Below are 50946 nucleotides of genomic sequence, written 5' to 3'. Positions count from 1 at the left end.
AACCTGAGACGTTTTCCAGCATCTTTGCATATTTGAACCCTTTCAAGCAGTGAGTTTATGATTTTGAGATTCATCTTTTCAGACTGAGGACATTTGAGGACTCAAACATAACTATTAAAAAAGATTCAAACATTCACTGATGCTCCAGAAGGAAACAAGATGCATTAGGAGTTGGGGGGTGAAAACTTCTGAACACGATGAAGATGGCCAAATTTGTCTTATTTGGTTGAAATATAATTTTTTTTCCCATTTAGTTCTGCCCTTCGTAAGCAACAGAAGATACTTGTATGTTTCCCCCCAGCTCTTACTTAACGTTTGAGGAGAAGTTCTACAGAAGTTCATTTTAGCAAAATCCCAGCCAACATGTCCATGTGGGCCCCACATGGGATTTATCTGGGCTATGTGGGTTTCAACTGGACATGGGCTCAGAGTGGGCACTTTGATGGGCTGAATGTGGGCCCCAGCTTGGGTACAATTGTGGGCCCCAGTTAGGCTGCCCATTATTGTTTATTTGTGGGTCCCAGATGGGCCACATTTGGGCTATATTAAGATATATTTATAGTTACGTTATTTATTTATTTTTATTTTGCTAATTATTTATTTTTATGCAGTTATGTGTAGCTAAAAAAGCTAACAATTAAATTGATTTAATTGTATGCATTTTATGTTTTATATCATTTAGGGTAATATCATAATGTAACAATCCAAGATTATTTATTTTGTGAATAATACCATTTTATTTTATTTATAAGTATCTCAAAGTTTTTTTATCTTCTTATAATCTAAAAGCACCTGTATTATGCATCAAGGAGTCGTGCGATGATTGGTGATGGCAAGTACACTTCGTCTTGGCGCAGTAATATCTTCACTCGTGAAAAATCCTGTCACGGACCCCCGCTCCCTCTAGTGAAGATATTACTGCGCCAAGACGAAGTGCTTACAAGCACTTGCCATGGTATTCCGTCACACAATATAGTTATCCATTTTACATGCTTAGAAAAGCGCAACGTTTTGTTTTGTGTTACCGTCCTAGATCGAGTTACACTACGCGAGTAACTGTATTTAAATTGGGAAAACGTGGAGGTGTTTGGTAGCTTCTCTGCTTGGCCCATATTGAATGAATGGGCTAAGCTAAGTGCTTTCAAAGTGTCACTGCGCGCCAAAGCAATTGAGTGCACGCACTGAGACGAGAGAGGTATGTATCAACTCGTCTTAGTTAAGGGAAAAACATAGTTTAATATGAAAACATGGTGGAGTATCCCTTTAATACCTTTCCAATGTATTATAAATATGGGCTTAATAGAAAGTGTTACCTTGTTTTTATCCTGTTTTATTTTGTTTTACCCAATAAAAAATGTGTTTTAGAGTTTGAGTTGAAGTCATTTTCTTCACATTTGAAATATTTTAACATGAAATTTAAAACTTATTAAGCACCTATTTTTTTAGGTAAATAAAACATTTTAATTTAGAGTTTTATTGCATATAAGCACATTAACTTTATCCAGAGGAATTAATAAAGAAATATAAATGGGGGCCAGTTGTGACCCAATGTGGTCCCACAAAACCCCATATAGGGGCCATGTGTGGGTCCAGCGTAATCACCCATCTGAGCCCTATATGGGTTTTGTATGTGGCCCACCTTGGCCCCGGTTATTAGAACCCATTTGGGACCCATGTGGGCCCCTATGGTTTAACACACACGGGGACCAAGTGGAGCCGACAGACAAAAATGTACAGGTCCCATTTGGGTTGCCTATGCAGGGCCCAAGTGACAGCCTACCAAAAACCCACATGGAAATGTTGGCTGTGATGTAATTAAAATGTTAAGTGTTTCTTCCCCAACACATCTAGTACTTACGCAAACGTTGATCACACTACAAACAATACAAAACTAAAATGCTATAGGATACAGAAAAGATTAATTCATTCTTTACCTGGGTTTTCAGAGATGAGGACAATCCTGCTAGGATCGTTGGAGCCACAATTTCTCATTTTTGTTTTAATGTTTCACATCATAATGGATGCCAAAACAAGGCCAGGTAAATTACACTGGTTTGCTGTGTACTTTGTCAGATATTGGCTTGGAGCTTACTTGAATAAATGTATATGATATATATGAAAAATAACTTGACCACGGTCCTTACAAAAATAACTGCAGTTCATTCAAGTTCAACAGCAATAAAACTGCATTCCAATGAAGTGCAATTCTAGATTGCAGTATAATGAAATACAGATACAATATAACTGCAGTACAATGCAGTACAATGAGAAGCTAAAATGCATGTGAAGATTTAATATGAAAAAAACTAAGTCTTACATTTCTTTTTTTTTTTTATGAGCACTTTTTAAATAAAGCTCCTATGATTAGGTTCAGTAATTTCACTTTAATGGCAATAAAAGAACCTCTTTGTCGTTAAAGTCTTAAAGTCTTTATGTATAGGCCCTGTACTGCAGTCTGCTGTATTGTGCAACAAGTAGCAAGTGCTGTGGTTACAGTATGGCAAGGGTTTATTTATTCAATCATCATTTTTTAATATAGACTTCCTATAAATTATTCAAATATTTTTGTATATATTTCACTCAAATAAATTAATAGCCCGCACGTGAGATCTTACTTCACACCAACGGTCAACGAGTCTTGCGGGAGCTGATTGGATCCAGAACACCTGAAAAGAGATGCCAACCCCTCAGAGGACATCAGATGATGCTAACCCTGAAACCACAAACAGAACTAACAAATATATTACACTTAAAATTAAAGAAAAAATCCTAGTAAAGAAAAAAGTAATTCAGAAAGCATCTTAACCCTTAAAAGAGGTCTTAAGTCAAACTTGTTAGGAGCACAGACGAGGACTTTTAAGAGGCTTAAGAGTTTCTTTAGCAGAGGAGAAAATTTAACAAAATCTTATTAGAGACGTGCTAACATCTCCAACACAGCACAGAAATGCCATAGCGCCAGAAATTAAAGTGATCACTACATTACAATATTTGGCAACTGGGAAAATGCAACAATGCAATAGTGATGATTTGGGTCTGTCACAACCCACTGTAAGAAGAGTGATCACAAACAATTACAGCACTTTCAGAACTTCTTATTGTGTCACAGTTCATTTCATTTCACTGGACATTCCCACCTTGCAGGCTCAAAAAACTGCATTTATGAACATAGCAGGCTTATAGGTGCCAACAAGCAGAGGGAATGAACCATTAATAGTTTGTGCTTTATGCTCCCATGTCTGCTTCTTGTCCCTTGCTGTGACACCCGGCCCATATTTTCCTTTAAGAATGGCCTTGTGTTCATCCACTAACTGGGCTAACAGTAAACACTGTTCCTCTGCTCTGTTCAGTTTGGCTTTCTCGCCCTTCTTGGTTTTCATTCCATGTTTGATACATTAAAACCAACATTCATATCGCCATCTAAATAGGACAGCAATCACTGTAAATGGAAAGAGTGGAACAATTTTTATCATTCTAAGCCAATCAAATACCTTATAGGAAATTAAAAGCATGGTAAATAAAAAAAGGATTTAAATACACACATATAGTGTGTGTGTGAGAGAGAGAACAGTCAAATAGGAGAAAGTACGTATGTAAATTCAAAGTGAGAATTAGAATAGACCTTATACTTAAAATCACTCTTTTTTTCCTTCTTGGACAACCAACCAATCACAGTCTTCAAAAGATTGTGTCATGCATAGCAACGGGGTCAACCCCCCCTCCTCACTAAGATGAAAGTTTACACATTTCAAAACATTTGCTTGGTTATTACTGTACCTCTCAGCTCCTAGGGTGTACATCCTCAGAAGTGGGTTACATTAGGCTTAACTTACTTAACTTGCTGTGTTTTGGTCTGAGGTCAGTAGTACTGTCAAAGATTCATTTTTTTTTTTTTTATTAAAAGCTGCTAATAGTTAACTTTTAAGTTGAGTAATTTTGTATTAATATGGGTCTATGTAGGCTAATATATATCTAATCTAAATGAGAAGACAATAAGGAACATAATATGCATTTCTGCCTAGACTATCTGCACTTAACATGAAGAAAGAACTACAAACAAGTGTGGGGGAAACATTATAAAGTATTTCAAACTGGCAATGTAAATGACTTGAAAGAAGCATGTGTGTTTTATTTAAGAGTAAAAAGTCTCTCTCTCGCTCTCTCACTCTCTCTCACACACACACACACACACACACACTCCCTCTCTCACACACACACACACACACACACACACACACACACACACACACACTCTCTCTCTCTCACACACACACACATGCACGCTGAGTGTGGGGTGCACAGTAACCCAGATACACTCACACTAACACAAATGTATATGGGTGACTGTGCATGCCAACTCCAGCATTTACTCTCAGGTTGAGGGTGTCTGTGCAAATAATCATGAAGGTTTCCATGTCCTGGATGTTTTCAAAATGAACATGAAAGGCTCCATGGCATCGCACTTCATCGACTCCATCAGCACCCTCCATGCTTTCCTTTGATTCTGCCTGGTACATATGTTTCAATGTGAGGGGCAGCTCCTCCACTTCTACCTGTACCTCCTATGATAAAGTAAAATACCATAAATTAAGACTACCACATCACCTACAGTAGGTGGACAACCTAAACGGGGATTGCCATTTAGTTAACTGCAAGTCGGGCGCAATTTACAGTGAGTTAATTTCAAAATGTAGGATAGTCTTAGGCTACAGTCTACTCATCAAAACTTTAAAGAAGACCTTTACACAAAGGATCATATGCATGCTATTGTTATTAAACAGTAAATTAATATAAGGCCTATATAATGGATAGAAAGCTAAATGTTTTCATTTAATTTTCATTTCGGTTCATTCTTGGTTTAAAAAAAAAAATCCATGTTCCATATGCAGAGTGAAATGAGAACGGTCCAGCATTTAGCAATAATTATTATTAACTCTGTTATTATTCTAGATTTTTTTTCAAACTACTAAAACATTGCATTTTTGAATTATGCCTTATGTGTGACCAAATATTGAGTATTTTATGTTTCAGCTGTTTGATCGCTCTGGTGCCTCGTGCAATGTCTTAAACTTGCTGAACGGGTTTAGGACTGTTGTTTTGCTTATAGACTAAAAAATGGTCTGCCCCCACGTAAGATTTTTCTAGTTCTAGTCTTTCATTTGTTATATTCAACAGAGAAGGTTTAATTATCATTTACAGCATTGTTTATATCATTTTAATAGGCTATACATATTGCCCATATTTAAACTAGTTCAACAAACCATAAAACTAAAAATTAAATGTTAAACAGAAGCAATTTACGTGTTATTAAAGGGGGGGTGAAATGCTATTTCATGCATACTGAGTTTTTTTTTCACTGTTAAAGAGTTGGATTCCCATGCTAAACATGGACAAACTTTCAAAAATTAAGTTGTACGTTTGAAGGAGTATTTCTGTTCCAAAAATACTCCTTCCGGTTTGTCACAAGTTTCGAAAAGTTTTTTCAAGTATGGCTCTGTGTGACGTTAGATGGAGCGGAATTTCCTTATATGGGTCCTAAGGACACTTCTGCCGGAAGAGTGAGCGCTCCCGTAGAGCAGAGCACTGACAGCACAACAGACTTCACTGATCAGAGCGAGAGCGTCGCGAAATGTCACAAAAGGAGTGTGTTTTTGGTTGCCAGGACAAGACAACCCTGCACAGATTACCAAAAGAGAAACAGCATTAAGGGACCAGTGTAGGGAGTTTATTTTTACAGAGTATCAACGGAGTTGTGCAAGTGTTTGTGTTTGTTCCCTGCATTTCGAAGATGCTTGCCCAGTTTGACGCCGGATTTGCGTATCGTTTATTTCTTAAGGATGATGCAGTCCCAATGAAAAAGGGTCACGATCGTGTGTTGGAACCGCAGGCGGTGAGTAAAACTGCTTCAAATATCTCTGTGTTGTTAACTATCAGCGCCTAAGCACATCAAGTAAACAAAATGCGATGTTGTCATCAAACTGCACTTCGCACATGTACACCTTTAAAAAAAAAAAAAGACGACATAAAGTGGAACTTAGTCATTTTCCAAAACCACTAAGCAGATATATACAGTTTCAGTACATTCCACATAGAGACGTCGTTGCTGATGCTGCTCTTGTTCAATTTCAGCCTCGGGATCTGATTCTGGATCATAAATATACGGCTGAATCTGACTGTTAGCCACGGTTTGTTTTGGATGATGGTTTTTTCCTCACGGTAATGTCACAGTTTCCAGAAACTCTCAATGCAAAAGCCTACTCGCGCTCGTGATTCTTTAGCTCCGCCCACACGTCACGCCTCCAGCCGCTCGTGTTTTTCTGAAAAAAAGGTACAGACTATCTTTCTCTTATAAATATAATAAAACTAAAGACTTTTTGGAGATATGAAGGATGCAGTACTACCCTATAGGTACTCAAGATTAACAGGAGACTGAGTGAAAATGAGCATTTCACCCCCCCTTTAATGAATCTGTACTCTATATCCCCAGGAAAGATATTGAGAGGTTTGATAATGAAATAAGAAAGGTAAACTGGTTTGAAATGGTAAAGAAAGTAATGCAGCTTCTAGTGAGTTGATAAAGATATTTCAACAACTTGTTTTTAAATATTCTAAAGGAAAAAAGGTAAAGCCTAAAGGCAAAATCCCTCTACCTTGGTTAAATAATAATATATGGAAATTGATGAGAACTCGAGACTCCACATTAAAAAAGTCCCATAAAACGGGACTCACTACTGATCGCCTGATCTTTAATGGACTTTGAAAACAGCTAAGACAAGCAAAAGCAATGTTTTTCTGAACATAATTAAACAAGCAAAGGGCAATTCTAAACAACTTTGGCAAACTATAGACAAATTAACTGGAAAGACGCAAATTAAGAGTGGAATAATAGAGATGAAAATAGATGACAAAAACCACAAGTATGGTCTAACAGTTTCAAACTATTTTAATAACGATTTTATTGATTCAGTGAGTGAAATTATCCAACACGCCTCTGGATTGCCTCATCCTTGTTTTTCACCTCAGCCCTCCACTTATGATCATGAGGGCCTGTGTTTTAAACACAATGATTATTCTAAAATTGTGCAGCTAACCGATCACTTAGACTGTAATAATTTGTTGCACCCCATGCAGTTCGGTTTTAGACGTAACCATTCCACAGACGCAGCCTGCTGCTATTTAATAGAAAACATAAAGGCTGACTTGGACAAGGGGGGCACGGTGGGTGCCGTGTTTCTGGACTTGCGAAAAGCCTTCAACATGGTAAACCACCATGTCCTCCTGTCTAAGCTCTCTAAGTATAATCTGTCCATGGAGACATTGCATTGGATACAATAATATCTTTCAAACCGGATGCAATGTGTTAGGGTAAAAAATGTATTGTCCTCTCTGAAGCCCTGCACAACCGGGGTCCCACAAGGATCAGTTCTGGGACTCTTGTTGCTCAGTATTTACATCAATGACCTTCCGGCTGTGTCCGAGGGTGTAGACATCATCATGTATGCAGATGATGCGGTCATCTATGAACATGGGAGGGATATGGAGCAAGTAGCCACTAAACTGTCCTTAGCCATGGATAAAATAAGTAATTGGCTTAAATCTTCTTGCTTAACATTAAATATTGGAAAAACTGTTGGAATGTATTTCGCTAAGTCCAATAAAGTTAAAGATATGCCTAACATCTATGTTAATGGACAAAAAATTTAAATTGTGACTGAGACAAAATATTTAGGAGTCCATTTGGACCAAACTCTAAGTTTTAAAAAACATATTAAAAAAATGTGCAACTCTATTAAATATAAGAACTCTATTTTTAGACACATTAGGAATAGTCTGACAACTGAAGCATCTTTCATGTATTTTAATGCCATGATTTCTCCACACATCACCTACTGTTTGTCCTGTTGGTCTCAGGCCAACGAGACCACACTTAAAGCGCTCAGAAGCGGTTTATAATCAGGCATTAAAGGTGCTTGACAGGAAAGCCCCTCGCTATCATCACTGTAATATTCTTAGTAAATATAAAGTTTTGACTCGCTAATTCGATATTCAAATTTAAGAAACGTTTTCAAAATTGTTAATTATATTGCTCCACCATCAATGAAATTTTTTTTTAAACTTTATTCTGAACAAACGAACCGAACATCCCGCTCCACTGCTCACAGAAATTGTGCTATTCCGAAGAGATCTTCTGCCTTCGCACAGACAGCCTTTTCATTTGAAACCATTAAACAAACAATGGAATCAACTGCCAGACAGTCTAAAGTTGTCTGTAGATCTGAGTAATTTCTCTCGAAACTTAAAGAAATACATCCTCGATAACCAGTTGTGTCAGCATCAGCAGACTTCAAGTTTACAAATGTAACATTGAGGTAAATATTTTGACTATGTTGTATATATTTTAGGTTGTGATAGGTTTTTTTCTTTTTTGTTTAGCTTGTCATTAGACTATCTGATTAGTTTTAAGTATTCATTTTTTTAATAATATTGCATTTTTTTGTTAGTTCTACTGACAGTTATTTGTAATGTAATGTTTTAATATTATGTGCACCTGCCCGGGACTGCAGATGGAAATTATTATTTTGCTAACTCTGGTACAAAACATCTCTTCGTAAGATTAATGTATTTTGTACATTGTCCCTGACAAATAAACTGAAAACTGAAACTGACAATCAAATAAAGCATGGCCATAGATGTCAAAGTTTCCTCTGCATTAGAAAATAATGAATTTACCTATAGTATATTCGTCAACTTCTCAAAAGCTTTTGATACAGTCAACCATCATATTCTATTGAAAAAAATGCAAAAGTATGTTTTTTATGATGTTATGCTTGAATGGTTAAATTATATTTTAAACACAGTTTGTTTGTATTAATGGATGCTATTCCAACAAAGCCAGACTACTTTGTGGGGTCCCTCAGGGGTCCATTCTTGGACCATTATTATTTCTTATATTAATGATTTATCAAATGTGTCAAATATTCTTTTCCCAATAATGTTTGCAGATGACACAACTTCAGTTTATTCTCATTCAAATTTTAATTTTCTGATTAAAAATGTAAATACTGGTTTGACTGCATATGCTACATGGTTCAGATTAAATAAGTTATTGCTGAATAAAAAAAAATCTAATTATATAATTTTTAGTGGCAAAATATATTCCAAAAACCTCTCAAAAGTAAAAAAATTTTGTTGATGAGAACTTGAATTGGAAAACACAAATTGACTGGGTTAGCAAGAAAATAAATACATCTATTGGTATAATTAGGAGGATTAGCAATCTCATTACTACAAATTGTCTTCTTACACTCTATTACAGTTTAATTTATCCATATCTTTCATATTGTTATATAGTTTGGGCAAGCACTTTTCCTTCTACACTTCATAGAATTTTGGTTCTTCAGAAACGTTTTGTCAGGATTGCAACCCGATCTGAGTCACTTTCATCTGTGCCTCTATTTCAGAATCTTCAGATACTTACTGTGTATGATTTTAATATCACTCATGTGTTTTTATTGATAAGGTACATTTTAATTATGAAAATATCCCAGAGCACTTTTAACTTTGTTCACCCTTATTCAACCAGTCAATCCTTAGATCTTCATCTTCCAAAGTTTCTTACGTGCAGAGGTCAATTTACTATCAGATTTAGGGGTACCAAATTATGGAACAGTTTTTCCCACTTAGCAATAAACGCCTCATTAAAACGTTATAAAAGATATTTAAAAGCCCATTTAACTGCTGTTCAAAATTTTTTATATAAATATTATTCCATTTTTATGTTATGATCATATTTTTTGCTTTTTTCCATTACTGTAATCGTCATAAATATTTGATGATGTTATGTGTATGTATACATGTATGTGCATGTGTGTGTGTTATGGATATATGTATCTCACTAGTGTTGTTACTTTTATGTAGTATAATGTTTTTATTTTCTATGTTTTTTGTTTTGATTTTATTGTAATTATGTCTATAGGTGGAGGTGTCAAATAACCCCAGTTGTTTTTTTTTGCCTCTTCCTGCACATCATTAAATAAATGACATTTGTCTTATTTTTGTTCATATATTTTGTTTTGTCATTATTATTATTTTGTCATTTTGTATTCAGGTGCAAGGTGCAAATATAAATAAACATACAAATACATCAATATTATTCACAAAATAGTACAGATGAGAGCATAAAAATATAAAAGATCATATTTGTAATGTTTAGTATTGCACTTAAGAAATAACATTATCCTACAGTATCTGAACATCCTGTTAACCACAACTAACATATATAGTGTGTTATCTTGAGTATTAGTGAATGTTTGCACCTTTCGTAATATGTCTGTATGAGTATAAAAAGAAATGGATCACTCAGCACCATATAGACACTTTAGGGAAGAGAAAAGATGTAAACTATTTGAACATTTGCTTAAACTACATCAGTTGTTAGCGGTAGTTTATAGTTATATAATAGTACAGCATTTTATAATTTAGCAAGAAAGATAAAAGTTCATTGTGTTAGTTTTTTTAATTTATTTTTGTAATAGTATTGTTTTACTAAATTATGCAAATAATCAGAAAATCAGAAATATATTTGCATTTAAAACTTTACATTTATGTCTTTTCACAATCATGAAAACCAAAAATTACATATCTATATCTAAATTCAATATTATGATTCACTTAACATTTGATAAAATCAAAGAATGTCACACCATAAAATCCTTGTGTGAGAACAATTCCAAAATAAAGGTAAATAGTTAAGGGTTCAGAACAGCCCAATTCAAAGTAGCCAAGCTGGTTCTACAACAATATTACCATCCAGGTCACAATTCGTTATTTAGCCCTTTCACACATACAGCCAAAAATAAAAGATATGTCATCCAACTGGAGCAACAGTGAAATTAAAGCGCTTCTCCTTATCCAGGCGGATGAAGAAATTTGTCATCATCTGAGAGGAACTTAACGTATGATAAAATAACTAACTGTTAACCCCCTGAGAGCAATGCATTCACAGGACAAAGTCAGGTCATCAATAAACTGAAAACATTGCGTCTTGAATATCTAAAAAATGTATGACCATCACAAACGAAGTAGTAGTGGAAGAATTTCTTGTTCCTATTATTACTTTTGTCAATTTATTTGGGGTTCCAGCTACTCCACAAATCCTGTAGCTCTAAACTAGTGGATCTCAACCCGCGGCCCGTCACCAAATGAAATGTGGCCCACCATGCCAAACACAATAAAAATAATAATAAAGTTTTACAATTTATTTTAGTTTTTACATAGGGAAAAACATGAAGTCGGAGCAGTGAAGAGTGCTGGACATTCGGCATAAACTTTCGGTTTTGCCCCATAACTCTCTTGAAGATGTTCAGTCCATCTTTTTCCCAGTTCTCCCAAAACAGCTTATAGCCCACTACTGTTTCAGCTATTAAAATAGTTCTGTTTTGTAGGTTTGGAGCAGTTTTTGATCATTAAATAGGCCTAAAGTTTTGTTTTTAAAATAATAAGCGGCCAGCACAGAGAGCGAGAGAGTTGATCATAGCCTATGTTTGATCAGTTGTGCCTTCTCAAATCATCACGAATTGTCTTAAATAAAATCTAAAGATATAAAACAGATCAAGCATGTAACAATGTTTTGTCGTTAAACCCAGATAAATGTGCATTATATCCAATATTTTGCATGGAGAGTGCAAGATAAAGCACACTTTTTTGAGACATAGAGGTGCCAGCGCGATCATAATATAAACTAGAGAAAACAAACATGCTTTCCACCGTCTCGTATTGAACATGAGGGCTTACAAAAATAAACCGAAACTCAGCGAAGACATGCCTCACAGACATGATAAATTTATCTATAGACAGCTATAAATTACTACTTAACGAAATAATAATAATAAAAAAAAATCTTTCATTACAATCCATATAGCAGGCGCGTCTAATGAGGAGATGATGAGTCAGGCAACTTCTTGGGACACAGACTCATAAAACTAGTTTATTAGTAAATAATTCAAATATATTTCTACTATATCCCTCCGTCATATTCATGGTAATTACTTTTGAAGTGAAGTGAAGTGAAGTGACATTCAGCCAAGTATGGTGACCCATACTCAGAATTTGTGCTCTGCATTTAACCCATCCGAAATGCACACACACAGAGCAGTGAACACACACACACACACTGTGAGCACACACCCGGAACAGTTCTGCGCCATCTTTTGAACGCAGAACTGTTCATCTGTGCTGATAGATTATTTAATATAAATTTGTCTCTGTAATATATACGTTCATTTGTCTACGATTTGTCTAAAGCAGTTGCATGAATGTGAAAGTTTGAAACAAAAATTTAACATCAGCAAAAATACTGACCGCATAGACCCCCTAATGTTTACAGATACAAGTGCAGCTGTTTTAGAGGTTAATGATGTCACAGAATTTACCGGTATTTTGGAATGGATGTGTGAATGGTGCTTGGGAATGGAAGGTCGTTGACTGTGTGCATTTTTTAATTTATCGGTAAAGTCGTTCCGGTAATTTTACATCAATTTACTGGTATTACTGTGTGAAAGGAGCTATTGATTAACTAGGTGGAAATCACACTGAATGACACGCATCCAGAAGCGTTCTCTCTCACACTTATGACTCCAGTTCTCTCAGATAGCACGCAATCAGTTCTCCTTGCGCCTGAACTGTCAAATACACAGACAGTTGTCAAAATATACATTATGTTGAGTATCTCATGTAAATGCAGTTGGCTAGGGCTTTAGTGTACAAACAGGTAGCAAAAACCTGATATGTGTCAGTAAACTACAGTGTTGACCCGAAAATAAGACGATCCCTCATTTTGTCAAGTTATAAAATTATATTCAGCATCGCGTTAGTTCAGTCAGGCCACGTTAGTTACGCTTGCATCAGCTGTTCCTAAGGTGTACCAACACCTGTGACATGTGGTCTATTTAAATTCACATTTTTCAGTGTCTCTTCCATTGCATCGCTGTTTGCAAATCAAACTGTTGAAGTTTGTTTCAGAACATCTGAAATCCGCATCTAAGATAAGTAAATGCTCTTTTAATCCATATCGACGCCTAGGCCACTGCCTAAGGACAGGGTCGCTTAAAAGGGGGCCTGTGGCAGGCCCTCCCTGGCACCCTGTGCACCGCCCCCCCTTGATTGTTCCCGCCCGGTGACCATCACAATGCAACGGGAGGTCCCCCGAACTCGGTTGAAATTTTGCACTTTTCGACGCTATACAGTGGACGGCCACAGGGTGGCACTCTCCTGGAAACAGTCCCCCTTCTTTATGGGCTACGTTGATTAGGTGGTGGCTGGGCATCCACAGACCGCCTGAACCTCCCAAATAAAGCCTATGTGGCCCAGCATCTCTCATTGGTCCCCGCGGGCCCCGACCATGAACAGCCTATACGTCCCCCTGTTCGCCTGTGTGGCCGCCAAAGGCCTGTCTGTCCCCCTGACCGCCTGTGTGACCACAAATGGCCTGTCTGTCCACTGGCAATCTGATGACAGGGTCCACGAACAGACTGTCCGTCCCCCTGATCACCTGTGTGAGCACGAACGGCCTATCACTCCCCCCACCACTTATGTGAGCACGAACAGCCTTTACGTCCACTTGATCACCTATGATACCACAAACAGCCTATACGTCCACCTCAACGCCTATGTGACCACTAACTGCCCATCTGTCCACTGGTAATCTAAAGACTGTGACCACGAGGAGACTGTATGTTCCAATGATCACCTGTGTCACCACAAACAGCCTATCTATCCCTCTCACCGCCTATGTGACCACTAACTGCCCATCTATCCACTGGTAATCCAAAAACTGTGACCACAAGCAGTCTATGTGTCCCCCCTGATCCCCTATGTGCCCACGAGTAGCCTATTTGTCCCCCTGACAAACTTAAAAACACATCCATCTGGAGTGTTATTTTCTGCTAAAATGATACAAGCCGTAGCGGTTTCTAACACATGGCCGGTCTTCATCATTACATGATAAAACTTGAGTCTTGAGTACAGTACAGGTGTGTCCATTAACAATATTGAACACATTTTAAGTCAATCATATTAAATAGAGTTGCTATTTAATGAACAGTGAGACACGCAAAACATGTGGTGCAAATTAACCAAAATTCAACATTGGTTTTTATGCAAATTCTACATTATTATGGGAAAAAATTTACCTGAATGGATTCCTCTGAGATTCCTGTGACACACTAAAGACTGTGACCTATATGTGTGACCACAAGAAGTCTATATATCCACCTGACCTACACTGGCATTCCCTTCAAATAAGTTGCACATGTCACTTGACCACCCGTAACTTATTTGACAGTTCCACGTAGATATTGTCCAGTATGATATTGAACATGAACACATAACTTTGATATAAAAATCAAATAAATAAAGGAATTCAGGGCTTAAATACCAAATTTTTGTGCATGGCTTCTCGTCAGTGGTGAGTCCAAATTTTCTAATATTCAGATTTATGCATAAAACTACCCAATAAGCTTTCAGCACCCCAAGCACCTATGATAATCAATGGGATAAGCTGCACGTGGGCACTTCCTGTATGACTGGACAATATCACAAGAAGCGCCCACATGTAACTTGTTTGACGGGACCTATGCAGGCGTTCCGTGGATAAAGTAACATGTCATATTTCAAATTCAAATTATGTTGATGAGTAACATAGAGGTCATTTAAAAGTATAAAATATTTATTTAAAACATTATTGAACACAGCACACGTGGAAAAATACAATCTATGAACATGACTGAAAACAGTGCACATGGAAAAAACTATCGTAACAACCTGAAAAACTATATACATTTTTTTAAAACATCCAAAAGTCAGCAATGTTGATAGTAGGGAGGTCTGTGTCGCCCTGCAAGAAAAAAAAAAACATTGAAACAGAATCAGCTTGGTGTAATGGTTAAAGAGAAAAAACTGAATATAACTACAAATGAACCGATCACCTAATACTTACCACGCCAAGTAGTATGGTACGATCTTGCAGTAGATCTACCACACAAAAAACAAACAAAACAATTAAATGTTGGTAGCGTGTTCTTCATGGAGAAAAAATGGCATAATTACTAAACTGATCACTTAACACATACCTTGCAGGCTCATATTCATCGGACTATTCAGAGTGCTTTCAAATTCTTCTACAATGAAAACACACCAAAAAAGCAATACATTTTTCACCAACTTGTTAAACAAAATATTATTATCTTATCTCATAAAATATTCAAAGCCTACCCAGAAACTGCAAACACTCCTCCATAGGCTGGGGGAGCATCGCCTGGCACTCTGGAGGCTGCGGCTGGGGGAGTGTTGCCTGGCTTTCCGAAGGATTGACGGCTGACTCTCCTCCCCTCCATTGGGGTCATCGATGTGTGACATCACCCTAAGCACCTATGGAAATCAATGGGATAAGGTGCACGTGGGCACTTCCTGTTTGACTGGGCACAATCACAAGAAGTTCCCAGGTGCAACCAATTTGACATAACCTATAAAGGTGTTCCATGTACAATACAGTAACGGGTCATAGGTCATAACTATGAAGATTTTGAGTAATACCAAGAGTACAGTACACAGGGAACCCCACCCAGCAGTTTAATGTATCCTCTGAGTATTTAAAAAAAATTCAGAAAAATATATTCATGGAAAATTATCAACCTATAACATCACATTAGATCACGTGTCATCCAGATGATGATACAGTAAAGGGTCATATGTCATAAGTATGGTGATTTGATCGAGTAAAACCTACAGTACAGCGCTCAGGGAACACCCCCCAGCGGTTTGATGTAAATTGGAGCTCATGAAATGGCTTAGTTTGCATAGAAATGCATTGACCATGGAATGCCTGCATAAGTCCCATCAGATAAGTTGCACGTGGGCACTTCCTGTTTGACTCGGTCAAAACACCCTTTAATATGGTGCAATCACCTGGGGGCTTTGAATGCTCATTTGTCACGCCCTCACGTACCGCCTATTTGAGACCTGTACCCATCTGAGTATGGTTAGTAGTAAAATAAATAATAAGAAAATATTTTCTATATTCTAGGAAAATTATCTTCCCGGGCCGGATCAAACGAGCACTTATTGTGGTCCTACGGACTCCAAACTTTGCACACTGTCTAAGTGGCCCCTGAGGGTCCACAATTTGAATCAGAGCCGTTCTGAACTTTTGGACCCGTTCTGTGGATTGAACACAAATCACCTGTCAAAATGAATGGGATAAGATGCACATATCCGCTACTCCCGTTTGCTCCGCGGGGGCCCGAGGGCCATCAAATCGATACATCGAACTGCGTAGACGCGGTTCCCTGGTGTTTTGCTCATCTTTACGGACCCCAGCAGCTACTGCCGCTGGTAATACACCACTCTCAAGAACAGTTGCAACTTTATTACTATTTTCATGTATTTCATATTAAATGTACAAATACATTAACATTTACCAGATGCTTTGATCAAAAGTGGATAATTTGGGAGTGTTTGTAGTCTATTGAAAATTAGCTTTTGCAGTAAAACCATAGTAAAAACTAAATCAACCATAGTTTTACTACAATCACCTTGGTTTAGCTATGACTGTTGCAGTAAAACCATAGTAACTACAAAAACTGTAGTAAAAGTATAGCAGTTTTCACAGTACCTATTTCAAAGTAGGTTTACAGAAAATGCATGTTTCAAAGTTACAGTTTACAAAGCCAGTAGTGACTGAGACTCACTGGAGAAGACCATCTACTAGTTCATAATACAATCATGTGTTCAGTGCTGTCAGCATCGAAAGTTTTGATCTTCCAAAAACTGAGTTACCATAATACAAGACTTACATAAACCAAGCAAACAATAATTAAGCAATTAAAATGTTTTAAATTGCATGATAAAATATTCTAAAATATTTTCTGATAAAATCTTAAACTAGTCTCTAGTCTTGTGTTCAGGTAACATTATCCTTAAACATTTTTAAAGGCTAAGTAAAAAAAAAAATTAAATCCATTTTGCATTGCTACAACATTTGTTGTTGGTAAAATTTGTAAAAGAACAGTGTTTACAAGATACCGTTTATTTGCCAGCAAAACTGATGCAAGAAAGCATTTTTTTCATTTAGATGCTGCATTGTGTCATTTTGTCAAAACTTGTCATCAAGTAATGCTTACAAATAAAAATGGACATGCAGGTATACAAATTTCAGTAGGTTGAACATCATATTTGTAATTTATACTACCATTCAAAGTTTGGAGTCAGTAAGATTTTTTTACGTCTTTGAGAGAAGTCACAAAATACTGCCTTTATTTGATCAAAAGGAAGTAAAAAACAGTAATATTGTGAAATATTACAATTTAACACAACAGCTTTCTATGTGAATACTTTGTTAAAATGTAACTTATTTATGTGATCTACGCTAATTTTTATAACTCAGTGTTGCATAATCCTTCAGAAATCATTCTGATTTGCTGCTCAATAAACATTTTTGATTATTATCAATGTCTTATCAATTATGAAAAGTTAGAACAAATATTTGTTTCAAACTGATTAAAACTTTATTCAAAGAATCCTGAAAAAATATTAAGCTGCACAACTGTTTTCAACACTGATAATAATCAGAAATGTTTCTTCAGAAGCAAATCAGAAAATAAGAATGATTTTTGAAGGATCACGTGACACTGTCTGTATTTTCAGCATCATTACTCCAGTCTTCAATCACAGGAATAAATTACTTCTCTAAATATATTAAAATAGAAAACAAAATTGTAGTTAATTGTATTCGTTTCATACATTAAACTGTGGTTGCCATAAAAGACTTCTTATGAAACACTTGTACTCACTAGTCCTGCAGTGTATAGCATCTTGGAGATGTTGTCTGACAGTAGTGGTGGGCCGTCAGGGGTAGCAGGGCCTTCTCTGCTGGCTCTATAAAAAAAAAATTGTGTGAAAAATGTTTTTGATTATGTAGGTATCATTTTCATTTGTGTAATGACCACAAATTGCCTGTGATAAGCAGTGTTGGGTAAGTTACCCAAAAAAAGTAATCCACTAAAAATTAATAATTATTGCTCTAAAATTTTAATTTGATTACATTACTGATTACTGCATGTAAAAAGTAAAAAAACAGCAACTTGAATTAAAGATCCAATGCATTTCTATAACTTAACATTTTTAACATAAACCTGCCTAACAATGGAAACTGTAGTCTTTTTAAATGTATATACAGTATGTCTTAACTACATATGGGCTGTCATTCCAAGGAAGCTTCTATTATTACAAGTCCAGATGTCTGCGGTTGTGGAGACATATTCCAAACGCTCTAATGTTTTTTTTAAGTTCATACTCCATAGGGCTGTCGTTTTTCGTTTGAAAATCGATTGCACAATCGATCGGACCAACCCAAAAAAGTTTCGAAAATGAAAATAGGGAATCGATTTTGACCAAACTATTAATTTTAAAATAATTAAACAATTAAAAAAATATAGATGTAAAAAAACTTGTGTTGGGGCTTAATTTATATCATCTTACGCGGACTCGGGCTTGCGCTCCGGTTTGTGAGGTAAATGAGCGTTCATGTGATGTGTTTCAATTAGCGAGAGAAAGATGTGAAGTGGATGCTGAGTAGGTGTAACGGAGGCTTGCCTCCGGCGAAAATACGTTTTGGTTGCACCAGCAACTAAAGCAAAGTTCTGAGGTGTGGAAAAGTTTTGACCATGTTTATAATGAGAATAATGAGTGATTAATCACCATCAGTGAGCACAGGAAAACATTGAAGACATCTACAGTGGATTCATTCATTTTTCTCCACAAAAACATGTAGACCTAGCCTAATCTCTGTGAGTAAAGGTTTTTCAAATGATAACTATATATTCATTTAGGCTTAAATGCATAATGTGGACAGAGTATTTACGCTAATGTTGGCAATATTCTTTTATTAAATCCCAGCTAACAAAAAAAGGTCCCCAGGACGTCCCCTAAATGGCCTCTGCGAAAGTCCCCCGGACGTCAGCTTGTAGGGTCCGCTTGACAGGACCAGGACATTTGGGGGACTTTCGCTTTAAGTCTTCAAATTTTATTTTATTTTAATTTTAGTCTAACCAAAGAAAAAAAAAAGTTTGGAACATAGGGTACATTTTATTTAAACAATTGAAATGTATTATCATTATTACTTTTAATTAAATGTTAAGAAATAAAAGATATATAAAACTAACAAAACAAAGTATAGTATATGTAAAGAGGATTGCAATAAATAAATAGGATTTCAAGAAAAATGAATGTATAATTATATGTATAATTATGTATAATGTATAATTAAATAAATGAATGAATATAACTAAATAAAAATGAAGCGAACAACATCTAAAAATCAATGCTACAATAACAACATACATGTTAAATTTTAAAGTACATGACTCTTAAGCAAATAAAAAATATATATATTTGTGTTTATTTATTTATTTATTTTTTCCCGGGCGTGGGTGGATCAAGCAAAGCAGCTGTGTCACTCCGATAGTAGCTCCTGTTGGCTTCTAACCTAAAACAACGAAAGGAACCCATTCATGTCATAAAACATACCTAAAATGTTTTCTAACTTATTCATTTAATTTGTAAAGGTCATCATCAAGTAAAATAAAATGACATTTCGAGGACTTAAAGCGAACGTCCCGAGTGGCCGCTGCATGTCCTGTGAACGTCCGGAGGGAGGTCTTGGTGACCTTTATTTGTTTGCTAGGATACTGGCGTGAACAGTCACTTAAACATTAAAGTGGTAAACATTTTTTAAAGTTGTGTATCCTAGCTTATGTGTAAATGCAGACGTCATCCTCGATGTCTGCACGTGAGCTCATTAAGCTTAATTTCCACAACGACTTTGTCACATGCACTTATAATGTACATCGTAAGTGTCATGACTTCCATGATATGGGGAAAAATACTATAGTCAGTGGTGTCCAGAAACTGTTTGATCACCAGCATTCTTCGAAATGTCATATTTTGTGTTGCGCACAAGAAAGAAAATCATGGGCAATTTCATGAAAAACTAAAATTTACCATGAAAATGTATTTATTTTTTTATCAAAGAAAAAAAAAACTATTTAAGTTGTGCATTTAGGTCTGCATTAAAGAAAAATATGTAATTTTGACCCATACAAAGTATGGTTGGCTATTGTTAATGTACAAATATACCCATGCAACTTAAGACCGGTTTTGTGGTCAAAGGTCACATATTGTTGTATATGTGATTCTCTATATTTACTCAATAAAATTGTGACAACAGATTACAAGCAATATTATTAATTAAATTTCACATATTAGAATTAACCATTCAAAATGAGTAGAATAACATGAAAAAATTAAGTAAAATTTACACAAAAATATTGATTTCATTGCACAAAAAACAAACAAACAAAAAATATTATGCCAAAGAATACTATGTTATGCATGCAAGGCTAGTAGTAGGCGATCATGAAACACCCTGTGAAAACATTATATGCATACACATGATGTCAACCTTTTTACAAATTCAAATTTTTGTTGCTTACATAGATATGATACAGGCATCATGTTCAAAAGGTTGTGTCTTAATGCCCCCAAAACAGAGTTATTGAAGACACCTAATGTTCACGAACAGAAAAGGGCAGTGGTCAGTGTTTGCTTTAGTTGTGCCCTTGACCTTTAATACTTTATACAGATTTTGGTTAGTGTAGTTGCGATACAGCAGCTAGACAAGCCAAGAAAAAAATGAGATCAGATGGTGTTATTTGATTTGACATCATCCTTTGATCTGGTTTTCTGACTTGGGTGTGTCTTTTCAGTAACAGGTTTCCTGTGGTTGTGCAGTATATGTTCTGGTATTTTCAGGATAATCAGAGAAATTCTTAGAAGCACTTCTGATCAAACTCTTGTTAAAAAAGGAAGATATTTTTTTATTTAGGCACACGGACATCAAGAATCAGCCTGAGAACCTCAACAATGGTGACCACCAAAAAGCATGTTGCACTGCATTCTGGGTGCCACCAATCAAAACTCATTTATGGCTCCCATCATGCTTTGCAGCATGAATAAATTATGAGCAACAATTTTTTTAGTAGCTTGTTTTGTGATGCTTACAGATCATCTGTTTATATGAATACACTGTTTGTCACCGTTCTTGAGATTCATACGCTGGTTCTTGATGTCACTGTACGCCAAAAGAAGACCTCCCCTTACATTGGTTTTTAAAATCAGAATTCTTAAACTCTAGATTACACTGAAAATCCCAGATCTTTTATTGTTGAATCACAGGGTGGCTATAAAAAAATGTTAATTTTACTCAGAGCTCAGGCTCTAAATAAGTTCAGATATTCAGGTAAAACAAAGATTATGTCAAAGCATAACCAACATCACCTGATCATAATTTCTTTTAACTTGTCTAGATGTTATAACTGAGATACAACAGCCATACAAAATGTGATGTTAAAACGTCAAGGGTCAAGAGCACAACTAAAGCAAACACTGACCACTGTAATGGTAACCAATAATTTACCCTTTTCTCCTTCAGTGATTCTGTTCGTGAACTTTAGGTGTCTTCAATAACTCTGTTTTGGGGGCATTAAGACACAACCTTTTGAACATGATGCCTGTATCATATCTATGTAAGCAACAAAAATGTGAATTTGTAAAAAGGTTGACATCATGTGTATGCATATAATGTTTTCACAGGGTGTTTCATGATCGCCTACTACTAGCCTTGCATGCATAACATAGTATTCTTTGGCATAATGTTTTTTGTTTGTTTGTTTTTTTGTCCAATGAAATCAATATTTTTGTGTAAATTTTACTTTATTTTTTTCATTTTATTCTACTCATTTTGAATGGTTAATTCTAATTAATTCTAATGTGTTAAATTTAATTAATAATATTGCTTGTAATCTGTTGTCACAATTTTATTGAGTAAATATGGAGAATCACTTTTTACAGTGTACAAGAAAAAAAAATGATTAGATTAAACATTTCATGACCTATTGGTAGTCCAACAGTCACACTCTTGAGTTGTACAGTGTTCAGCTGTACAGTCATAAAGACAATATTATTAGCATGTTTAAATCATGACATAATATCTTTAAAAATATTTTTATGTAACAATAACTATTAGAGTTTTGCATGTTTTGAATGAATTTTTTTTTTAGTAATCAACATTATAACAAAAACATGGTAGACTGACTTTAACCTTGATTGCATTGAGATTTTACTCACAGGAAGGTGCCTCAGGCAAAATCACATTAGATCTTTTTTTTTTTTACTGGGTGCTCCTCATCTAACTCCAAAAATAAAACAAAAATATATATATCAGTAAAACTATAGCAACTTCAGACTATAGCAAACAAATGAAAAGAAATCGTAGTTTACCTTCACCAGGCTCCCCAGCTGAAAACAAAACAAAACAAAATATTAGCAAGGACCTTTTGATATTTCTTAAGACAAAAATGAAAATTCTGTCATCATACGCACCCTTGAGTTGTTCCAAAGGGTTACAGACATTCTTCAAAATATCTTCCTTTGTGTTCAGCAGAACAAATATATTTATACAGGGTTGGAACAACTCAAGAGTGAGGATGATGACAGAATTTTCATTTTTGGGTAATATCCCTTTAATGTTCTGGCCTTTGTGAATCATTTCTTCACAACGTGTCTTTCTAGGTTTGGTGGCCTGAAGTTCTTCTTCTGCAAGAAACAAAAGTTACAACTGCAATGGTCTTTCAGTATGAAAACTTTACCTTATTTACAGTGTCAGCACAGATTTTATACCTCTAAATCTTCTTGGTGGTGTAATCTTTCGGGAAAAATTTCCATCCGAGTCCTCAACATGGGAAGTTTCAACAGCTTTTTGGACCCGATACGTTGCTAGGTTGTAACTGTCTGTTCTCAGAAATAGATAAATAATGTATATCTTAGGAATGGTTACTAGTAGTTGTAGGAATGGTTACTAGATAAAAAAAATTATATTGGTATTATACTTTACCTGTGTCAGAAAATACTCTGAGAGCATATTTTGTCCAGAGTTGTTTGTCTGGAATGACACATTTTTGGACTTTGGTCCCAACATTTGAATTTGGCCAATAGCAGAATAGTACCTTTCAGACAGAGACAAGGATGCTTGCTGTTTTCTACATAGTTGATTAATAAATCATAAATGATTAATGTATATCATTTATATTTTATAAAAACATATTTGGACTAAATCCTACCCCATTGATCCTTTCAAGCCATGAAGGTGGTGCCACCTCAACCTCATTTTGCTCAATGAAATTGAGTACTACATAGCGAAGATAAACCTGCAAATGAAATTTAGATAAATTTGTAAGTTCAGTTTGTAATAAACAAATGAAACATACACAATTACCTATTCATATTGGTTACTTTCTCTAACCTTATACTTAATTTATGTTTACCAATGTTGGTTCTCATTGTACTGGAAGCTAGGTTTTCAAAAAATAATTGCACTGGAGAGCAAATCACTAGAAGACAGAAGGAAGCTGTAGGAGGCAGAAACAGATGGGACAAATCTTCACAAGAGAGAGGCCAAGGGGTGAAGCTGTAGAAGGCAGAGACTCCAGGGCAAAGCTTCAGGACCAAGAATCTCAGAGGTACAGGCGAAGCAGTTAGACTCACAGGGGACAAAGCTTAAAGAGGATGTAGGATGTAGAGCCTCAGTGAGCAAAGAAATTCTTCAGGTATGTAATTTCACCCAAATTGTCATTCTCTTGTTGTTATTTTTTTTTTCATTTTTATTTTGGTGATTTTATATTTTGTCACATTCTAGAAAGTATGAAGAATGGACACCACAATTTTGATCCCGTAGTTTTCCAAAAACCAGCCCTCCTCTGAAGGGACTTTCTTTCTACATAAAGCATTTGAGAATGCCTGATGTTAGCCATGCATGTTCCATAGAGGCGTGAATCACATGGTGTTGTCAGATATGGCTGTAGATTTGTGTACACCCTGCATAACACTGAGTTGTCCGCTTGTTCTGACCTCACAAAATTGTTCAGGGCCTAACACAAAGGCATTGTTTGGGCACTTGAATGACATCAAGTTTTCCTTGATTTCTGTCTTGGACTTAGATGTTTCCTCAAGACGATTTGCAACTTGTGCCAAAACATTTTTTCCAGATCGGACCAATTTTTTGATTTGATAAAGATAGCTCTAAAACTTGAAAGCACTGCAGCTGTCAAGGCTGCCAAAGTTTTGGGCATCTTCTGCAAGGTGCAGCAAGGAATGGACATTGTATACCAAAAATGTCACTCCATACAGCTCCCGTCCTCTCTCTACAAAATACTTAAGCAGCTGGTTTGCATAAGCTCCTTGTGACTTTGTGAGATCAGGATTCATCAAAATGCAAAGAGCCGTGCTGAAGCTCAAGAAGTGTTCATAGAGATGGTCTTGGAGAATTCCCTTTAGAACAATCTTCCCAGTGTAGATAGCAAACTGTCTGAACTCTGTTGCTTTCCAGCGATCTATTTCCTGCAAGGCCCTTGGCTTCCTGGCAAAGCAATCTGGAATGGACTTCTTTAGTGACACCAGCCTCTCGCTTACACTGGTCACGTCTCCTGATGACATCCGAAAATCTGTTCTCCCTCTTGTCCACAAGAGCAGCAGCTTTTTCATTACCCCGAGACAGCTCTGGTGCATATAATCAATGGGGAATGATTTGATCATGTCAATCGGGAGGACAGAGAAGGGTGAGATCCCATCTTCTTGATGGTGTTCAGGTTGCCAGCATTCCCTGAATGATTGATCTGTTCTCATGGTCAGGTTATTTGTGTCGGGATATGTCATCCGACCTTCCCAAGATCCCCTCTGGTCGCATCTATCGCAACCATAGTATCCAGAAAACTGCTTTACACACTTTACCATAGCTTTAGCTGGAGCATCGCAGGTAACACATCGTAATTGGATGTTTAAGTGTCTCCCTTCCCAAATAAGACCATCCTGGATTAGTTCTGCCAATTGCTGAATAGTGTCAGAGGCAAAGTTTGGTGTTTTGGGTTTGGAAGCAGCAGTGGATATGCACAGGGGGAAAATACATTCTGGAGACAAGTTTATGGAACAAAGAACTGGCCAGAGGGATACATTTGAGCTTTTGAACAGTGGCAGGCCATCGATGTTCAAGGAGAGATCAAGTGACTGCAGATGGTCTGTCACAGCTGCAGGATACCTGCTCAGATGTTTTGAGAGCTGATCTGCCACATTAAACTGTACACTCTCGACACCATATTTGGTAGTATGTTCATAATGTTTTGTGTGTCCAAAGAGTGTCCTTGCAGTATGGGGAAGGTCTTCATGCCCATGTCTTTTAAGGATGTTTAATAGAGCATCCACAGCATTATGTTTAACTTGAAACATACATGCCCATTCTGAAAGTTCTTCCCTGAGTGTGGGTGTGATCTCTTGTTCGCTCTCAGAACTAGACAGGGCTGGATCCGAAAGCATGTCAAGATTTTCTTCCTCAATATGCTGGTTGTGATTTAGGCTTTCACTTTCAGCAATGCTGCCCATCTCAACTGAACTGATAGTTTCTCTGTTGCCTGCCGCCTTTTGTGCCCTTGACACTCTAGCCCAGATTTTGTTGTACTGCCTCGTACGCTCTTTGGATGTCATCAAGCTACTGTACTGGTGTCTCTGTCAATAATTCAATAAATTACATTTTTCAGTACACTTACAGATTTGATCTGTTTTCACAATCTACCAGTATCAACCATATAATTTACTGAACTAACCTTTGTTGAGGACATATTTGCCAGAAGCATAAAGGCTGAGAAAACAGAAATAAACATAAATTAACACACACACACACACACATATATATATATATATATATATAAAAATATAGTATCAGTCAAAAGTTTGGAAGCATTACTATTTTTAGTGCTTTTGAAAGAAGTGTCTTATTCTCATCTAACCTGTATTTATTTGTTTAGAAATACAGAAAAACAATTGTGAATATTATTTAAATATATACATTTAAAATAATGTTTTTATATTTTATTTTAATATGCTTTAAAATATAATGTTGATTAAAAAATGAATTATATTTTGAATAAATTCTGTTCTTTTAAACTTTTTTTTTTTTTTAAATCCTTAAAAAATGATCACAGTAGTCAGAAAAAAACCATTACATACCTTTTTCTGATGTAAAATTGGGCACCGCCATTTGTAAATCCTATGGGTAAAGCAATCATTATCCAATATCATTAGCATCCAGCTATTTTTAGCTGTACAAAACAGTTTGTTTTGCTGCTTGATATTGACAAATTGACAATTAATGTGTCCTATCATATTATTTTAATCTGTTTTCTTAATTAAGAACACACTGGTTTGTACTGCAAACAGTTTTACTGTTTACTGCACGTTGTTATTCTCCCCATTAATTACCTATAGCTGCTAATGAAACAGAAGTTTCACCCATAGGCTTACTTCCATGTCGAGGAAAAAGGTGTGTGTGTGTGTGTATATATATATATATATATATATATATATATATATATATATATATATATATATAAAATTTTGTATTTTTTTTCTGAATTTGATTTAAATAAATGCTTTCAAAAGCATTAAAAATAGTAATGTAAATGTAAAAAAAAAACTATACTGTTGAAAGTGCTTTTGCTTTTAAGGTTAATATTTTGTATGAAATCAAATTTGAAGATTAATCGAATATCATGTTTATATTTAACTTATTTTTTTTTGCTGTATATATTGCAAACTAAACTCAACATATGGTAAACAATTTGTAAAATCTTATAATTTAGTTACATTTGGATGTAGTAATGTATAGGCTAAGGCTGAAGATTATTTAAAAAAGTATTTATAATTAAATTCAGACTGAATCAATGGCATGCACTGTCTACACCCAATTATGACCATAGGAACATCTTCATGAATCACATTTTTCTTCAAACACAGAAGGTGAATTATTATTGTGATTTGACCCTAAAGCTACTTTTAACTGTCGCGCCTATTGTTTTTGCGGTCCACTTAAAAACTTTCCAGTGTGTTTTCTGATATTGAACACTACAAACAGTTTTGATTAAACTCCAGTGCAATAGGTGGCGGTATGCATAGAGCTGCCCCTCAGTAAACAGGAGAACAGGATGTTGGGCTATTTCCGCCTTTGAATATGCGCACAGAATGGAAAGCAGATGCAATCGCTGGAAGACCGAGAGAGAAAGCCCTACGAAAGGTAAGATGTTACCGTAATTTAAACATTACGTGTTTATTATGATTTCAGTACATGTTAGCTTTTCTGTTTTCCGAGAATCTTTTATTTCGACAGATTGCGCATCGTAAGATAGGGATTGCAATGTCCCTCAAGTCGCACAACCGCGATGTGTAACGTTAACTTCTTGTCTCGCGCACATCACGCGCAGCTTTTAGCAATAATGTTTATATATTAAGTTTATATTTTAATACATATACTCACCAGAAATGTAACTGTGTGTGCCCAGTTGTCTCGGAGACAGTGGTGTAATGACCTGCAACGTATTCAACGCTAAAATTGACTAAAATACTATAAATAACAATGCGAACTATACGCGAAAACTTAAATATAGCTAAAGTTACACTTATTATAAAAATAACTAATTGTAGACACAAACACGTATGTATATATGTATATATATATAAATAGAAATAACGTTACACAACCTAACCAGAACTTTGAAAAGTACAAAAAATTAACTTCTCAAACTACTTGAACTAACTTACAATAAATACTATGTTAGCTATAATAGTTTAACCTAGAATGAAAACTTAACAGAATAACTTATTTTAGCTACCAGTCAACTAGAAAATACATGCAAATTTATGTAAAAAAGGCTAAGTCAAAAGGATTCAGTCTATTTCCACCACCGTATTCAACCAACAGACGTTGTTCACGTTTTGACAGTTATTCACAGACAGTCTTCAGTTCTCTTCACACTTTCAATTGGATTCAGGACTGGACTTTGGCTTGGACCACTTTTGATGTGTGTTGTGGGTCGTTAGAAAACAACTAGTAACATACAGCAAAAGGGGTCAAGAAATGATTGGAAGAGAACAAGATCAATATATTGCAGTGGCCAAGTTTTGTCTTTTGTCTTCATTTTTCATGTTGCCTGTGCTGGCAGCTGACACTATAAATCAGAGGTCTCCACATTCCGTCCTGGAGGACAGGTGTTCTTCAGAGTTTAGCTCCTACCTGCCTCAACTCACCTGCCTGAATGTTTTTAGTATACCCAAGCAAAGACTTTGATTAGCTAGTTCAGGTGTGTTTAATTAGGATTGGAGCTAAACTCTGCAAGGCACCAGCCCTCTAGGACCAAGTTTGGTGACCTCTACTATAAATAAATGCATAATCGCTTACTTTAATATTCTCTGTATTTACTTCCATATGACTCAGCGATGCGTGATGTTTTCAAGAATTGTTTTCTTTGTTGCTGTAGGTTGTTTTAAGTGACCTCGCTAATGCGGTATTTAGGGTCATTTTCAATAAAATGCATCCATACACATACATAAATCCAACTTTACATGGTAAAACTTAAAGCATTCACAAACTAACAATTGATGCTAATTGCGGTCTAATATTTTTCTGTGTTTCAGTGCCTGGTGTTCTAATGTTCACTTCCTGGAGGATGGATGAAGTTTTAGGTAAACAAATAAAAAAAAACTAAGTTTTACCTGAAATCTTATAATCTTAAAACTTGGATTTTGAATCCCTTTCTTGACTTTTTAATAGCATATTGGTTTGGGCTACAAAGGAGGAGGATCAAACATGCAGAGATTTAAAGATATTTTTAGTTGAGAAAATGTTATAAAAATAAGTAAAGAAATTACTTGATAAAAACAAATATAGTTACAAATATAGTACATTTGTAATACAATTGAATCCTGAATAAATCTTTTATTACTTTTATGTGTTATGTTTAGTATTTTGTTTTTTATTCATTTAACTTTTTTTATATTTATAGTTTTATATTGTTATATTTTTACCATGATATTGATGTGCAATATGTGTAGTTTTAACTGTTTATTATGATTTCAATGTATCTTACTATGGGAGCCGTTGCTTGGTCAGAATAAATTTAACCATATACTGTGGTTGCTACAATTTTTAGAGATCTGATTTCGATAATGAACAAAAATGTACCTCTGCATCCTATAAAGTATCAAATGTGTATTTCTAAGAGACAAAAAGTCATATAAATATTATTAATATTATTGGGAAACCCAAACAGTTTTTTTTTTTTTTGGAAACAATATCACTCATTAGAACATCCAGAAACTCAGAAACTAACTTTTCTATTTAGATATTTATTTTAAGGAAAATTAATGGGCCGATTGCACCAGCTAAACGTAAAGAAGCTGAGTGTTAGTACTATGCTGGGCTATGCAACATCCAGCCTTACGCTAAATATTTACACCTGTTGCACCACAATCGGGTGCAACTACATCCAGTATGGCATTCTCCCACAGTTATAGATCTATCTGAGACTACGTTCACGCCACAATGACTACAACTACTAATCTATAACTTAATTGCTTAAGACATCATAACAAGTGAAGCCACCGCACCATGATTTCAGTAAACATTTCCTAACAAGTCGGTGTTTTTAAATCTAAAGTCTCCGTGCACATTCCCATGACGGATTTAATCAAGGTTAAGTCAAATATAAAATTTTGTTGGGAAAATTGTATTTGCATCTACTATGCTGCATAAAACGTATTATTACCCAAACAATTTTGCTGCCTGACAAAGTTTCTCAAATAATGTGTGTAAAATATGCTAATAGTCCAAGCTTACATGATGATGTATGTCTTACCTGTATATTTTTGTTTTCATTACCAACAATGGACTTGTTTCCTTTCTGTTTGGAGGTCATTGTATGTGTCTGATTGAGCAACTGTCATTATGCATTTCTGTTCGCAGTGCTTTGCTTAAATTTTGAACCCTTCGCAATAATAAATGTCTTTGGAATTTTCCATTTGGGTTGTGGTTGTACGTATTTAACTTGATTTAATATCCTTATGGATATGTGCTATGCGTTCATTTATTTCACACTAAAAAAAAACGGACCAGCTATAAACATCACATATTTTTTCTCTTTTTTTTTTTTTTTTTTTTTTTTTTTGTGATGTGCATGTAGTATTTAGCAGTCTTAAATGCAATAACTAAAATAATTTATTTCCTAAATAACTTTTCATGTTGGCTTACCAACGGTTTATTCAATACACGTTTATTTATATAGCACAAATAAACGGTTTAATAGGTAAATTAAAATATTTTATTTATTTGTCTTACCTGTGTTATTTTTCACTTTCTTTTCTTCGTGTTTTCCTTGGCATTCACTCTATAACATTCTAGTAGAGCTCCTGGGATGCAAACATATTTTCTTCATTCATGCATAAACCTAATTGTAGCTATGTTCAATTATATTATTGAAATGCATCATGATTTTGATGTTAAAGGATTTTGTTTTAGGCAAAAATAAAAAATCCAATATGCGTTTATATTAGTTTGATTTTGTTTGATTTACTATCTTTGAGTTGCAAGGTGTCAGGTCCAGTGTTGGGAAGGTTACTTTGGAAATGTTATAGTTTACAGATTACAAATTACCTTATTTAAAATGTAATATGTAGTGTCACTGTTTCAAGTGACTTTAAGTAATGTAACTGATTACATTTGATTACTTTTTGATTACTTTTCTAAATTTCTATTGTTTTCAAATTTTGATTATTTTGAATCATTTAAAGCAGGCAGGGTTCATGTTACAGTGGTATTCAACACTGATTACTCTCAGATTTCAGAATCCTTCTTCATTTGAATTAAGACTAATTTATTTGTAAAGTACAACCACCTCAAAATAGGACTTTAGCAGCTCTTTTTACTTTGCAATATTTTTTAGGTTAAATACAGATTTAAAATTATAAGATATAGTTTAATAGCCATGATACTGTTTTTGAAATCAAATCTTTGCATAGCTATGACAGGAAACATTGGCATCTAACAATGCCTTGGAAAAAAGGCAGTTAATCTAAAAATAAAATAAAATAAATAAATAATAATTTACATAAACCAAAATAGGAAATATGGAATAAACATGTGTCACATTCTGTGTCTTCAACTCAAGAAACATTGGTGTCTCATATATTAAATATGTGTGAAAATATTCAAATGTAACTCCCTTTGTAATCATTAACAACATAATAATTAACTGTAATTTAATTACAGTTTACATTACATTAACAGATTGCTACATTTATTTTGCAATTAAATTACGTAATTTAGTTACATGTAACTAGTTACTGCCCAACACTGGTCAGGTCTGATGATAAAAGATAAACGACTGAATTTTTCAAGTGTTGGAATGGAAACTAAACTAAACTAAATGTGGCAGCTATTGGGACAGATTCCTGGGGGCGAAAAGAGGAACGAGGCAGGGGATGAGGATATTACGGAGCTCGGTTTTACAAATCGAATTCTTTCGTTTTTACACGAATTCCCAATCCGTGCGCTCAGAATTTGTAAACCGTACCCACGGATTCATAATCCGTGCGCATGCTTTCGCAATCCGTTCCCTCGGATTTGTAAACTGATGCACATTTATAGCTCCGCCCCCACCGGCAGATTCATTTCTGTTTATTAAACATTATTTTTCATAGTATCCAAAGAGTCTTTGAGCGTTTATTTTACATTAATCACCAATAGGATAAGACACAGCCGCCTGTGTTTTATTACCAAAAAATAAACGCTAAAAAGAAGAAGAAAATAAGGGTGAAAAGCAAAACAAAACAAATAATTGCCGGTTATGTTTTCATTTCTTGTCTCTCTAACTGAATGCAATGTTATTTTTGGCCTCATTATTTAATAATAACAATAATTAAATGAATTAACAGTGAAACGTGCATCTAACTCAGGCAGGTGGGGTGGATGGAGCTTAGTATAATAAAATCACAAAAATAAGTCTTCATGCATATTAAGAAAGAATTGTACACAAGCATTTACAAAACTGTCAAAGTTTATTTAAAAATAAAGCAATTCATGAATTATTTTCTTGTACTCATTTATTTAGCCTACAAATGAACACTATAAAAATAACTATTTTTATCATTATTATATATTATTATACAGGTTATGCATAAGAATCTTTTAACCAAAACAATTTACAACTGAGGAAAAAATTACTCCAGAGTTAGTCACAATGCCAGGTTTATTGTACAATAATAATCAAGTGCTATTATAAGATTATTCCTTTATTATTATTAAACCTATTCCACATAATAATATTAAATAAAACTGGTGACGTGCGGGGCTCCGTAGGATATCGACAGAGAAACAAAGAAAATAAAATGTAATGCCAAATGGCTGACGGGTCATGAATGGCTTGTGTTTGATCACAAGAATGTTGTAATGCTTTGTCAGGATTGCCGCAAGTTACGCGAAAGAACAAAAAAAAAACAAGCAATTTTGTGGTGGGAACTAATAATTTTTAATTTGAGTCAGTGTGTATTTTGTTGCATTGTACTTTATATGTGTTTTTCATAACAATGTTAATAAAATGATCAAATTCATTCAGTGGCACTCATCATTTGTTATTTTTACCGGAAAAAAAATGGCTAGTGGAAATTCTGATTGGCTGGTAACTTTAGAAAGTTACCAGCCACATTGGCTGGTGATCAAAAAAGTTAATTTAGAACCCTGAGTGGTACCCTTTTGCTGTAAGAAGTAACATCTAATTTGTTATGAGCATTATACGCCATTTACACTGCATGGTTCACGTGACCCAAATCCATTTTTTTCCTCTCATGTGGCACAGATCGGATATGACCGGTGAACGTGTAAGCAGGAAAAAAACACATGATTCTGATTTTCTCAGATCGTATTCAGGCCTCATTCATATCTGGTAATAAATCTGATATGAATAGGATACGTGCATTTGCATGTGCCATGTAAGCAGATAAATTGGATATTCTCCAGTTAATGAGAGTTGTACGAAAAAGTGACGTCAACACCACCAACTGAGATCACATGACTTATTATAGGCAGGGCCGTTTGAAGGAATTTGGGGGCCCCAAGCAAAATGGACATAGAGGCCCCCCGACAGCAGTGTTTAGTGTAAATGCAAAAATCGGATACAGGACACTTTTAAAAGGTGATGTAAACGGGTCATTAAAAAAAATCGGATATAGTCAGAAAATCGGATTTGGGTATCAAGACCTGCAGTGTAAATTCAGAATCATCAGGCAAACCAGTTTTGATATTTAATGACAGCACACCCTCTGGGTCTAGTGACATGCCCAGTGCTAACCCCAGCATTAGACCACCCCTTTAGTCAGGGATTTCCGAGGCAAGTGAAATTCTATGAAAAGAAAAAGACTAAAAAAAAAGACAAAGACAAATCTACTAAAATACTTTTTTCAAGGTGCTCTTTTGCAGACAAAAGAGATTAACTGAGAATGGAAGACCTACACCTAAACATGAATTCGCTTACAAAAGGCTTGCAAAGTTTTTATGCACCATTTCAAAGATTGCAACTATGAGTGTTATGAGTGGCTAACAGTTAACACCAAGCAGAAGTTATTTTGTTGGCCATGTTTACTTTTTAATCCGAGTCAAGGGACATGAAATGAGTGCTTTAATATTTGATGAGTGTATATTGATATCATGCACATTGCTGTAATAGAGGTCGACCGATTCATTGATTTTGCTGATTAATTGGCACCGATAGTTGATTTGTGGAACTATTGGTTATTGGCAAAAATCCATGGAGATAATTTTCCATGTTTTGTCTGGAGTGGCTAAGAATGGTCTGCTGTACGAGAGCAGGCCTCTAGAGGTGGAAATCACTGACAACATGTGTTGTTTGTTTTGGCATGTGACACTGCGCGCTGCACAGGGGTGCGTTTCCCAAAACCATAGTTGCTTACCAAGTTATACAATTTCCCACTGCCAACCAACTAAGTTGCTAACAGGTTAGCAACTATGCTTCTGGGAAACGCACCCCAGAGCGGGAAACTTCAAACTTGAATTTAAATGCAGCCGTTGACATAGTTTTCCAATAAATAACATTATATTTTTTTCCAAATCAATGTAAATGTACATAATGACTTCATCCTAGGCTATCAATTATGTATTGTGCATTTTCCAACCTAATGTTAGTCTTTCTGTGGCTCTAATACAGTCTGTATGCTTCATATAGAGAGCTGTAATACAGATTGTGTGTTTGCTCCAGGTTTTTTTTAAACACCGAACTTCAAACTCATATATGCAATATAGTTCACTCTTGATGTGGTATGGACAGATGAGGACCCAAGAGCGATTATGCAAAAGAAGCGTCTTTAATAGAGTAGCGTTGAAACAGAAATGAGTCTTCGAAATTACAACAAAAGGCGGCCGATGAGCCGGTACCCAAAAATGGTAAACACAGTCTTCTATATGAAATGGGCAAACAGGATTCTTGAAGATACACAGGCTGGCGCTCGGGCAGCGTGTAGAGATTAGCGTTAGCTGGATAAACACACGCAGCTGGCACGGTAACTGTCCAGAGTACTCGTCAGCACCAGCAGGACTGGACAGAGAGCAGAGCAATAGGTTAACCCAGAGCACCGTTAGATCTGACCTGTGACTGGAACACATAAGGCAGGATAGGGTCCGACACGACAGGACAAGACAGGCACAAGATGAATGCGAAGCATCAGCATCTACAGCAAACGAAGTAATCAAGCAGAGAACACAAAGAATGAGGACTTAGAAATAGCCAGGGTGATTAAGGAGAAGCGAGAACAGGTGTGAATCTATTAGCGAGACAGAGGAGCGATAATGAGGAACAGCTGAGGAAGAGTGTGAGTGTAGCGAGGAAAAACAGCAGAGGGGAGGGGGGAAAGAGAGAAGGAAAACCGAAAACATGACAGTGCCCCTCCCCTAAGGAGCGCCCCCCTGGCGCTACCAAGGGAGGAACCTGGTGAGTGCGGAGGAAATCATCGATGAGAGAGCGGTCCAGCACGTCCCGGGAAGGGATCCAACTTCTCTCCTCAGGACCGTAACCCTCCCAGTCAACGAGAAACTGGAGACCCCGACCACGACGACGCATATCTAGGAGTTTACGCACAGTGTAAACGGGAGCATCCTCGACACGAACGGGGACAGACGGGGGGTGGGAGCAGGCGCGCGTACGAACGGTTTAATGCATGAAATATGAAAAACGGGATGGATGCGACGCAGATTGGGAGGGAGTTTTAGTTTGACCGCGACAGGACTAACGATCTTAGACACCTGATAAGGTCCGATAAAGCGGGGGGCCAGCTTGCGGGAGGGAGTCAGGAGAGGTAAATTTTGGGTGGATAGCCACACTTTCTGACCACAGTGATACTTAGGCCCTCTGATACGATGCTTATTGGCGTACTTTCGAGTACGGGACTTGGTGCGACAGAGCGCAGATCTAACTATTCTCCAGGTGCGCTTACAGTGATTGATGAACGCAGTCACTGAAGGGACATTGGAGTCCGCATTCTGCGAGGAGAATAAAGGAGGTTGATAGCCAAGGCAAGAATTAAACGGGGATAAACCGGTTGCGGACGTGTATCTTAAAGACGTGATTGACCAAAACCTGAGCCATCTCCTTGGCCGAAGGAAGTTTAGGAAGGGGAACAAAGTGCGCGGCTTTAGAAAATCGATCCACTATAGTCAGAATGACAGTATTACCTGCTGACGGGGGTAAGCCAGTAATAAAATCAAGGGCTATGTGAGACCAGGGCCGGGACGGAGTGGGTAGTGGTCTTAAGAGACCCACCGGCGGAGAACTGCTAGATTGGGTCTGTGCGCAGACCGTACATGACGCAATGAAACGTCGCGAGTCACGGTCAAGAGTAGGCCACCAGAAGCGCTGGCGAATAGTGGAGAGTGTGCCCCGAACGCCGGGATGGGCGGTTAATTTGGAGGAATGAGCCCACTGAAGAACTGCTAAGCGTGCCAAAACGGAAACAAAAAGGAGGTTCTTAGGGACATTACGCGGAGCGACGGAGTGAGACAGGGCGCGTTTAACTACCCTCTCTATTCCCCAGACCACCGCACCAACAACACGACAGGGGGAGATTATTCCCTTCGGAGGTGGAAGGTGAGTCTGAGGAATCAAAGAGGCGAGAGAGAGCATCGTCCTTCACGTTCTTAGACCCAGGGCGATATGAGATCGAGAAATCGAAACGGGCGAAAAATAGGGCCCAGCGAGCCTGACGTGCGTTAAGCCGCTTAGCGGAGCGACTGTATTCTAGGTTACAGTGATCTGTCCACACGATAAACGGTAAGGAAGCACCCTCTAACCAATGACGCCACTCTCCCAAGGCCAAACGTATGGACAGCAGCTCACGATTGCCTACGTCATAGTTGCGCTCCGCAGGCGAGAGACGGTGGGAAAAAAAAGCACAGGGGTGCAACTTATTGTCGGATGAGCGTTGGGAGAGGATGGCTCCCACCCCTACCTCTGACGCGTCGACCTCAACAGTGAATTGTTTAGAGCTATCAGGGGTCACGAGAATAGGAGCTGAGATAAAGAGAGACTTTAAGTGATCAAATGCCTTCTAAGCGGACTCTGACCACCTAAAACATGACTTGACTGACGTTAAAGCTGTAAGGGGAGCCGCTACTTGACTGAAGTTACGTATAAAACGTCGATAAAAATTAGAAAACCCCAAAAACCGTTGGAGCGCAACACGAGAGTCAGGGATTGGCCAATCGGAAACCGCCCGAACCTTAGCAGGGTCCATACTAACGCCATCTGCGGAAATCACGGAACCGAGGAAGGTGACGCTGGGCGCGTGAAAAGTGCATTTCTCAGCCTTTACAAACAGGCGATTCTCAAGTAGGCATTGAAGGACTCGACGCACCTGCTGTACGTGTACCTCGAGAGATGGAGAGAAAATCAATATATCGTCAAGATACACAAACACAAAGATATTAAGCATGTCTCTAAGAACGTCACTGATTAACGTCTGGAAAACAGCTGGGGCGTTCACGAGCCCGAACGGAAGCACCTGATATTCGAAGTGCCCTAACGGTGTATTAAACGCAGTCTTCCATTCATCCCCCTCCCTTATACGAATGAGATGGTACGCGTTGCGAAGATCCAACTTGGTGAAAACTCTAGCCCCCTGAAGCAAATCAAAAGCGGATGACATGAGTGGTAAGGGGTAGCTGAGGGTCACGTCATTAAGCCCACGATAATCGATACAGGGACGTAAAGAGCCGTCTTTTTTCTTAACAAAGAAAAACCCTGCCCCGGCTGGCGAGGAGGAAGGGACTATGGTACCGGCGTTAAGAGACTCGGACAGATATTCCTCTAATGCCTTTCGTTCGGGCGCGGATAGAGAGAACAATCTACCGCGAGGGGGTGTGGTCCCGGGTAAAAGTTCTATACTACAGTCGTACGGCCGGTGAGGAGGGAGAGAAGTTGCCCGTGAACGACTGAAAACCGCCCTCAAGTCATGATATTCCTCCGGCACTCCGGTCAAATCACCCGCCTCCTCCTGAAACACAGAAACAGAGGAAACAGGGGGATTAGCAGACAATAAACATTCGACATGACAAGACAGGTTCCAAGAGAGGATGTTATTATTAGACCAGTTAATGTGAGGATTGTGTTTAACTAACCAGGGATGTCCTAAAACTAAAGGAGCAAAGGGGGAGCGGAAAATTAAAAAGGAAATGGTCTCGTGATGATTACCAGAGACAGTGAGAGATAAAGGAGCAGACTGAAAATGAACCCTGGGTAGGGGACTTCCATCTAGGGCAACAAGGGGAGTGGCCTCCTCCCGCTCCCTCAAAGGGACACCTTGCTTGCGGGCCCAGGACTCATCTAGGAAATTCCCCTCAGCTCCAGAGTCTATTAAGGCATTACAAGAGACTGACAAACCAGACCACTGCAGGGTAACGGGAATGACAGTGCGGGATCCTGAAGGAGAGATTGAAGTAGCGCTCGCCAGTAATCCCTCACCGACTGACGAGCGTTTGCCCTTTCCTGGACATGATGCCACGAAGTGGTTGGCTGCGCCACAATACAGGCAGAGACGATGAATAATGCGACGTTCCCTCTCCTTGGTGGAAATGCGCAGACCACCTAACCGCTTGGGCTCTGGTTCAGATTGAGTAGGTTGGGGGGAAGAGATAGGTGCAGCGGCGGAACGAGTGGGGAGATCCATGGGCCTGGAGCGGCGGCGGAGATCAAACCTCTTCTCTGTACGTATGGCCAGATCAATGAGGAGGTCGAGACGAGTCGGTAGATCATGGGCGAGGACCTCGTCCTTGATGTTGGAACTGAGTCCCTCAAGGAAACGTGCCACGAGCGCCGGCTCATTCCAGCCACAAGTGGTCGAAAGGGTACGAAACTCAATGGAATAATCCACGACAGAGCGTCTGCCCTGATGGAGGGTGGACAGGATGCGAGACGCCTCTTCTCCGCGGGCCGAACGGTCAAACACCCGAATCATCTCCTCCTTGAAGTAGTCAAAGCTGGCGATGAACTCGACCCCAGCCTCCCAAGCGGCAGTTCCCCACTCGCGGGCACGACCAGTCAGGAGCGAGATGACGTAAGCGACCCGAGCTCGCTCTCTAGCGTAGGTCACTGGTTGGAGAGAGAAGACAAGTTCACATTGGGTGAGAAACGACCGACACTGTGCGGGCTCACCGGCATAGAAAGGAGGGTTGTTGACTCTGGGCTCTGGGGATTCCAACCCCCTGGAAGCAGGAGAACCCGCCTTAAGTTGGTGAACCTGCGAAGACAAATCCGTGAGCTGGGCGGCCAGAGAATCTACCATGCGCCGAACAGTGGCTAGCTCCGTGTGATGTCTTCCGAGCATGACTCCTTGCAGCTTAACGGCAGTCTGAATCTGGCTTGCACTCGCTGGGTCCATTATTGGCTTGATTATTCTGTGGTATGGACAGATGAGGACCCAAGAGCGATTATGCAAAAGAAGCGTCTTTAATAGAGTAGCGTTGAAACAGAAATGAGTCTTCGAAATTACAACAAAAGGCGGCCGATGAGCCGGTACCCAAAAATGGTAAACACAGTCTTCTATATGAAATGGGCAAACAGGATTCTTGAAGATACACAGGCCGGCGCTCGGGCAGCGTGTAGAGATTAGCGTTAGCTGGATAAACACACGCGGCTGGCACAGTAACTGTCCAGAGTACTCGTCAGCACCAGCAGGACTGGACAGAGAGCAGAGCAATAGGTTAACCCAGAGCACCGTTAGATCTGACCTGTGACTGGAACACGTAAGGCAGGATAGGGTCCGACACGACAGGACAGGACAGGACAAGACAGGACAAGACAGGCACAAGATGAATGCGAAGCATCAGCATCTACAGCAAACGAAATAATCAAGCAGAGAACACAAAGAATGAGGACTTAGAAATAGCCAGGGTGATTAAGGAGAAGCGAGAACAGGTGTGAATCTATTAGCGAGACAGAGGAGCGATAATGAGGAACAGCTGAGGAAGAGTGTGAGTGTAGCGAGGAAAAACAGCAGAGGGGAGGGGGGAAAGAGAGAAGGAAAACCGAAAACATGACACTTGAAGCAAACTTATGTCCGTTTGAGTAAATAAACAGTTTTAAACCACTGCTTGAATTGAATGTGACACGTCCGGAGTGTGTGATAACTGTGACTTCTAAAAGACGCAGCGCTGCACTTTTGCACAGTGTGTTAACATTTTTTTTTAATTTTAATTAGATAATCATCCATCCATCCATCCATCATCTGCCGCTTATCCGGGGCCGGGTCGCGGGGGCAACAGTCTAAGCAAAGACGCCCAGACTTCCCTCTCCCTAGCCACTTCTTCCAGCTCTTCCGGGGGGACCCCGAGACGTTCCCAGGCCAGCCGGGAGACATAGTCCCTCCAGCGTGTCCTAGGTCTTCCCCGGGGCCTCCTCCCGGTGAGACGTGCCTGGAACACCTCCCTGGGAAGGCGTCCAGGAGGCATCCGAAATAGATGCCCGAGCCACCTCAGCTGGCTCCTCTCGATGTGGAGGAGCAACGGCTCTACTCTGAGCTCCTCCCGAGTGACCGAGCTTCTCACCCTATCTCTAAGGGAGCGCCCAGCCACCCTACGGAGAAAGCTCATTTCGGCCGCCTGTATCCGGGATCTTGTCCTTTCGGTCATGACCCACAGCTCATGACCATAGGTGAGAGTAGGAACGTAGATTGACCGGTAAATCGAGAGCTTTGCCTTACAGCTCAGCTCCTTCTTCACCACGACAGACCGGTACAGCGACCGCATTACTGCAGAAGCTGCACCGATCCGTCTGTCAATCTCACGTTCCATCCTTCCCTCACTCGTGAACAAGACCCCAAGATACCTGAACTCCTCCACTTGAGGCAGGAACTCTCCACCAACCTGAAGTGGGCAATCCACCCTTTTCCGACTGAGAACCATGGCCTCGGACTTGGAGGTGCTGATTCTCATCCCAGCCGATTCACACTCGGCTGCAAACCGTCCCAGTGCACGCTGAAGGTCCTGGTCTGAGGAGGCCAACACGACAACATCATCCGCAAAAAGCAGCGACGAAATCATATGGTCCCCAAACCGGACACTCTCCGGCCCTTGGCTGCGCCTAGAAATTCTGTCCATAAAAATTATGAACAGAACCGGTGACAAAGGGCAGCCCTGCCGGAGTCCAACATGCACCGGGAACAGGTTTGACTTACTGCCGGCAATGCGAACCAAGCTCTTGCTCCGGTCGTACAGCGACCGAACAGCCCTAAGTAGGGAGCCGCCGACCCCATACTCCCGGAGCACCCTCCACAGGATGCTGCGAGGAACACGGTCGAATGCCTTCTCCAAGTCCACAAAACACATGTGGACTGGTTGGGCAAACTCCCATGAACCCTCCAGCACCCTGGAAAGGGTATAGAGCTGGTCCAGTGTTCCACGACCGGGACGAAAACCACACTGTTCCTCCTGAATCCGAGGTTCCACTATCGGCCGAATTCTCCTCTCCAGTACCTTGGCATAGACTTTCCCAGGGAGGCTGAGAAGTGTGATCCCCCTATAGTTGGAACACACTCTCCGGTCCCCCTTCTTGAAAAGAGGGACCACCACCCCGGTCTGCCAGTCCAGAGGTACTGTCCCCAACCGCCATGCGATGTTGCAGAGGCGTGTCAGCCAAGACAGCCCCACAACATCCAGAGACTTGAGGTACTCGGGGCGGATCTCATCCACCCCCGGTGCCTTGCCACCGAGGAGCTTTTTAACTACCTCGATGACTTCAGCCCGGGTGATGGACGAGTGCTCCTCCGAGTCCCCAGCCACTGCTTCCTCAACGGAACACAAGTCGGTGGGATTGAGGAGATCCTCGAAGTATTCCTTCCACCGTCCGACGATATCCCCAGTTGAGGTCAACAGGTGCCCATCTCTACTGTAAACAGTGTTGGTAGGGCACTGCTTCCCCCTCCTGAGGCGTCGAACAGTTTGCCAGAATCTCTTCGAGGCCAACCGATAGTCTTTCTCCATGGCCTCACCGAACTCCTCCCAGGCCCGAGTTTTTGCCTCCACGACTACCCGGGCTGCAGTCCGCTTGGCCTGCCGGTACCTGTCAGCTGCCTCCGGAGTCCCACAAGCCATCCAGGCCCGATAGGACTCCTTCTTCAGCTTGACAGCATCCCTTACTTCCGGTGTCCACCACCGGGTTCGGGGATTGCCGCCTCGACAGGCACCGGAGACCTTACGGCCACAGCTTTGAGCAGCCGCAGCGACAATGGAGGTGGAGAACATGGTCCACTCGGACTCAATATCTCCAGACTCCCTCGGGATCCGGTCGAAGCTCTGCCGGAGGTGGGAGTTGAAGATCTCTCTGACAGGGGGCTCGGCCAAACGTTCCCAACAGACCCTCACAGTACGTTTGGGTCTGCCGAGTCTGTCCAGCTTCCTCCTCCGCCATCGGATCCAACTCACCACCAGGTGGTGATCAGTTGACAGCTCCGCCCCTCTCTTCACCCGAGTGTCCAAGACATATGGCCGAAGGTCTGATGACACGACCACAAAGTCGATCATCGACCTCCGGCCTAGGGTGTCCTGGTGCCACGTGCACTGATGGACACCCTTATGCTTGAACATGGTGTTTGTTATGGACAAACCGTGGTTAGCACAGAAATCCAATAACAGAACACCGCTCGGGTTCAGGTCAGGGGGGCCGTTCCTCCCAATCACGCCCCTCCAGGTGTCACTGTCACTGCCCACGTGAGCGTTGAAGTCCCCCAGTAGAACGACGGAGTCTCCAGTCGGAGCACTTTCCAGCACCCCTCCCAGAGACTCCAAGAAGGCAGGGTAGTCCGCACTGCCGTTCGGCCCGTAGGCACAAACGACAGTGAGAGACCTATCCCCGACTCGAAGCCGCAGGGAAGCGACCCTCTCGTTCACCGGGGTAAACTCCAACACATGGCGGCTGAGCTGGGGGGCTATTAGCAACCCCACTCCAGCCCTCCGCCTCTCACCATGGGCAACTCCAGAGTGGTAGAGAGTCCAGCCTCTCTCAAGAAGTGTGGTTCCAGAGCCCAAGCTGTGCGTTGAGGTGAGCCCGACTATCTCTAGTCGGTACCTCTCGACCTCCCGCACAAGCTCAGGCTCCTTCCCCGCCAACGAGGTGACATTCCACGTCCCTAAAGCCAGATTCCGTGTCCAGAGATCGGGTCGTCGGGGATCTCGCCTACGACTGTCGCCCGATCCACTATGCACCGGCCCCTTACGCTCCCTCCTGCAGGTGGTGAGCCCACAGGAGGGCGGCCCCACGTCACTCCTTCGGGCTGAGCCCGGCCGGACCCCATGGGGGAAGGCCCGGCCACCAGGCGCTCGCATACGAGCCCCAACCCCGGGCCTGGCTCCAGGGTGGGGCCCCGGCTGCGCCATGCCAGGCGACGTCACGGTCCTCGATTTAAATTTTTCCATAAGGGGTTTTGTGAACTGTTCTTAGTCTGGCCCGTCACCAAGGACCTGTTTGCCTTGGGAGACCCTACCAGGAGCATATAGCCCCAGACAACATAGCTCCCAGGATCATTCGGGTACTCAAACCTCTCCACCACGATAAGGTGACAGTTCAAGGAGAATTAGATAATCATGCAGTATAGAAATGTGGGAGTACACATACAATATCAATAACTTGTGCATGTAATTTTAATATGGCCTTGTGTATGCATTTCAAGATAGCTATCTTTAAGCATGACTTTTGAAATTAAATTGTAATACTCGTAGTCCATTTGTAACATTAATGGAAGCTGCAGAAGTATTGTTCCTTGTTAAAGTGTGTTCATTTAATTTCAAGATTTACTTTTACTAATAGGCTCCATTTAAATTTTAAAGTTTCTTCTTTTAACATTAGTAAACTATGAAACAATCAATCTAATAATTAAACTTAATACTAAATTTTTATTCATTTACAAAGTATGGATCAGTACTTTTACTGCTTTTTTAAAAATAGTAAAATTCTATTTTAGTTTTTGTTCAGTATCCATTCTAAACACTATTGGTTGATAAATCGGTAATGGCCAGTGTGGTCAAACCTAGCTAATTATAACGACAAAATCCAGTATCATTCGATCTCTAGTTGATAATACTGTGGTGCTGTGTGGATGTCCAGCATTTGTTCAGTTCTGCAGCTTTGGGCATCGTCATTTTAGAGTGACGTGAATGTGCATAGTCACCCATGCATTGGCTGATTACTTTTACTGAGCATGTAGGGAAATTTACTCTGCATTTAAAGGGATGGTTCACCCCAAAATGAAAATTTGCTTTTAATTTACTCACTCAAGTCATCCAAGGTGTGGGGGATTTTTTTCTGCAGTAGAACAGTAAAGATTGTTAGGTGAAACCGTTGTCCTTGGTGATTCTTAAATGCAAGTCAGCGGCTGCCGGTTTTTGAAAAAAAAAAAAAAACATAAAAACAATACCAAATCAATACCAGTGGCTCCTGCTGATACATGTTGTAACTTTTGTTGTTGAATAATTATTTAACAATTTTCTGAACAGAAGCATGTGATGCTAAGAGTGAATAATTAAAAACACTTTATTATTTTTATTATGTTTGTGTTTATTTTGAAATATTGCAATGATGTGTATGAATCTCACCCTGATATACTTCCAAGTACACACTAAGTATGCTGCTATCATTATTAATCATTTAGCCTTGTCCAGTAGGTGAGTTGTGTGTTTTTCTTTCACTTTCAACAACTTTCACTAACAATACATTGAGGTCTAATGAAGCGAAATGATCAGTCTGTACAAGAAAATTAACACTACTTACAACCGTATTACCTTTAATCCAAAGCCTGGGCAACCAGCTGTCAGCGTGTTCACAACTGTCTATAGAACAAGACTTCTGTCGCATGACAACGGATGCACGGGCGCGAAACTGGAGCTGATGACGCTGTTTGCTGGCGCCAAATCATTATGTCTATCAGCCATCAGCGATTGACGATGGCATCGTCTTATCAGCCCAACCCTAACAAGGATGACATGATTAAACAATTGCACAGCTTCCACCGAGAAAAAAATTGTTCAAGCAAGAGTACAGCACTGACTGCTGTTACCCAGATGAGCCTGTGTTATTAGCTTGTACAGGTTGTTATCCAGGGATAACATACCTCGGAATGTCATGACTGACCAATCAGAATCAAGTATTCCCAATAGTATGTTCCTGCACAATCGGAGGCTGCAGATTCAGGACCGCAGATCTGGGCCGCAGTTCTAGGACCCTAGTTTTTCCTGACAGCGCCACCTACCATACTGGACGATAAAGCGATGGCTGCAGTTTCAGGACCTCAGTTCCAGTACCCTTTTAGTTTAGTTTGCAGTCACGTTACTTTGTATATAGCATCAATATATTAATCTCAGCAGCATTTGTTTTTAAATGTGATTTTTGATTCAAAATGCAGCAGAGGTTAATTACTAAGTGTGCTTTGAGTCACAATTTTAAATTTAAACATGAATTTACACAAAATATAAATGAAATATAAATTTTGTAAAATTGATGTATATCAATTTTAAAACAATTGTAAAAAATTAAGAACCTTAAAAGTCTTAGTCTCTTGAATTATACAGTATATTGATTAACCTCCTTAAGGTTAATTAGCTCATTATCAGGTAAGTTAAAGTTGGAATCAGCGTATGGAGTCAATAAATTACTGCCAATATTTTAAAAGTTGTTGAGAGGCAAGACAAGACACAAGAATGATTCAAGAATGTTTATATATATATATATATATATATATATATATATACAGTACAGACCAAAAGTTTGGACACACCTTCTCATTCAAAGAGTTTTCTTTATTTTCATGACTATGAAAATTGTAGAGTCACACTGAAGGCATCAAGGGCTATTTGAGCAAGAAGGAGAGTGATGGGGTGCTGCGCCAGATGACCTGGCCCCCACAGTCACCGGACCTGAACCCAATCGAGATGGTTTAGGGGTGAGCTGGACCGCAGACAGAAGGTAAAAGAACCAACAAGTGCTAAGCATCTCTCGGGGAACTCCTTCAAGACTGTTGAAGACCATTTCAGGTGACTACCTCTTGAAACTCATCAAGAGAAAGCCAAGAGTGTGCAAAGCAGTAATCAAAGCAAAAGGTGCTACTTTGAAGAACCTACAATATGACATATTTTCAGTTTTCACACTTTTTTGTTATGTATATAATTCCATATATAATTCCACATGTGTTAATTTCCTAGTTTTCATTTTTGCGACAGCATCACAACAGCACCAAAGTGAACCCCTTTTCCATCAGTTGCTGCATGGATAGAATGGCTGTAGGCTTCAACTCTAGAGAAAAAGAGAGCGAGAGACAGAGAGAGATAAATAAGAAACATTTGTTTAACATATTCAACTGTGTTAATATTTGTTAATTTGTTAATAATGTTAATATTTTTATCTATGTTCTGTAGATTAAATTATAAATAATTTACAACGATTTCTGCACCCCCTAGTCTAAAGTGTAAACTACTCATCTGTTGTAAATGTAAACTTTCCGGTTACAGGGTTTTTGTGTGTGTGTGTGTGTGTGTGTTTTCCCACACACAATTGGAAACCAAAAGTTTGTCAAATATTTACAACTGATGAGTAGTTTACACTTTGAGCACAGAAAACTGAACACATCAATTTATAGATTACACAAAATAAACAACAGAAAATGTTTGTCTCAAGGATGGGGATAGTTAATAATGATGTTATCAGTGAAAATTATAAATAATTATCAGTACACTTACTCGATACAACTACATAATTTGGTGCAAAAAATAAAGGCATGATAAATAGATATGAAACAATACAGCAGATACTGTACATTTTTTCCAGGAAAAAAAGGTACATTGTTTCCGGAGCGTCGTATATGAGGCATCTGGTATAAATGTCTGGTGGTAATGTGCTTTAATTACACGGCATGCAGGAAAAAGGAGGCTAAATTGTGTGCAGGATTTACTATTTAATTCCCTCAATTTGCTTAATTGTGTACACTATTTATAAATCAAGAGAACAAATTAGTAAATTGAGCGGACGATTTAGCAGATCGATTAAATGTAAAGGTAATCGTGCACATTTTAGTACATTGAGGGAACAAATTATTAAATTGTGGACACTCATTTTTATTTTTATTTTTTCTTGCATGTCCTTTGCGGGGCTCACTATTAGAAGATAAACCTAAACAATATCGCAATTACCAAAGAGCCATAATTCTTGAGCTTCTCAGAAGATAAAAAAAAACACACACATTAAACACAAAGAGTAAAGATATGAAAAATGAACAATATAGAGATTTTTAACATCTCTCCTGTATTATTTGTCCCACCCGGAAAAAAACAACAACAGTTTTTAAGAAAATTAGCATATTGACTTTCTCAGAAGAATCTGTTATCTCTACTGACTGTGGAGAAGACTCTTTCAGATAGTGCTGAGGAGGCAGAGTTAGCTTCCGGACAGCCGATAGAGAAGAGGAAGAGTGTGTTTCTTACCCCAGCAGCAGAAGACAGGCTCTTCTGAGGGAAGGACAGGAGGCTTGCAGTGTTGTGCTGTAGAACAAGGCTCCTTCTCAGCACCTGATCTTCTTCAGAAAAGTTATTTTAGTGTAGAGTCAGACACTCAGACTTCTTTCAAACTGGAATCTTTTAATAACATTTAGGATATTAATGTAGTCATGTTCATTGTTTTTATTATAATACATGGCAAGTTTCTGAGAAAATTGTTAAATGTGTTCTTCCTCCTCTTCTTCATCCTGGGCCTGCACTGTCAACATCCTTCTCTGGCAGCTGAAAGGGAGGATCATCTTGTTAATTTTGTTTATGTATGTTAACAACCAGTCAAAAATCTGGAATCTTTTCTTTATGGCTTTCAAGAGGAGTACCTTCTGCTCACCAAGGCTACATTTATTTGATCAAAATTACACAAAAAAGTAATATTGTAAAAAAAAGTTTCATACTCTTTTTCGTGTATACTTTAAAATGTATTTATTGAAATAATTATGAGGCAAAGCTGAATTTTTCAGTAACTTTACTCCAGTCTTCAGTGTCACAAGATCTTTTTCTTTACTGATTTGCTACTCGGGAAACATTGCTGATAATCATCAATCAGTGCATTTACACCTAATCGCATTATTGCATTTATGATCAAAGTGTGCATCTGCTCATTCATGACATACATGATGTGAATCACATCTGCAGTTAACTTACTACGGTTGTTAGTTCCACTGAACTCTATTGGTAACGATGGAACTTGTGTCCATAATTGGTTTTGGGAAACGCACCCCAAATTAGAAATGATGGGGAAGAAAACTGCATTTCTGCAGAGTCAAATTTTTTCTTCATGATTATTTTATAAATTCAAAGTTCAAAACATAATATATATATATATATATATATATAATTACAAAAGTCTTTTCTACCACTGCTATTCAATTTTATGCATCCTTGCTATTAGTCTTCCCAAAAATTTTATGGAGTAGTAAATCATCATATTAGAATGATTTCTGAAGATCATGTGACACTGAAGACTGGAGGAATTAATGCTGAAAATATAGCTGTGCATTATAGAAATATAATGTTCATTGCTACATTTAAATGAAAACACAACTTGTAATGATTACTTCCTTCACCTCACTGCGGTCTTCTTCAGTCGTTCCCAGACATCCTTATTTTTCATGTTTCCCTCAAATCTACACAAACAAACAAATAATTTTATAGACAATTTGGATAAGTCATGAATTGCAATAGTTATATAATCACAATACTCAATTATGGCACTATATATTGAATTGGCACACAAGTATCGAGATATTGAATCTGCAGATTAGCAAATCATCCCAGCCCTAGTTACTACAGTCAAAACTCTAAAGTAGAAACTCTCTTAAAGAGCGCAAAAAAAAAAAAGAGATTTAAAACGGTTGAAAGAAAAGGCTCATATAATACACAACCTCAGTATCTCTCTCTCTATATATATATACACACAGATACACTTTTGCACATCCTGTCATACCGGTGACTGGGTGTGGCTGCAATAGACGTATTTTGCAGAATTAAGGTTAACGATTAATCGATTAATTGATCGTTAATTTAAACACAGATCGATCATGGAAATTGACGCTTGATGTCAGTCCATTCAAAGTAAACGAGAGGCGTTGACACCAACACCCTGTATGAATGGGGCGTTATACTGTATAGCACTATTCGGACAGGACTAGTTTTCTAAACTACGTTTGAGGTTCGATTCTTACCACCTGACGTCTGTGATTTTCATGTACCAATTCGGACGGGACTAACATCTCCGTGTTTATTACAGAGGTGGGAGGGTCTGATTTGTGCATCTGGGCGTCACAGAGATCACGCGCTCTGTATGCGTGCATTGCATTCATTCAGAATGATTGCCTTAGTATTATTACACAATAAATACTAAATGGCTAGTATAGCAAAACCATGTTAATGTATGGTTCCTATAGTTTAACTTGTTTTCCTTTTTTTTAAATTAAATGTAATTAAAACATTATGTAACTGAGTACATAAATGAACGTGAGTAATCTTACCTGATGCTGATATTACAATAGACGGTATTAACAGTTTACTTGATCTTGCTCTTGATTTTATTATTTTTTATTATTATTATTTAATGGCCGCTAAGCAAATCTATCAAACATCCGCGCGGTAAAAGCATCTACGGTAATTCACATTTGCCAAAACACACAAGGAAACGCGTGGTGAAATAAAATATCACCGGCAATCACAGACATTCGCATTCGGACGGGATTAGTTTTCTCAGAGGATCACCTGAGTTTGCTGAAAAACGGTAGGTAATTTGCTCTGGAATTATCACAGAGGTTGTGTGAGAAAAACACAGACGTGGCAGATTCGGACGGGATTAAAATCACCAAGTACGTCTGTGAAACGCAGATTTCTCTAACGACCCCCTGTAAAACTAGTCCCGTCCGAATAGGCCTTAAGTCTGGATACTGCTGCACAAATCTTTCAACCATGAGAAATGCAGTTCCAGCATGGCCTTTATCCAGGACAGCAGAATGGTCAGGATGACCTGAAACACATAACCAACTGAAATCCATTTAAATGTATTTAGTCTTGCCTGAGTGGTGCTGAAACAACCAAGTTTAGTTTTTCAGCCAGGATAAACTGCTTCCTATGAAACAGTCTACATGAAGAATGATCTCTTGATCCTGGATCCTTGCTGCCATCCACTTGGAGATGATTTGGATTATATGTGGTTGTGTTTAAAGGGTAATGAATCAACGTTACAAGAATACTGAAAGCAGCACTATTGATCCTCTAGCTTATAAAAATAAATAAAAAAATTCAGTACCAAACAAGTAAGGAACCAAATTAGTACCAGTTCTTAAAACCCATCTCTACTTGTAATAGTTGTCTTGTTGCTGCTGCCCAGACTGTCTCTTCTCCTGATGATAAATATGTGTGTTAATTTTAAAGCAATAAATAATACATTTAAACTACTAGGTGGTAACAAATTAATATGTTTTCTTAAAAGGATCTCACTGAATCATTGACCATTTGTTTACTTTTTTTGAAACAAAGTATCAGATTTATTTGAGAATTAAACTAGCATTAAAAAGCATGCATGTGAAAAACACCATTAACACCAATAATAAGCAGATGACAGAAGTTACAGGGCTGAAACTTGATGGAGAAAAGGGGAAATTATTAAACCCACATACACTGAACATGATTTCGGCAGCTTCGGTCTAATTAATGTAAAACTTTATACAGCGGTTTATATTTAAGTTCACAATATTGTTACCATGAGCATAATCAAGAGCGAGCAGCAGACATTCAAACAAACTAATTAACGTTACTACGGTTAAAATTTTAAGAATTAGTAAGTGAATACTGTATAGTTTATCAATTTAAAACAGGTAAAGTTATATTAGATTTTCACAGTTAGCATTAACTTAGACCACCTATGAGACTGCTTGTGAGCTAATTAATCAAACAGAGCATTTATTTATTAAATTGAATTAGAAAACCTACAAAAATAGAAGCCACTACTCCTCTTTCATGACATCTAACTTTATATCAGTTAAAATCTATGAATAAAAGTAGATTTATAGCGCTTACCCTTTCCCCCGTGTTCATCCGCTGGAAGTTGACCGTTACAATATGACGGGCACATGCACGTTGGGCACTTAACTCAGAAAGTGACGCGCGCTGCTAGTTCTGCTAGTTGAAGGTTTAAATGCTAATTTGTCCTGTACTCTCTTTCAATAAATTGCTTTCATTAACAAACATTACGTGCTCACAACGTTTCTGGGACGTTAGCCGAGATCTGAAAAAACTTTACCACGATATCCTCACAACGTCGCCATAAAGCTGACCAAATGATGACGAACCGGCGATATCCTCACAACGTTCTGTGTTTGCTGGGTAGAGTTAGCTTAACTCAC

The 50946-nt window shown here is 38.5% G+C and overlaps 1 protein-coding gene across 1 annotated transcript; it reads right to left on the bottom strand.

The window, feature by feature from the left end:
• Positions 1-14839: 14839 nt before the first annotated feature.
• Positions 14840-25828, bottom strand: LOC113046544 (uncharacterized). The gene is made up of 9 exons (XM_026207357.1): positions 25761-25828; positions 23229-23315; positions 23003-23114; positions 22789-22899; positions 22570-22704; positions 22390-22407; positions 15126-15173; positions 14993-15027; positions 14840-14890 (listed from the first exon to the last, which is right to left on the bottom strand). Exons 1-9 carry the CDS (start codon positions 25815-25817, stop codon positions 14840-14842), a joined length of 654 nt encoding a protein of 217 aa, XP_026063142.1. The 5' UTR covers positions 25818-25828.
• Between the last annotated feature and the right edge of the window lie 25118 nt (positions 25829-50946).

The sequence above is a fragment of the Carassius auratus genome, chromosome 28 (genome assembly GCF_003368295.1).
Source record: "Carassius auratus strain Wakin chromosome 28, ASM336829v1, whole genome shotgun sequence".
Classification (NCBI taxonomy): Eukaryota; Metazoa; Chordata; class Actinopteri; order Cypriniformes; family Cyprinidae; genus Carassius; species Carassius auratus.
Note: the sequence above shows the minus strand (reverse complement) of the source record. Positions and strands in the feature narration are given on the sequence as shown.

What these genes read in the sequence shown, in the direction of transcription:
- LOC113046544 (XM_026207357.1), bottom strand. Translation starts at nt 25,817, where the DNA reads ATGTTTATTTCTGTTTTCTCAGCCTTTATGCTTCTGGCAAATATGTCC. An exon ending in CAAATATGTCCTCAACAAAG is followed by an intron (nt 23,316 to 25,760) that starts GTTAGTTCAGTA and finishes TTTCATTTGCAG; the next exon opens with GTTTATCTTCGCTATGTAGT. An exon ending in GATGAATATGAGCCTGCAAG is followed by an intron (nt 15,028 to 15,125) that starts GTATGTGTTAAG and finishes TTTGTGTGGTAG; the next exon opens with ATCTACTGCAAGATCGTACC.